The sequence below is a fragment of the Pristis pectinata genome, chromosome 10 (genome assembly GCF_009764475.1).
Source record: "Pristis pectinata isolate sPriPec2 chromosome 10, sPriPec2.1.pri, whole genome shotgun sequence".
Lineage (NCBI taxonomy): Eukaryota > Metazoa > Chordata > Chondrichthyes > Rhinopristiformes > Pristidae > Pristis > Pristis pectinata.
In genome coordinates this window covers 15,633,099-15,705,187 of record NC_067414.1, presented here as the reverse complement: position 1 = coordinate 15,705,187, position 72,089 = coordinate 15,633,099, and the positions used below count along the sequence as shown (strand labels likewise).

The following is a 72,089-nucleotide window of genomic DNA, read 5'->3' as shown; positions in this document are numbered from 1 at the left end:
GAGGTGGCCTGGTACCGACTTCTCAAGGGCAATTAAGGATGGACAGTAGTTGATGGCCTTGCCAGTAATGCCCAGATTCTAAAAAAATTAGTAAATACATTTAAATGACCACTTAATGGTTCTTGGTTGTGAAACGTTCAGCAACACTGTATCGAGGTCCTTGTCTCTGGTGGCTATCTGCTCCCAAGCATATGCCAGGAGAGCTTCCTGCCTCACTGAGGATAGAGGGCAGCTCTCTTCCTTTTCATCACCCATACCAAGGTCACCTGTGCAGCATTCAAAACCTGGGCGTTCACCCTCTCGTATTGCCAGCCCTTCTGTTTGGTATTAGTATTGGTTTATTATTGTCACTTGTACAGTGAAAAACTTGTCTTGCATACCATTCGTAATCAATTCATTACACAGTGCATTGAGGTAGTACAGCGTGCATTGAGGTAATACAGGGTAAAAACAATAACATACAGATTAAAGTGTCATAGCTACAGGGAAGTGCAAGGTAGATTGTGAGGTCAAGAGTCCATCTCATCTAAACTCCCTACCCTCCAAGTTAGACTCAGTATCTGCTCCAACTACAGTGAACTTCTTTTTCTGATGTGCAGGCTAGCTTTAAACTCGTTTAAGATACCAAAGTCAAAGTGGAGTTTATTGTCCTATGCACAAGTACATGTATTCACAGGTACAATGAAAAACTTACTTGCAGCAGCATCACAGGCACATAGCATCATAAAAGCAGCATTCACAAGAAAAACATAAAGTAAACATAAATATACACAATTTTTACAAGAAAGATCACAATTGGAAAAAAAAACAAGGTCCACTTCAGTGCAAAGTAGTTATAGTGTTGCTAAACTGTGGTGATTAGGGTTGTGTCAGTTGAGTCAAGAACTGAATAGTTGAAGGGAAGTAGCTGTTCTTAAACCTGGTGGTGTGGGACTTCAGGCTTCTGTACCTGTACTATGGGGCCCCGTTGATGCAGGCAGCTTTAAAAAAAAGGTAGCACTGAGGGCACAAGGGATCGTTATAATGAACATGCAGTAGAACATTGGCAGGCAGCCCTTATGATTCCGAATGAGCACTAGTTAATCACCCGTTGCAATCTCGGTCTTTTTTTAGTATCATCCTATGTAAGCCCCATTTTGTGCAAGAATCATCAAGCATGCAGGTTGAACTTATTTAAAAGTGGAGAAAAAAAACAAAAAATCCTTGGGGCTCTCGTTGAAGGCCCAAGGGGTTAATTGCCAAACAAGCATCACTCAGGTCCTGATTCCCTTCTGTCATGTGGGAAATACCTATTCAAATTAATAATGCTTTGCTGATATGTATTTCCATTCAACAATGCACTGAAGAAAAGACTGACGCAGAGTTAATCTGATGATAGAAACCAACAGAAAAGCAGAATTGGTTGTGAAACAAGTTAACTTGAAAAGAGAGACAGACATCATCAATCATTGCCAGCCCGGGTCTCACTACTTTTCATGGCATTCAAGTAAACTTTATAAAAAAACAGTTGCCAAATGAAAAGGAACCAAACTAAATTACTTTTCCAAAGTCTGTGTATGCCTCTGAAGCTTGCACAAAGACCTTGATTCAGTTAAAGTCACAAACAAATCTTTGTTCCTTTTTCACCTCCAATTTTCAAATCATGGGCCATGGGGCACAAGAACCTTTTCAATCTTTTATCCATTCCCAGGAATTAAAAACCTGCTTAAAAGCAATGATCATGAACAACAGTACTGTTAACTTTAAAGACAATTCTGAGGGACAATTGCAAGGAACGAGATGCTTCGATATCATTATCACATAAGTTGCAGTAGAACCTTTAACTGTTCATTTCCTCTTTCTTTTCCTTCCAGTTTCTCACCCCAGTTGCTTTGTTTTGACCACAGTCAATTACAAGTTCACAAACAGCGTATTTACAAATAGCTATCACATTCAACACTCACACCTAGACAACTGAAGGACATCCAATATCTTGACAGATGCAGGGAGATGTGACAGAGTCAGTAAATGTTTCTTGGCAGGGTTGTGAGAGGAGGATCCTTTGCATGAGTGGCAGTTCTTTTCAGAGTGCCTAAAGATTTACTTGCCTTACACTGGTTGGATGGCACTTGGAGGGTCTGTGAGCCCCATCCTGAACTCTCCATTGTGGCAAGGCCAGGTTTGACCTGGCATCTCCAGACCAGTGCTCCCAGTTATCAGTGGGATCTCTTGAGACTGTACCAGCCCACATCACTGTGTCAGAAATGGGACCTTCCTCTGAGCACAGCATGATTCTTCAGTGGCCTTAGAACGTAGCTTTTGACGGATGATCCTGGGAGATGGCTCCAGGTGTCTCAGCCAGTGGAACCTGTGGGTGCTCAGCATAGTCCTTATGGACTGGAGGCCAGTTCCCTCAAGAGATCGTTATAACGAGCACGCAGCAGAACACTGGGAGGCAGCCTGCATTATTCTAGATGAGCATTGGCGAATCACCCATTGCAATCCTGTTGAATCCAATTGACTCCAAGGATTTTTTTCGAGGAGTTGAATGTGGAAACTGTTCAGTATCCTCTCCAGCCTGGAGTACATGCCCAGGCTCTCACAGCCATGGGGAAGGACACAGAGGACATGAGACTCACCTTAACAGAAATAGTACATGTTCAGAGTTGGCAGGTAGTTGGTCTGTACTCAGGAGGGAAATTGGTTGCTGGTGAATGCTTTGCCATTTTTACATTAGGGTGTCCGTTAAAACTGAGGGAGCTGGGAGGAACTGAGCCAGGAAAGCAGAAGTGCATTCATAGACCAGAGCCATATTGTTGATGGAGAGTTTGGGAAGGTGGTGCTGGCTGTTGGTAGTCTGAAAAATGTGTTCTTAATAGCTGATTGCCATGACAAAGACGGCACATGGTTGACACAGCTGAATTAGAGATGTCTGTAAAAAGCAGATCCCGAATAGTGAGGAGACACAAGATTCATCAGATGCTGGAATCTGGAGCACCAAACAATGTGCTAGGAGAACTCAGTGGGTCGAGCAGCATCTGATGCAGGGTCTCAATCCAAAACTTTGACAATTCCTTTCCTCCCACAGATGCTGCTCGACCCACTGAGTTCCTCCAGCAGATTGTTTGTTGCTCCTGAATAGTGAGTTTGGTGATGTGTCTTTTACTTTGAAATTGTGCAATGAGTTGACCAAGGTGTGTGAACCGTCAGAATCAAATTAAATCTTTGGTTTGGGCCAGAAATGCACAAATTCCAGCCTTAAGTGATAATTTCATGTGTGAACATGGAGACTTTTGCACAGTTTCCAATAAACTGAATTTCATTGCATCTGTAATAAATTTTCCATAACTTACTGTTAGGCTCAATAACTCCAAATTAATTGAGTCCAAAAGAAGCATAAAATTGTAGAATGGCATTGCACAGTAGGAACCCATTCAATCCAACATACTTGGACTGACATTTTGGAAGAGCTATCCAAATAATCTTACTTTCCTTACTCCTTTCCCATAGCCCTGCAAATTGCTGCTATATGTTACTACTGAATCTGCTTAGACAACTGTTGGACTGTACATTCCAGATCACAACCACATGCTGTGTGACAAATTGTTTCCTTACATCACCTCTGGTTCTATGGCCAATCACCTTAAATCTGTTTCCTCTGGATACCAGTCCTGGAAAGAGTCTCTCCTTATTGAACCAATCATGATTTTGACCACCACCACCAAATCTCCCATTGACATTTTCTGCTCTAAGGATCACAGCCCGACCTAACTTAAGTCCTGGTAACATGTTCGTAAATCTTTTCTGCACCCTTTCCAAAGCTTTAATGTCCTTCCTGAAATGAGGTGGCCAGAACTGAGCACAGTACTCCACCTGAGATGTAAGTAATGTTTATTTTTCCAATATATATATAGATTCAATAAATCTCCCTCGCTTTTGTGGTCCATTCTATTAATAAAATCAGGGACACCAGATGCTTGTTTTAACTACCTTAAACTAGACGCAATCCAGCTTAAAAGAGAAAATGGAGCCCTAGCCAGTGACACAGAGAGATTCACAGGCTTTTTAATTTGAAAGTACACTGAAAATGAATAAGCATCTGCAGGAATGTATAAAAGGCACACAATTCCCCCTATTCCATCAGAGAGTTATGGTTCAATTATTCAACCAGTGGCCACAATCCTGACCACTTGATCCAGAGACACAAGTGCAAATCCCACTATTTAAGTTCAAAGGATTAAATAAAATCGGTAACTTTGAAGTGACAGAATTGCCATAAAACACCCATTTAGTTCACTGCTTCCCTTCAGTGAATAGAATCTGTTGTCTTTACCAGTTCTGTTTTATACCTACAAATGTAGTTGGATCTTAATTACCTCCTCAATTCAGGGGTTCATGCTGACATTACTAACATCACCCACATGGATAGACAAAAATAAAATTCTACATCACTCCAATCTCTACTAGTTCCAAGTCTGCGGCCTCCAGTCCAATGCTTCCTAATCACATGGGAGGGTATAGAACATAGAGTAAAGGGTGAGACTCCCAAACCTTTTCTCAGTCCAACCTCTGGGATGGACATATTAGCCTCTCCCACTGCTGGTTCCAACAGTCCAGCTCTGATTCCTGTCTCTCTACACAATGTCAACCAATCTTACATTTGAGCTTTTACAGATTATTTTATCAGTTTGACTCAGCCCATTCCTATGTTTCTGGGCCCTGCTTTCGGCCCTGTTTCTATTTGAGTTGTCAAGCTTGGCTTCCTTTATCAAATGCAGGCACAGCATCTCAGTTTTCCATCTATAACACATCAGTCACTTCTCTGTGCACACAAGTGAATCCTTTATAACAACACCTCTCTGCTTCCATTTTCATCCCAGGACCACTGCCTTTTTCCTCCTGTTGCAGTTTTTCTTTCCAACAATTTTATTAATGCCTTCCTGTCCATAGTCCACTTGGTAAGCTGCGTACTTTCTCTTCCAATAAGTCTCTCACCAACATTGTTACTGGCCAGGGGGGATTTATAATTCTTACAATGACAAATGGATTATACAAGGCAGATGTAAAGAGAATCTAAAACTAGGAGCCAATAATATGAGTTAGTTACAAATAAGTCTAATTGCAAAACAGGCAGAAATTTCCATTCTGAATGACTGCTTAGAACTTGCTGTCACAGGAAGTGGTTAATGCAGATAGCTAAATGTTTCAAAGGGAAATTCAGCACAAGCAAAGAGATATACTGAAAGGGTCAGAACAAAAATGTATCCATTAAGAGGGAAGGGGGAGTTCCCATTGTAAAATCCCCATGGATATTTTGGAACACAGAAAGCGGGATCAAAAGGGAAGCTTTTGACAGGAACTAAGCTCTCAACTTCATGGCAGCTCTGGAGGGGCATAGAAGGAGCAGGGTGAACTTTGAAAGGAAGTTGAAAGACTGAGGCTGCATGAAAAGTTGGCAGATACAACCAAGGAAAGCCCTTGGATCCCATGAAAAGGAAGAGAGTTGTAAAAGAAAGAGTAGGTTCTTGCGGAGGACAAAATAACGGGCTGAGGGTGAAGGGAGAAGATGTGTGTAAAGCCCTCAATGAAGACTTTGCATCTGTCTTCATAGAAGAGGGGAAGACATAGACATTGACATTAAAGAAGGAATGTGATGTACTGGAAACAAAGAGCACAGAGGGTTCACAATAAGAGGCCAATATCTTTGAAAATAGGTATGATTTCTTTATCAGTCACATGTACATGGAAACACACAGTGAAATGCAGCTTTGTGTAGAGTGTTCTGGGGGCAGCCCGCAAGTGTCGCCACGCTTCCGGCGATGACATAACACACTCACAACTTCCTAACCCGTACGTCTTTGGAATGTGGGCGGAAACCGGAGCACCCGGAGGAAACCCATGCAGACACGGGGAGAAGGTACAAACTCCTTACAGACAGCAGCTGGAATTGAACCCGGGTCGCTGGCGCTGTAATAGCTTTATGCTAACTGCTAACATCTCCAGGCCACAGTAAATTGACCGGTTAGTACCTGAATGTGCATGACATTAAAAACAACACAAATGAACTGAGAGGACAAATAACAATAAATGAGTATGATCTGGTAACCAATAGGGAGACATGACTCTAGAAAGGCATAGACTGAGACCTGAATGTGAGGAGCACATAAGGAGCATGAAGCTAGGAAAAGATGGAGGAGTGGTACAGTTAATTAATGATGGTCTTAGCACAAGAGAGATCACCTGAGTTCAGGAAGCCAGGATGTCAAAGTGTTGTGGGTGAAGGTCTGAAATAATTAAGGTAAGAAGTATCTGCGCCATAGGTATACAGACCACATGGTAGGACAAAGTATAAAAGATAGGAAGTTGTCAGAGAGGTATGGAAATAATCATAGATGTTAATCTACATATAGACTGGTAAAATTAGATGGACAGAGGAAGCCTAGATGAGGAGCTCATGGAGTGATTTTGGGATATTTTCAGAAATTAGCAGATTTTGGAACCAACCAGAGAGCAAGCTATACTACACCTGGTATTGTGCAATCACTCATTTAATGCTGTCATCGTGAAGGAGCCCCTTGGTAGCCGCATCTGGCCCTTATCCCTCTAAACCTTTCCTATCCATGTACCAGTCCAAGTACCTTCTAAATGTTATTAATGTACCTGCCTCAACCACTTCCTCTGGCAGCTCATTTATATATACTGACCACCCTCTGGGTGAAAAAGTTGCCCCTCAGGTTCCTATTAAATCTCTCCCCTCTCACCTTACACTTATGCCCTTTAGTTCTTGGTTCTCCAACCCTGGGAAAAACACTGTGTGTGATCACCCTTTCTATGCCCCTTAAGCCCTGTCTATCCTAGGCCTGTAATTTTCTGGTACCACCCGGTTTTCTGGTACTTGTGTGTGAGAGTCTATTGTCAGAGTGGAGTCATTGCAAGATGTGAAAAATAACAGAGATCACAAAGCCACAGCAGCCTGAAGAATGAAAAGATCCAATGTTACTTTTAGGAATGAGAATAGGGCCACAGTCAAAGGGGCAGCTGATTTATGTTGAGGGATGTTTATGCTTCAGGAGCATGGTAGTGAAGTGGTAACGTGACTGCACTTGTATCTGAAGGTCCTGTTGATCCAGTTAGGAATTTGAATCACAATAGCCTGTTAACGTGCTGTATAAATAAACTTCATTGCATGCAATTCTGGTCACCTCACTATAGGAAGGACGTCGAGGCTTTAGAGAGGGTGCAGAGGAGGTTTACCAGGATACTGCCTGGATTAGAGGGCATGTGCTATCAGGAGAGGCTGGACAAACTTGGGCTCTTTTCCCTGGAGCGACGGAGGCTGAGTGGTGATCTTTTGGAAGTGTATAAAATTATGAGGGGCATAGATAGGGTGGACAAGCAATATCTTTTTCCCATTATTGAGCGATCCAATACCAGAGGGCATGCATTTAAGGTGAGGGGGGGGGGGGTAGGTTCAGAACAGACGTGAGGGGTACGATTTTTACTGAGAGAGTGGCGGATACCTGGAATGCGTTGCCTGATAGGGTGGTGGAGGCAGATTCATTTGGGGCTTTTAAGAGGGGCTTGGATGGGCACATGAATGAGGAAAATGGAGGGATATGGGCATTCTGTAGGTAGGAGGGATTAGCTATGTCGGCACAACATTGCAGGCCGAAGGGCCTGTTCTGTGCTGTACTGTTCTATGTTTTATAGGGATCCCACCCTGAAATAAACAGCTAGTACTGGTGAAGGTGACAGTGTAAAACTTCACCTGGTTCACAAATACTCCTCAAGGAAGGAAATATCCTTACCTGACCATGTGACTCCAGAGTATTCGATGTATCTGCCAGTTCAGGTGCAACCTGTTTCTCTTGTCCAGGTCACCCCCCCCCCCCCCCCCCCCCCCCCACCCCAGGAGAGATCCCAATGATCCAAGAACTTGAATCCCTGCCCCCTGCACCAGCTCCTCAGCCACGCATTCATCTGAGCTATCTTTTTATTTCTCCTCTCACTAGCACGTGGCACTAGGAGTAATCCAGAGATTACTACCCTTGAGGCCCTGCTTTTTAGGTTCTTTCCTAACTCCCTGTATTCACTGTGCAGGACCACATCCCTCTTTCTACCCATGTCGTTGGTACCAACATGCACCGTGACCTCTGGCTGCTCACCCTCCCTCTTAAGAATGTTCTGCAGCTCCTCCGAGACGTCAAGTGGACACAAGGAAGTTACAAAGAATAGAACTAGTTTAAGTGAGTGGGGAAAGATCTGGTAAACAGAGTATAATGAGAAAATATGAAATTGTCTGTATTGGCAGCAAAAATAAAACAAAAGCATATTATCTCGATGCTGAAAGCTTGCAGAGCTCAGGGGTGCAGAAGAATCTGGGTGTCAGAGTGCATGATTCACAAAAGGCTAGTGTGCAGGTACAGCCAGTGATTAGAAAGCTAACAGATTAGTATTGTGTATTGCACGAGGACTCGAATACAAAAGTAGGGAGATCATCGTTCATTTATATAGGGCATTGTTGAGACCACATGTGGAGTACTGTGTACAGTCCTGGTCATGTTATTCAAGGAAGGATATTAATGCATTGAAGGCAGTTCAGAGAAGGTTAATTAGACTAATTCCTAGAATAGACTAGTTGTATGAAGAAAGTTTGGGCAGCCTAGACTGTAACCTGCTGGAGTTTAGAAGAGACAGAGGTGACGATTGAAACATATAAGATCCCAGGGACGAAGCGGAGAAAATGTTTCTTCCTGTGGCAGAACCTAGAACTTGGTAGAACTCACCCATTTAAGCAGAGGTGCAGCAAAGTTGTTGTTTCGCACTGGTGCACAACTTTAGAGCTGTAGAACATAGAACAGTACAGCAGAGGAACAGGCCTTTTGGCACACAACGTGGGGCCAAACTAATTAAATTAGTAATCAAATACCCAATTAAACTAATCCCTTCTGCCTACACAATGTCCAATCCCTCCATTTCCTGCATATTCATGTGCCTACATATGAGCCTCTTGAACACCTTTATCATATTTGCCTCTAACACCACCCCTTGCAGCGCATTCCAGGCACACAGCACTCTCTGTGTAAAAAAAACTTGCCCCGCTCATCGCTTTTCAACCTACCCCCCTCACCTGAAATGCATGTCCTCTGGTATTAGACCTTTCAACTCTGGGAAAAAAAGATATCGGCTGTCCGCTCTATCTATGCCTCTCATAATCTTATAAACCTCTATCAGATCTCCCCTCAGCCTCCACCTTCGTCGGGATAGATTTTTTTCTGAATCATTTGATAAAGATGCACCATGTGATAACTTCCATTGTTGGGTGTATGTCGACAACAGAACTGCTGAAAGGACTTGGACCAACTGAGTGGCTGACATTGCCTTATTTGCTAATTTGGAAACAATAATAAGAGAAATGGGAGAATTTAAAAACTGTTTCCCTCTATTCCTGATTTTTTTTGTTATTGGATTTTAGTTTATTCACATTTAATCAAATTGGATGTTTGGCAAAGAGATGTTCTTGAAATTTCAATCACAGGATAAGGCCTATAATTTACTGCCTCTTGGTTTTCCAGGTTATTTTCAGGTTAAGAGTCACCCACATGGGTAAAGGAGTTCGATATTGACCCAGACCAAGTCAGGCAAATTCCTTCCCCAAAAGGCATCTGCATACCACTTAGAATTCTTATGACAATCTGATAGCTTAGCTTCATGTGATTTGAGCTGATTTATTAAAAATATGATTTACACTTGCACAATACTTTAGAGATCTGAGGTCGTTCGTTCATGGGTGATGCGAGGAGCAAAGGCAAAATGAAAGTAGTTTTGTCATTAAGATTGTGTAGTATGTATTATCGAAGGTCAAGTAACACTGGTACAGAGACTTACTTTATGCAGAATAGAAATATATGCACATATTGCAACACACCCAAGTAATGTATTGAAAAAGGCTCTTTTGTTGCTCTGAGAGCTATTCTGGCAAGGTCGTTTAGTTAGGAATGGCCTACTGTGAAAATTTCAGTTGAAGACTGGAGTGTTGATACTGGGGAAAGTTAGGGCCACAGAACATAATTGTATACTCTCACCTCAATTTGCTTTTTATGTTTCTGTTTAGTGGTTAGGACACTGGTATAGCACATGCCCTGTATAAGATGTATGGAATATGAAACACCATTCAACTTAGCTAGTTTATTCTCTGCAGAAAACCTCTGTACAAATAACACTGATGTTAACTTGCCATTTTATTCGTTGTTCTCAAGAATAGGAAAAGGTAAGCAAATATAACATAAAACAATGTAACAAGATACATCAGATACAACAGTGTTTTTTTTAATTCATTCATTACAGGATGTGGTCAGCACATTTGCCCATCACTTGGGGAGCTGGACCATCTCACACGGTGGTCAGAAGACAACCAGGTTGGAAGGTCTGGAGTTACAGACAGGCCAGACCAAGTAGGATGACAAATATCCCCACTCTCAAAGAGGCTCTACTTCATTAGGAGTTTGAGGAGATTTGGTACGTCACCAAAGACTCTTGCAAATTTCTATAGATGTACGGTGCAGAGCATTCTGACTGGTTGCATCACAGCCTGGTACGGAGGCTCCAATGCACAGAATCGAAAGAGGCTGCAGAGGGTTGTAAACTCAGCCAGCTCCATCATGTGCACAACTCTCCCCGCCATCAAGGACATCTTCAAGAGCCAGTGCCTCAAGGAGGCGGCATACATCATTGAGGACCCTCACCATCCGGGAGATGAGGGTCCTCTTCTTGTTAGTACCATCAGGGAGGAGGTACAGGAGCTTGAAGACCCACACTCAGTGATTTAGGAACAGCTTCTTCTCCTCCGCCATCAGATTTCTGAATGGTCCATGACCCCATGAACACTACTTCATTATTCTCTTTTTGCACTATTTATTTATTTTGTAATTTATAGCAATTTTATGTCTTTGCATTGTACTGGTGCCACAAAACAACACATTTCACATCATATAAGTTAGTGATAAGAAACCTGATTCTGATTAATGAACCAGATGAGTTTTTAAGGACAATCCCGTAATTTCGTAGTTACATGGTCTCAGTGGGCCAAAGGACCTGTTGCTCTTCCATACGCATCTATGACCATCACTGTTACTTTTTAAAAATTAAATATTTGATTAGCTGAATTTAAATTCCCCAGCTACTGTGGTGGGATTTGAACTCGTGACACTGGGTCATTAGTCTAGGCCAATGGATACTAGTTCAACAGCTTAACCATTCTGCTATTTCTCATGAAGTATCTAAATAATATATGTATAATTAATATAATGGAATATACACTTTAATCTATCTAATTAGAACATAAATGTTTAAACATGCACTTAAACAAGTGATATATCATCTTATCGCAAACACCTCAATTTATGCAATATAAAATGTAATAAAAGTTACCTTTCAGATAGAAATGACCCAGCACAAACTATCCCTACTGCTAACACTATAGTAGAGTACACTAACATGCAAAGACTTCTCATTCATCCCTCAAAGCTTCAAGCCAAACAAATGCTAAAATCGATATTATTCCATCCTGTCAGTACTTATTCGGCAGATCAGTGCAAGCCTGGATTACGTGGTATTTGTTCATCCATGCTGTGTTTCTGGTGTACTTTCTGAAACAGTTTTGTGGTACATTCTAGCTGCTGCTATAGAAATCATCATGCTATATTAATGCTACTAATTCGAAACCAGCTAAATGATTTGGGACATCCAAGGGGCAAGGTGCAAGTGCAAAGCTTTCAAATTAATTATTCCATGTGTTGCTGACTACAATACTTTTGACTGTGGAGTTCTCTGGGTTTGAATAAATCAGTTAAATTATTTGAAATGAGAGAATCGGCAAGTCAATAATATTAAATGAGGTGGTGCTGAGCCTCTGAAACAGAGGACATCATCTAACGTGTCCTTATTCTGGAAGTATGTCAGCTGCATTTTATTCATTGTAAATGCAAATGGCTTGCACAGGATGCTGGAAGCCCAAGGCTTTGTTTTGGCTGTGGGGACACTCACCAATTATGACTTGAACAAATTTCTGACAAGAAATGTTAAATTATTGGGTCAGAGTGCATACACTAAATTTGTATTACCTTGAAGCAGGTTAAGGGGTGATCATGTTCTTAGAGAAGTTAATAGTGGAGATGGCGAAAAACTATTTTTACTGCTGGGGAACTCCAGAGCAAAGAAGCAGACCCTCAGGATTAGAACAGGCTATTTAGCAAAGATGTGAGAGAGCATCTTTCCTCACAGCATTTCACAACTCCCCATGAAATGAACAATCCATGCCTCCATGCAGAAGACCGAGACATTATTCAAGCATATAGCAAATAACATTTGTGTATACTAAGTGCAAGGCGACAATAACAAGTCTAACCACTTAATCTGGATACCCAATTGCATTACCATCACTGAGTCCACACCAGTAACCAACCTGGGTGGGGTCACCATCATGCAGAAGGTCAGTTGGATTAGGCACATAAATCCTCTAGCTGTAAGAGCAGTCAGAAACCGGGTGTCCTCCAATAAGTGACTAATGCGTCTACAAATCAAGTTTCTGAGGGAATACTCTGCACTTAGCTCAATGGGTACAGCTTTGACTTTCAAGAGGCATGACTCTATCTAGGACTAATAGGCCACTTAATCAATCTCAATCATCACCTTAAGCATTCACTCCCTCCACCATTGGAACACCATGTACCATTTACAAAAGGCACCGCTGTTCCTCATCTAGGTTAATCCAGAAGCACCTCCAAAACTAGTGACGTCTACCACCAACATCACATGGAAACACCATCATCTGTAGGTTCCCCTCCAAGTCGTGCAATATCCTGAAATGGAAATAAATTGGCATTCTATCATCATCGAGTCGAAATCCTGGAACTCCCTTCGCAACAGCAAACAGACTGCAAAGGTTCAAGGTAGCAGCTCACTACCAACCTTCAAGGACAAGGAGGGATGGACAACAAATGCTGACCTTATCTGAAGTGCCCTTGTCCTGTATTAAAAATGTGTAAATCTTAGACTTGCTCCTATAAAGCTGAGGCTGCATGTTAGTTGAAAAATTTTGAAACTAAAATTGGTAGACATTTGTTAGGTTGTCCATTAAGGATAGAGGAGGCCAGGTTGATATAATTCATATCAGCCATAATCTAATTAGGTAGCATGCAGCATGACATATTGTCAGCAGGTTGCTACCAGAATTGATTCCTGTAACCCCAAGCAGAAGTATGCACTCCCAAATGTCACCAATTTATTAAATTCACCATCTCCCTGAACACCTGGATAATCTTGTTTTCCAAAGAATGAGATAGGCTTTTGAAGTTAGGCTGTTCTTGGTTCTGCTACATTATCATTTAAGCAGAAGGCAACTGAAACCCTCTATGGTCAATTTGTAGATGATTGGACATATGGCGTCCTTCATTTACACACTGCAGAGAGGATATTCAAGAGGCTCAGTGCAGAAACAGAATTGACAAGTACAGAACCGCAACTTTTTAAGAGCTAATTTCTTTGGGATGTGTGTGTTACTGGCAAACCCAGCATTTATTGCCCGTTCCATTTTGCCACTGAGGTGAAGATGAGCAGTCTTCTCGAACCTCGGCTGTAACAACTGAAGGACTTGCCCATTTCAGAGGGCAGGTAAGACTCAGTGACATTGCTCTAGGAATGGAGTCACGCACAGACCATATCAGGTAAGGACGGATTTCCTTCCCTGAAGAATGCAAGCAAACCAGATGATTTACAAAAGCCAGCAATTTCGTGGCCAGCATAGAGGTTAGTTTTAAATTCCAGATGTAATTAACTGAGGCTTGTCTTATGCCAAATGAGATTGGCTGTTCTACAGCTGCAGGTGCACAGGAGGTTCATATTTCCATATGACATAGGCAGACATTTGGCCAGTCAGTTCAATGCCAGCTCTCAGAAATCTCATTTTCCATTCCCCGTGTAACCTCTTACAGACATATCCTCTTCCACCCAGTTCTCCCACCATCAACCTACACTAGGGGACATTTTTTTTGACAGTAGCCAATCAACTTGCAGGATGTGGGAGGAAATCGAAGCACTCAGGGGATACACAAGAAGTTAAGAGATCCACACCACACCCAAGATCAAGGATCTGGGTCACTGGAACTATGAGACAGTAACACTTTCTGTTGTTACATTGTGCAAACCTATGAAGTCCACTCTACTAGAGTATTTGGCCAGTCGTAAGGAAAAATGACTGAGGACCAATGCAATTAAGGGTCTTTAAATCTGTTATATCCATGGCATATGACAGAGGTAACCAAATCATAGCCTACACATCATTGGGGTACACTTGTAGCAGACCAGTTAACCACTAGACTAGAAAATCCGAAGCACAGAGTTCAAATCCCATCACGGCAACTGTGGAAATAAACTTCAGTCATGGATGTGGGAGGAAACCAGAGTGCCCAGAGAAAATCTGGATTGTCATAGTGAGAATGTGCAAACTTCATTGACAGTGCCTGAGGTCAGGATTGACCCCAAGTCACTGTCTTTTCATGAATTAGGAGTTTGAGGAGATTTGGCATGTCACCAAAGACTCTTCTAAATTTCTACAAATGTACGGTGGAGAGCATTCTGACTGGTTGCATCTTCGCCTGGTATGGAAGCTCCAATCTGCAGGATCGCAAGAGGCCGCAGGAGGTTGTAGTCTCAGCCAGCTCTATCACGGGCACAACCCTCCCTGCCATTGAGGACGTCTTCAAGAGGCGGTGCCTCAAAGCAGCAGCATCCATCATTAAGGACCCTACCATTTGGGATATGCCCTCTTCTCATTACTACCATCAGGGAGGAGGTACAGGAGCCTGAAGACCCACAGTCAGCGTTTCAGCAACAGCTTCTTCCCATCTGCCATCAGATTTCTGAACAGTCCATGAATACTACCTCATTATTCTTCTTTTGCACAATTTTATTTTTTGGTAACTTATAGTAATTTATGTCTTGCACTGTACTGTTGCCACAAAACAAGTTTCACAACACGTCAGTGATGATAAACCTGATTCTGAATATAGTTTGCACTAAGTATCCTATTTTTAAAAGGTGAATTTAAGAATCTTGCAGACATGGCTAGAATTTTAGATCTAAACACAAAAGTTTCACTATTAGAACAATTCCAGTGTTCAGAATGGAGATTAACAAGGCCTCTAGTTCTAGTACTAAGTAGCCATGAAGTGAGTACGAGTTTAGTGTTTTTTCATAATTTATGGAATGGAATGTTAGCAATAAAAATGTATTTACAATTGTCATCTTGCAGTTCTTGAACTTGCCGATGCTATCACATACATCTTAGCATGTTTGACCACCCCAGCATGTACAACAGGCACTTTAAAGAAAAAAATCACATCAGCCCATTTTTACCAAAATAATTCAATAGGTAGGGAACATATATATAATATATAATAGGTAGGGTAGGTATTCAACGACATAGGTGGGGAAAGGAATGAGGTCCTGAAAAGAGACTATGGAGAATTAGGAAGGAAGTTGAGAAGCAGGACCTCAAAGGTAGTAATTTCCGGACTACTGCCTGTGCTAAGCGACAGTGGGTATAGGAACAGAATGAGGAGGAGGTTAAATGCGTGGTAGAGGGATTGGAGTAAGGAGCAGTGATTCAGTTTTCTGGATTATTGGGGCCTCTTTTCTACTGGCGGGGAGGTTTGCTAAGGCTACTGGGGAGAGTTTAAACTAGAATTATTGGGGGTGGGATCGGTACTGGAGAGACTGGGGATGAGGCGTTTGGCTCTCAAATAGAGGAAGCTAGGAGTAAGTACCATAGGCAGGTGATAGAGAAGGGACGTGTTCAGACAGGCTTGAGATATGTCTATTTTAACACAAGGAGTGTTGTGAACAAGACGGATGAGCTTAGAGCTTGGATCGATACTTGAAGCTTTGATGTGGTGGCCATTACGGAGACTTGGATGGCTCCGGGGCTGGAATGGTTGATTCAAGTGCCAGGTTTTAGATGTTTCAGGAAGGACAGGGAGGGAGGCAAGAGAGGTGGGGGAGTGGCACTGTGATCAGAGATAGTGTCACGGCTGCGGAAAAGGTGGACGTTGCAGAGGGATTGTCCACGGAGTCTCTGTGGGTGGAGGTCAGGAACAGGAAGGGGCCTGAAAAGCTTGAGCATGTAGCTATTAGAAAAGAGGTGGTGCTGAAACTTTTGGAAAGCATCAAGTTAGATAAGTCACCGGGACCGGATGAGATGTACCCCAGGTTGCTGTGGGAGGCGAGGGAGGAGATTGCAGAGCCTCTGACAATGATCTTTGCGTCATCGATGGAGGCGGGAGAGGTTCTGGAAGATTGGAGGGTTGCGGTTGTTGTTCCCTTATTCAAGAAGGGGAGTAGGGATAGCCCATGGAGTTATAGACCAGTGAGTCTTACCCCAGTGGTTGGTAAGCTGATGGGGAAGATCCTGAGAGGCAGGATTTATGAACATTTGGAGAAGTATGATTAGGAATAGTCAGCATGGCTTTGTCAAGGGCAGGTCCTGTCTTATGAGACTGATTGAATTTTTTGAGGATGTGACTAAGCACATCGGTGAAGGGAGAGTAGTAGATGTAGTGTATATGGATTTCAGCAAGGCGTTTGATAAGGTACCCCATGCGAGGCTTATGGAGAAGGTGAGGAGAAATGGGATCTAAGGGGACATTGCAGTGTGGATCCAGAACTGGTTGACCCACAGAAGGCAAAGAGTGGTTGTTGAAGGGTCGTATTCTGAGTGGAGGTCAGTGACCAGTGGTGTACCTCAGGGATCTGTACTGGGACCCTTACTCTTTGTGATTTTTATAAACGACCTGGATGAAGAAGTAGAGGGGTGGGTTAGTAAGTTTGCGGATGACACGAAGGTTGGGTGTGTTGTAGTTTGGAGTGCTGTCAGAGGTTACAGAGGGACATAGATAGGATGCAGATTTGGGCTGAGAAGTGGCAGATGCAGTTTAACCCAGATAAGTGTGAAGTGGTTCATTTTGGTAGGTCAAGTATGTTGGCAGAATAGTCTTAATGGTAGGACTCTTGGCAGTGTGGAAGATCAGAGGGATCTTGGGGTCCAAGTCCATAGGATGCTCAAAGCAGCTGCGCAGGTTGACTCTGTGGTTAAGGCATATGGTGTATTGTCCTTCATCAATCGGGGAATTGAATTTAGGAGCCATGAGTTATTGTTGCAGCTATATAGCTCCCTGGTCAGATCCTACTTGGAGTATTGTGCTCAGTTCTGGTCGCCACACTACAGGAAGGATGTGGAAGCCAGAGAAAGGGTGCAGAGGAGATCTACAAGGATGCTGCCTGGAATGCAGAGCATGCCTTATGAAAACAGGTTGAGGGATCTCAGCCTTTTCTCCTTGGAGAGATGGAGGATGAGGGGGAACCTGATAAGAGATATGAGGTATTGATAGGGTAGATAGTCAGAGGCTTTTCCCCAGGGCTGAATTGGTGGCCACAAGAGGACATAGGTTTAAGGTGCTGGGGAGTAGATATAGAGATGTCAGGGGTAAGTTTTTTTTTTACTCAGAGTGGTGAGTGGAATGGGCTGCCAGAAACTGGTGGAAGCGGATACCATAGGGTCTTTCAAAAGACTGTTAGATAGGTACATGGAGCTGAGTATGATAAGAGGGCTATGGGTAAGCCTAGTAATTTCTAGGGTAGGGACATGTTTGGCAAAGCTTTGTAGTCCAAAGGGCCTGAATTGTGCTGTAATTTTCCTGTTTCTAAATCCAACGTAATTTGTGCTGCCAGCTCAGGCTACAATGACCTTTGCAATGCAAATTGCTTCTTGACCTCAAATGTCCAGATGTTAGAAGGTCCAGCAGCACCCACAGTATTACTCAAGATAGGGCATTTTCACTGCAGATTTATTAGAAGGAAGCACTGCAGTTATATGTAAGATTGGTGAAGCTGCAATAGCTTTAAGAATTTGGGTAAAGATTTAATAGAACCGTTCAAAGCTCAACATTTTGTAAATTAAATCCACGAGTTAGTAACCAGACAGCACAGAATGAAGGTAATTGGCTAAAGAATCAGAGGAGTTTTTGGGGAGAGCTTTTAGAAATGCTTTTGCAAAAGGAATGGAATACACATTGAACCACAAAAATTTAGACTTGTGGAGAAAAGACATTCTTGTAGAATTAATTAGAAAGCAATTTGAAAATGCTGGCACAGACAAGGGCTGAACAGCCACCTACAAGGCTTTAAGATTCTATTAGTTTTAAAGGTTGCAGTTGCAAAAGTTGTAGGTGGGAGAGAAATGGAATTCATGCAATGGCTTCTTTGATTAATACTTACATACAGAGTTAAGATGTCACCCTAACACAGCTGCAGACTATTTGAATAGTAAAAATCTAGGAATCAGGAAGGGTCCATGTAAATTAATGTATATACAAAATGTAATAAGTCTTGTAAAATATTAGCCATTATAAACAAAGTAACACAGATGAAGATGCATACATTTCTGGGGACTATAATTCAGACAATATTACACCCCTATTAAGTGCAGCATATTCATAAAAATATTACAAGGTCTTAATTAAAAAAGAATGCACATACCCCCAGCTATTAAAATCACAAGTATGATTTTAAAGAGTTTCAAAACTGAAGTAATGTGAAGGAGTACAGAATCAACTCAGAGCTAGCCCACCCAAGATAGTTGATAGGAAACACAAGTCAAGGGCTGGTATAAATGTTTAAGCTTCCATATAAAGAAGATACTTAATTGGAAATCCACTGGTGTAGGGATATCTGCACATTATTATCAAACAGTGAAAATCTAGGAAGATCAGGAACAAACTTGGTTGATGCACCCACTCCTAGAAACTAAATTTTTAAAAGACCTATCTCCCACTCACCACCAGGGCACTAAGTTACACCTAAAGTACTGTGGAGCCCCATTTCCACAGCAAATTTGAAGTCAGAAGAGGAAGAGATGAGCCCAAAGTATTCAACATGCTTGATATGTCCATAATGAAGTGTGTATTGGAAGTCCCTTGGGCAGCCTGGAATGACCTATAGGAGGACAGCTTGAAGAGTCAATCCTCATTTAATTGTGACCCTTGTTCCATATGTTGGCTAATTACCACAGCAACTGATGCAGCTGCAGTGTTAGTGATGTTAAGTCTCTTCAAATACATCCAACACTGAAGGAGCATTCACTGGAGATTCCAGGAACTGAATTCACACGTCAGATACAAATACAAAAAACCAGCAGCACAAAATGCCACATGTTGTCCATTTGCTACCTGCAGTCAAAAGTTTAAGCATGGAACCCAATCTTCCTTTATATGGAGACTTAAACACAGTTGATGTATACCTGAAGCAGTCTTTGCAAATTGCATGAAATGCATTGAAATGAATTGATCATGCAAGGTACTGCATTGACTTTCAACTTGATGCTGTCCTCTGATAGGCCCTCTGTCAACTGTGGTCAACTCCAATGCAAGAACTGGTTCAAGCAATCTTTGCTCAATGACCAAGATAATGAAGAAAATCTAAAGCAACACTGTTTCTAAATTCAGCACATAATTTAACTGATCTGCTAGTATAAATATAGTTCAAGTTACTCTAGATCATAGCATACAAAACAATCTCACTTCTTTGGATTTGAAGTCCTAAAACTTTAACATGTAATCATCAAGTTCTCAACCTTCCAATCTTGAGAATTGTTGTCTGGACCTGAAATAAATGCATCTTTCAAAGCTGAATGTAAAATCAGTAAGTAAAGAAGCAGTTTACAAAGATTTGCTTTTTTCCCCCACTTTATTTCAGATGACAAGCTCTCGCACTAGATTTTAAACAAGCTGGTGAATGCTGGCAAATTATTTCTCCCACAGAACTATACCACACGCTCCCAAGACAGTATAAATATGGTTTATCTAACATTAATACAACATTGCATCAAATTACATAATTAAATGATCAAGTATCCAAGTATTAACTTATGCAATCAAAAGGCATACAAAATATTACAGACATCATAGCCTGCATAGTTTAAGCAGAAACTCAAAAATTATGCTTCTGACAAGTTGGTAAATTTCCAATATTACATCAAGAAAGATTACAAGTTTTGGAAAGTTACTGTACAATATGAATTTAGCTACAACAAAGCATTTCTACCTTTAAAAAAAATTACTCCGTATGTAATGGGCAAACCCCAGTGTACATTTTCTGCACAAGACAAAAAGGCAACATACTAATATTAGATAGCCCCCCTGCCAAATCCTCCTCTTAGGCTCTCCCTATAGATCAATTGTGGAGTGCCAGTAATGCTTCATTTGGAAAACTAAACCCGTGTGTGCTTCTATACACTATGAGCATTGTAATGCGCAGTCTAGTGAACCAAAATGTCCTTTTGGACACTGTGACAGAGGGACAGATTTGAATTAATGGTACGTCTCATGATTCTCAACAAAAATGCATTTTAAGCCTTTTTGAAAATACAATATACATTAGAAGAGGGCATCCAAATGTATTGTTTTGACTTTAGTTAACAATAATTTCTTTAAAAAGTAATCTAGGTATATGTTGTGCAGCAACTAGATCTAGTGCGACTGTGGGAGGACATGTAAACAGTGTTGAAATGTATAGTGAGCAGCCAGCAGTTAAATCTTTTGACGCTAGCGTGCAGGACACTCAACTGAAGGAGCTGTGCACAAGATTCATGTAGCATTGACCAATTCAGGCAAACTTTCAATGAGATATCAAAAAGCTGACAGTTGTTTAGCAATGCACAAAATGACTCAAGACAGGAAGCAGGGTGGGGGTGGGAAGGGAGGAACTGCTTAAGAGGTTCCAGCTTTTTACACACAGACATGTGGAACACTAAAGAAAACATGGCAGCAATTTGTTGCTTAATTTAGCCATTCTACATCTTCGCATCTGTAAACAGCAACGGTGCACATGCTGTACTTCACAGCTGTTAAGACAATTAATGTGGACAAGAGTTTATACTTTGATACCAATTGTGGAGGGACCCTTTTTCTAGTTCAGAAACATACAGCAGCAACTTTTTAGCTCACAAAAAGTGGATCTGAAGGCAAGAATCTCAGGGTTTAAAACAAAACACCACCTTCATCTTTCAACTCCGAAGGAAGCACCAGTTGACATTACAAAGCACATCTAAAAATTTTACGTTCTTCTGCTGAATTAGCCAAGCTGGCCATCTCCAATGCCTTCAAATGAATTAAGTGATCAATCCTCCGATATTATTGGATGCAGCAGTTATTCCGATGACCATTGGAATCCTTGAAGCGCAGACGCATTTTGGGACGGTATTTCTCCAAGTACAGGAGCTGCTTACTATTAAAGGCCCCACGTCGTTTCCTATAAAATAAAACAAGGTTTAAAACTGCTCTCATGCAAGCTGCAGTTTTCTACCATTCAATAAATTGCCTGAAGCAGAATCCTTCAATCATTTATCCGCATTCCCAATACTAATATCAACCATTGCATTTGGTTACTTGTATTTTAATGGTCCCTTCAGGTTCAAAAGAAACTATATTAAACACTGGCAGACAATTCTGCCTAATACTAATATGAAGTGGATAGTTAATTGATGCACACTATGTGGGATGACTGCCAATTCAAATGCTATGTTCCATGAATATGGTTTCTTTCAAGATGGAACAGTCATGTAATGGTCATAATTTTGATGCTAATGCTTAAATCTACTCAACTATTTGGAAAGGGGATAGGGGGATACTGCATCTAATGTCACTACTGAAGCAATGTTTTACAACCAGGAGGTATTTGAGGCTTCAAAGGTAAATGGCACAGCAAGGAGGGGAGTGGAAGGTTACATTGGTAAGACGAGAAGTAAAATGAGCAAGAGGTAAGTGGGGAACTTGTGGTTCAAGTTCTTTGTATGTTGCAAGGAAAGTAATAGAAAAACATTTATAGAAAAACAAACAGGCACACCTCAAGGATGTGTGCTTAGCCCACTGCCCTACTCTTTCTACACTCATGACTGTGGGGCAAGGCACAGCTCAAACACCACCTATAAGTTTGCTGATGACACCACTGTTGGCAGAATTTCAGGTAGCAACGAGGTGGTGTACAGGAGTGAGGTAGATCAGCTGGTCGAATGGTGTTGCAACAACCTCACACTCAACATCAGCAAGACCAAGTAATTGATTGTAGATGTTAGGAAGGGGAAGTTGGGAGAACACACCAGTCCTCATTGAGGGGTCAGTGGTGGAAAGGGTGAGCAGCTTCAAGTTCCTGGGTGCCAACATCTCAGAGGATCTATCTTGGGCTCAACACATTGATGCAATCACGAAGGCGGCATGTCAGTGGCTCTACTTTGTTAGGAGTTTTAGGTAGATTTGGTATGTTACTGAAGACTGTTGCAAATTTCTACAGATGTATTTTGACTGGTTGCATCACAGCCTGGTATGGAGGCTCCAATGGACAGGATTGAAAGAGACTACAGAGGGTTGTAGACTCAGCCAGTTCCATCACAGGCACAACCCTCCCCGCCATTGAGGTCATCTTCAAAAGGCAGTGCCTCAAGGCGGCAGCATCCATCATTAACAACCCTCACCATCCGGAACACACCCTCTGCATTACTACCATCAGGGAGGTGGTACAGGAGCCTGAAGGCCTGCACTCAACATTTTAGGAAGAGCTCCTTCCCATCCACCATCAGATTTCTGAATGGTCCATGAACACTACCTAGTTATTTCCCTATTGCACTTTTTTTGTAGTTTATAGTAATTTTTATGTCTTGTACTGTACTGCTGCCACAAATCAGCAAATTTCTTGACATCTCAGTGATAAACCTGATTCTGTTAAATGCCAGGACAAGCTTCCCCCTCTCTAAGGAATCTTTAGCATAAGCTAATTTACTAAGAAATATCTGAAATTAGTTGAAAATAAATGGGCTGCTGCACATTAAAAGCAATGTTTGTGAAGTCAGGTTTCCAAATTAATTTGCTAAAAACAATTTTGCTTAAAGGGCACGAAAAAAATTGCTTTCAAGTATGCCGTGGTGAAATAGAGATAACTGAATGCATAGAACATTCCAATTCTTTAACACAAAAAGATCAGTTTCATGTCTTTTGCTAAACGTCGAGCTCCTAGACATTAACAATTGAAGTTAACTCTTTGGAACAGTTCTTTTGAGTTTTTTTTTTGAGCATAAACTTCATATCAGCACACCCTGTGATTTTGCAGAATACAAACTTCACTTACTGTCGAATGAACTGAACTGCATCTTCGTACTTCATTCCACATTCAATAAGCGCCAAGGCCACCAGAACTGGAGCTCTGTTTAAAAACATTTGTTTCATTCATTTCAGAACACTTCACTACTTAAAAACTAGTATCATGCTTCCAAACCTGTCTGTTACAAGCCCAGTGACTTATTCTCTACAAACCAGTGTTCTAACAATACCCCTACGGGGTAATGCTCACTTTTAATTGTTGACATAGCTCATGCTCCACTAATTGGTTTAATTTTTGTGCCTCTCTCAGGAAAAGAGACCTGCCTCAGTATCCTACTCTTACTGCTGCCTTTAAATTCAACATACACAATTCTTGTAGCCCCAAGTCTAAAGGCACCTGACAATGCCTTGATAGAAGACACTGGAAGGTAATGTGATCAAACCAAATTTAAGTAAATAAATTTTAATTTAATAATTTGAGGTGTATGCCAAAGATTTCTGTTAGGATATCCTACTTAGTCCAATGCCAACAAAACATGTTAACAACCTCTGGTCTAATGCTTCATTTGGTTCTTGTTCCATCATCCTTCCTGACTCGGCTAATAATCACTACTTCTGCTCCATGGATCATCACCCTCAGCACATTGCAGGAAATCTCAGACACTGCTCCAGTTATGGCCACATCCCGGATACTGTCAGGATTCCAGTCAGAACCCTTGTTCTCCTCTGATAGAATGAAATCAAATTTCTGTCCAGGTAAAACCAGGCCACATCACTCCTCCCCAATCACTGAACTTTAAATGACATTGTGAACACCGCCATCAAACGTCTCATGATTAGTTTGCCTGCCTTAGATTTGATTTTGATATATTGCTTGCACTATGTTTAAGAATGTTGTAAATCACATCCATTTGCATCTCAGCCTCCAGCTAATCTTCAGCAACACTCAACATGCAGGATTCAAAATCTTACCTCTCAGTATTGCTGGATATAAAACTCTTCTATAGCTACAGTGCATCTCAACTTGACCTTGGAAGAAAACTTCTATAAACTTTCTCACCGATTGTAGCTCAGCAATCAATCCTTTACTCCAATAATTTATTTTGCCCTTCCTCTCAGGAACAGGCATTTCCTACCTTGAATACTCTACACAAACTGAGAATATAGCCATGATTCAAGGGCAATGTTTTAAAGTTCAGAACGCAGGAATAATACGCACCGTCCAAGTCCTGCCACGCAATGGACAGCAACACAACAGCCAGGCTCCTCACGGAACTTAACTCTCAAAAGGCTAAGCCAATCATCGACAATCTGATTGGAAGGTGGAGCACCATCATCAAACGGCCAGTCCTGTTAAAAAGACAGTTCCTATTGTGTTTTTATAAGCCAATTTACTAGTTTAGGTCAACACAACCATTACCCACATATGACAACTTGAGCCAAAGCTTTTGCTAATGGAACTTGTATTTTGGCACCCATCACGCATCTATTAGGCAGAAACCAAGGCTACTTGCAAAATAAATTGTCTGCTGCCATAACCTTAGGGTTAAGAATCCAGTGGGAAGTTTAAAACCAAGTTAGGCCAGGTGTACAATTTAAATCCAGGTAGGAATTGGTCTTAAGCTGCCTTAACTTATATTAGATAGAACAGGAATCCATCAATCTGATGTAGAATTGTGCAAACATTTGAGGCAATCAGGAAAATAACCAATTATACTGATAATTCACTCTACTCAGGGCAGCCAAAGCTGGCCGCACTAAACGTAGGATTTTACGTAGCTGGGGCATGTACTAAATCATTAGCACAACATACTAGATCAGTATTGTCTATTTTGCAATTGAGTTATCGATTTAAAACCAAAATCCGTTTTACTCACCAAAAACTGAATGCCTTCTTTTTCAACTGGAGATGTATCATAAGTTGCTTCACATACTCTAACAACTGTGGTAACACTGTATTTCTTCAATTCCTGAAAAATCATTTAGTATGATAAAAGACCTGTCACAGAGTTGAAAGCAACCAGCACACAATGTATTGCTTATATCCAAAATTTTATTAATAGCACATGCTAGATGTTGGGTTATTCCAAGTCAAAAATTTAAGCCCTCAATGTGTTTCCTGAACTTTCCATTTATTTTCAGATCGCAGTATCTGCTGCTCAATGAGCACTTGGTCCAAAGTGCAAGTGCTCCACAATACAAATGCAGAACTAAATAATATGAAGACTGCATCTCTCATGGCTTTCTAATTTACCAAGGACGTGTTTTGAAAAACACAAAACAACAGGTTTCTGACAAGGGGTTGAGTGGGGTGAAGACCTCCACCAAATTTCTTCCAGAATTTTCTCAGTGTCAATTAGTAAACTGAATCAGAGAGCCATGGGGCAACCTAAAACTACAAAGCTTAGACACAAGTCACATAGCATTAAAAAAATAAAATCGATTTATATCACTACTGATGGGCTCGGGTTAGTGAAGCCATCAATTCCTCAACTGACTTTAACAGTCAACTGCTTCAGTGCCCTAATCACCCAACATTCAGCAAGATGATGCAACCATCCAGGAGCAGTATCCTGTAGCTGAATAACGTTCAACTTCCAAGAGAACCACTGCACGTGCCCATAGTTAGTTGGGGACCTTGCGGGGCAAATAATTTCATCAGGCAAAATTGAGATAAAAGAAAATCAGGAGAAACCCCAAGAGCATGTACATGGATGGAGGTGGTGTCAATGGTCCGATGGCCTGAGCTGATTGCATTTCAAAATTTTACCGCATGGGTAAAAGCACATTTCTATACAGAAACTCAAGACAAGGAAACACTTCTGATATAGTTACCAGAACGGAAACACCAGGAAGTGGGTTGTTCCAAGGAGTAGAAAACTATCAGAATACTAAATATTAAATACTTAAATCCTTCAAAATAGATTCTCACCTCTATGAACTTATTTAAGGTTGCATTGGTGGGATTGTGTGTGATCAGGAATCTCATGTTTTTGTAGGTAATTTCCACAGGTGCTGGGCGATTCATTCGAGCCATTTTCTTATAAAAATGCACAAATCTTAAAAAGTGAAAAAACTATTCGGCAAAAAAGCTGAAAATAAAAGGTTCAGTTTTGTCAAATTCCACTGCCAATGGAGTGCTTACACTTTTGAAGGCTTTTGATGAAGCTCTTGACAAGCAGCAAATCTTCAATCCAGTAATACTGTGACCAACAAAAAAACAGCCCACTTGGTTACCCCATCCAGATACAGTCTCCGATGAATCTTCCTCTATTACTCCCAGTTGCTGGTAATCTGCTCTTGAGGGGGTTTATTAAGTGGAATAGCAGTAGACTTCTACAGTTCACTTGTCTGCATAGACGTCGTGCTGTGCCTGGCAGTAGTCTCCACTGCCCTTCAGAAACTCCATAAATGTGTGACCTAGAACACCACAGAACTGCTGCAATAAAAAAAAGAAATATTAAATAGAACATTTTCGGAGACTTGTACATTTTTCTTTTCCTAAATGAAGTGAAAATTGCTTGGCAAAATTATAATCCAAATCCTCAAAAATATACACCCAACTTGTAGCTAAATAAAGGCATTAGTTTGTAACTACAAATATAAACACCAGTGTTTATAAGACACTGATCTGACCACCATCCAAAGGTGTCAAGGCTGTGGCTAACATAATTAAATGTCATATCCAGAAAATTGAAAATGATAAGTTCAGTATCAGAAATACCATTTGAAAGCCAATCAATTCACCCAAAATATCTAGAGTTGGCAAAAACAATTTGTTAAAACGAGTTTTACTTGCTTCTCTACCAGCTTCAAAATTCATCACCTGTGACAGTCCCTTGCTTTCTAGCACACCAGAACTCTACAATTAAAGACTTTAAAATGCAAACCCATGAACCAGTCTACTTTAAACAAAAAAAAGGCTTTGTTTTCAATGTTCAGAAGTATTAACTTTGCAATTTGATATGGCGATTTGAATTCCATGCAAATGGCCAGTGAGAATGAACGAACGTGCACACACACACACACGCATATATACACAATAACAATGTTTGTTCCTCCGGCAACAAGATGTTGGAATGCAGTAGGCAGGCAGAAATCAATGGAATGCAACTCTGCGTACAAAGTCCTGTGTAATTTTTACATTGCCATTATGAAGTTCACTTCCAGTCTCATTCCCCTTCAATGTGAATCTCCAAAGCACATACTCCATTGAAGCAACAACTATATCTAGATTTCTAGAAGTTTTAAATCACTTAACACTAAAATTCCATGTAGAAGATGCACTTGACTTCAACAGTTCTCTATTTCAGTACTTCCCAGCTCTGTTAATGCAATAGAATACAAAGATTAGCACTGTTAAAGCAACACAAGGAAATTCATTCCAAATGGATAGCAACATAGTGTTCAGTTAGATTGCATCACATCTAGTTATATCTGGTTGCATCACCTCAAGACTCCTTGAAGCCTTGCTGAAAGATCTCATAACAATGTACAGCAAAACAAGTACCTTACATGAAACTGAGCACTTTGAAAGAGTTAATTTATAATATGAAATTATCAAATGGAAGCAATGGACAACTATTACATTTAAATTATGTCGTGCCCCTAAATGTACTTAGCACTCACTGAATGGTGTGCGAACATTTACATCTACCCAAGAGATGAGCACAGCTGCAGCATACTCCAAGTAATCTTGTCCAGCACACAAACAGCACTATTAAGAAAGTCACGTTTTGTATGACAACTAGATAAACCATATAGGTTAGTGAGTCAACTTGCCACTAAATTGCCCCTTGTGTGTAGGGAGAATCAGGGGTTGGGGGGGGGGGGGGGGTGGTATCAGTGGGAATATAGGGAAAATAAAACAATTAATGTAGCATCAGTGGATGCTTGATGACATGTGCAGACTCAGTTGGCCAAAGGGCCTGTGTTCCCATGTCCTATGGCTACAGCCTTTAATATAATCCTCTAACAAAATGAGGACTTGAGCAATGGGTACTTCTGCTAAAGGTCAATGCAATCATGCAAATCAGTGACCCTTGAAGATAAAAGACTTTGCTCCTGCAGACGATAGAAAGCTACTGTGCTGCCTTAGACAAGTGAATAGCCCCCCTGACCCAAGTTAGAAGTTGGTGATTCACATCCCACTCCAGATACCAAGAATAAAATCAAAGTGAAGACCCCCACCATCATTCTGAGTTCCACACTACCACAGAACCCATTTTTGTACGACAGGAAAAGGAGGCCTTCCACAGCATCCAATGGCACCATCTGGAGAGTCAGCACCCTGACCAACACATCTTCCCAAATGAAAATAACCTACTTTTCTTCCGATTGTGGGAACACACACAAAGTTGCTGCTGTTTTGTTTGCATTACATTAGCAAGTACAAAGTACTTCACAGCCTACGATGCATTCTGAAACGGAGCATAAAACTAGTTACTTTGGCCATATACAGCCAATACGTAAATAATGCAGCAAATCAGATCAAATAGGATTAAAAGTTTAAGCATAAATCAAAATATTAATTTAAATATAACAGCCCAAAGGAGAAAGTAGACAAGGACAAATGATTGAACATAACTTGAAGAAATAGAAAAAGAAATGGAAGGCAGCTTGAGGGAAGAACATGTATTGGTATTGGTTTATTATTGTCACTTGTACCGAGGTACAGTGAAAAGCTTGTCTTACATACTGATCGTACAAGTCAATTCATTACACGGTGCAGTTACATTGAGTTAGTACGGAGTGCATTGAGGTAGTACAGGTAAAGAAAATAACAGTAAAGTGTCACAACTACAGAGAAAGTGCAGTGCAATAAGATGCAAGGTCACAACAAGATAGATCATGAAGTCATAGTCCATCTCATTGTATAAGGGAACCATTCAATAATCTTATCACAGTGGGGTAGAAGCTGTCCTTACGTCTGGTGGTACATGCCCTCAGGCTCCTGTATCTACTACCCGATGGAAGAGGAGAGAAGAGAGAATGCCCCAGGTGGGTGGGGTCTTTGATTATGCTGGCTGCTACACCAAGACAACGAGAGGTAAAGACAGAGTCCAAGGAGGGGAGGCTGGTGTCCGTGATGCACTGGGCTGTGTCCACAACTCTCTGCAGTTTCTTGGGGTCCTGGGCAGAGCAGTTGCCATACCAAGCCGTGACACATCCAGATAGGATGCTTTCTCTGGTGCATTGGTAAAAGCTGGTGAGAGTCAAAGGTGACAAACCAAATTTCTTTAGCCTCCTGAGGAAGTAGAGGCGCTGGTGAGCTTTCTTGACCATGTTGTCTCCAAGCAAAAGTAATGACTTTCATACAAGTGAAATGACTATGACCAGCCCACAAGGCTCAAATACAAGTCCTAAATGGCTCAAAGCTTCTATTTTGAATATTGTGGGAGAGTAGATTAGTCTTGAGATTTGCGTCATTGAGACATTACGCTAGGAAGGACCAGTAGACTGTAGTAAACATTCAAGCACTGACAAAAGAATTGAATCAGGTGTAAACTAGAGTATCTTGGTGATTTAGAAGTCAGAAATTTGCCTAAATACAATACTAATTGTTACTTAGTCAAAGTAACATTCTAATAAGATTAAATTTAAGCTTTACTTGTGGGGATTTTAGGAAAAATCTTGGGCACCTATGTTACTGGATAAAGGACAAAAAAAAACAAAATTTGGACTTCCAAGAACATTGAGAAGCATCCAGTTTTCACTTCAGATCAGATCCAAGTTGCTACCTACAAGTTTTAAAACATACACTGGTTTCTCTTTTTTTGAACTCAAGGGCAAGAAGCATTGGCCATTCATTGGAATCAAATCTAAGAGATGATTACAACTTTTTTTAAAAAAATCAAAGTGAGATTAAATCTCAATTTGCTCACTGGTGGGATAGACAAAAAAATCAACATACACAGCAGCTAAATGAAGCCCAACTCACAGGTTGAGGTGATTGTTAATTTACCAGTAATTAAATGTTTAAGCTGTGATGGCAATCTTTTCCAGTCTGTTAAACAGCAGATTGTTCAGTACATCCCAATTACCACGGTGCATCCACTTTGAGTTGAGTAACAAACTCTGATCAGCGTTGCAACCCATCCAATGAAACATCGATTAACAACTGGAAGAAATAACTAGCATGGTAGCAGAGCTGCTGTATCACAGCTCCAACGACTTAACATTCAAATCCTGATCTTTGCACATTCTCCCTGACCACACAGGTTCCTCCATATGTTCTACTTTCCTTCCACATACCAAAGATTTATAGGGTGGTATACCACTGTAAATTGTCCCTATTATGTATCTGAGAGGTAGAATATTAGGGTGGGGGGAGCAAGTGTAGGAAATGCGGGGAGAATAAAAATGGGATCAGTATAAATGAGCTTGATGGTTGCTGCATATTCATTGGGCTTGTTTCCATGCTAGAAGACTCTGATCTCTGACAATGCAATAAATCCCCATGGCTGGCTGAACATAGTTAACATGCTAAGGATTGGTTGCATGCCACAATAACAAATCTATAACCAGATGGAAGTGTTGATCAGGGAAAGTGCAGATAAACAGATTTGGAGCAAAAGTGCACTGTAGACAAAGGACACCAAATAAATACACAAGTTACAGGGTTTTAGCAAGGACAGAAGGGTAATGAAGTAACATCAGTGGGATGCAAATACCCAGCTTCATTCAAACAAGTCATGCCTGACAATGGTCAGTTAAAATTGAAAATCAAAATACAGCAGAGGATAGAAATCTGAAATAAAATCAGTAAATGCTATAAACACAAGTCTGGCAGCATCTGTGAAAAGAGAAACACAGTTATGTTTCAGGCTGAAGCTCTTAAACATCAGAATCTTTTGAGTGTTCACAGCATTCACTGTTTATATTTGGTAAAATGGAACTGATGAATAGCACTTTGACCCTTGGCTTTGTTTGAGAGACATTAAGAGGGGATGTGGTGGATGATGGGAGCATGGAAAATCTTGGTGTAGAACTGCAGTTTAAGAACAACCAAGTAATCAAGTGGTCAAACCAAGTGCTGCAAAAAGAAAAAAAAACAGCAAATGTCAGCAATGCAGTACATCCTCTGCAGACAGAAGTGGTCAATTACCATGGCTGCAGTCTGAAGTGTATACAGAATGTACTGCAGTTAGTTATATAGGCGCTGATGACAGTGCATCTCAAATTTCGGCCTGAAATACAAAAACAAGGATGCTAGAGATCATAAGATCTCCACATTCAAGTTTGCTTGGTTTCTGGTCCTGCAATTCTTTGAAGTTAAAATCCTCACGTTCAAGCCCTTTCCCAAACCTAATCTGGTCAAGCTCCAGAACTTGCTGAAAGGTGCACCTTCATTCTATTCCCAGTATCTCACCATGCCTTCAGCTGAACAGCTCTCCAACTCTGCCCAATTCCAGTAAATCCTTACACCTACATCTAAGCTACAGTCATTATCACCCTTGAAGTTCATCTGAAATTTTATTCAAATCCTGAAAAAAAATGGGATATTTCATTGCAATCGGTATAGTACATAAATACAATATCTTGGGCTTTTGGGATTCAAACAGCTAAAAACAAAGCCTACAAGGAGGAATAATCAATGATTCCCTCTATAGTGGCAGACTATATTTGTATTTCTTTTATTACACTCACCTGTGTGCCGGAAGTGAAAATCATGTGTACACTTCTACAACCATGCTAAGCAGATCTGGTGACAGAACAGTCAGCCACTTGTGTTTGAACTCCGGCAACTCAATTTTAAGCATAGCTCCAACTCAAGGTCAACATGAATCAAAACTAATGAATCATCACCAAGCAGATTAGTGTCAGTGCACTAGGTTTTTTATTGAAAACCCCAAATTGTTCTCGCAGCACAAGTTTTTCTTTTAGAGGGCAACTCCACCCAAATCCTGTTCACATGTAAATGATCTTTCGTAGAAGCACTCAAAATCAAGCATGCAAATCCACCTTTCTATAGTCACGATTAACATCAAGTCACTTTGCGTCACTCGTTGTTTGAAACCACCAAAGCTCAAACATAACTTTAATGAATAAATATTTCTTGGAAGCTGTGCGTCACAGGGGAATTCAAAAGGCAGGTCATGGCCGAAGATCTGATGTACAGTCTAACTAGTTTGGCAGAGCAATGCAAAAGATACAATCACCAGCCCTCAGTAAAAGCAATCATCTACTGGCTTCCCTGATGAGGAGAAATGTGCACGAGACACTTGGAACAATCCTAATTAAAACTCTTGCTATCTCTAGCCTAGTGGTATTTTTGGGGTTACCTTCAGTCCACCCAATCCAAACTGTTCCTCAAAGGATGTCTTCACTAACTTCAAAGCAGTCAGGAAAAATGAGCTGCTAATTTAATAATAGCTCCTATCAATTACCTGTGTTTTTAAAAAGGATTAATTTAGTCCCAGGATGTAGTCATCACTGGCAATGTCTGCATTCTTAATTGTCTCCAAACTGAGGAGTCAGTGGCAATGGTGGGTCTGGGACCACACAAGTTTTGAACTGAATATGGACAAAGGCCTCCTTATAGGGTATTAGTGAACCAGATTGGTTTTCACAATAATCCGATCATCTCATGGTTACCGTTACTAATACTATCTCTAATTCCACATTTATTTAATCACTTGGATTTAAATTCTCTAGCTACTGTATTGGGATTCAAATTCATGTCTCTGCCACAGAGAGCTTCGAACTCTGGCAGCTGGTCCATTCACTTAATCAATGTACTTCTGCACCCCGTGCTCGTAAATTCATATCAACCTTATGGATTAGCAGCCTCTGTGACAGGATTGATACCATCAGCAAGTACAAATTTTTAATATTCAACAACAATGGATAACAATGACAAAACAACTTAACTGTCAGGGGCTTGGAAGCTAATTGGAGCACTAGAAAAACTAAGTACTGGGCTCAGAATCATTGGGATGTTCCTAATTTAGACAGCACTTCCAGTAGTTTCAGAACTAATTCCTTTCCACCAATCCTTACAAATTATGTATGATGTTTACACAATGGATAATGCTAGCACCAAACCTTTCCATCACTCTGGAAACGATCGTCTGTACTTTCCTAGTCCCAATAGCTGAATAACAACTGCTTTCACCAACAGAATAACTGCACAACAATGTCACAAACTATCTAATTGCATTTTAGATATTCTCAATTTGACAAACCTAGCAATTGAGATTGAAAGCATTTTCTTATCCCAGATTTTCTTTTTGAAAATTTTGCACAATGCATCATTGCAGTAAACTGCAAAATGTTTTCGAACTGGAGAACAATGGTGGCTCTGATGCAGTGTCCAGCACCACAGTAGTTTTAAACAGATTAAAACATCCATGTCCAAGATTTATGGTGTACTCAATTTCTGTTCAGAAAACAATGCTCCACTGATGCAGGATCAAAAGAATATATAATTAAAATTTAAACAGATGGAACAATTCAGATCAGTGGGAAGTTATGAATTGTCACCTGTGACAGTGATTAACCTTTACAACTCCACAGCTGCAGATTCCATTGTATGTAATTTTTGTTATTCCATAATTTGGAAATGAATTATAGAATTGTTACAGCACACACAGTGGATAAGCAAAGCTGCTTTCACAAAATATTACTCTCCCCCATAAAGTTAATTCCTAAATAACCCAAGGAATTTAGACACTTTTTGTACTGATGTTGGTTGATTATTCAGGTTTTTTTAAAAAAAAACTAACCTTAAAAGGAATTGTTCTTTCACAATCTCTCCTTCATACATGACAGTCGTGGCTCAGAAAATTACAAGGGAACTCCACTGCCATAAAGCAGGATGGTAAGGCAGCCAACACACCAAGATTCCAGCGCAACAGGTGCATGGACTCAAGGGCATATTTAATCATCTTACAGAATTCAAGAGATGTTAAAACTGTCAAATACACTCATTTGACATCACATACTGGGACAGCAACATATACTATTGCAGTTCATCAAATTAAACTGCATTGCGATACTACTCAGAACCATCCATTTTAAACTAAACTAGAGAGGGGTCAATACTGAAACCTTCACTCAAGCAGCTTAAGGTGGGGACTTGCACTAACTGCACACACAATCTCACGGCCGCCATGCGATTTTACATGTTGCACCGAGTCCGAAACCCGCCAGCGATTTTTTCTCAGAAACAATGAGCCCACTGCCGGCATAACCGGCACAAAAGAAAACCCTCTGGCTAAACTTCCGATGGAAACCGGCTGCAGAGAACGAACATGCACCTACAAGGAGTCTCTCACGACCCGGGGACACGCCAGGAACGCTTTACACCCAGGGAAGTGCATCGTGATGCGTCGCCGCTGCTGTATATTGCAGGAAACGTGGCAGCCAAGGCGGCGGGCACGGCAAGATCCCAGCACTGCGCCGAACGAGCAGAGGGGACGGGCACGACCGCCGCTGACCCGCCCAGGGAGGCACGGCCGATATCGAAAACCTGCACTGCAGGCGCACGGCAAGACTCCAGAGGCGGCAGGCGGACCACCCGGACGAGTCAGCACGTCGCCGACATCGCCGGGGGGGGGGGGGGGGAAAGAAGAGGGAGAAAGGGGAAAGCACCGGTTCTCGGCCGTGAGATCTTCCTCCACCGACCGTGGAATAGGGAGGAAGGGAGGGGGAAGGAGTGACTGAGGAGGGCCCGGGGACGGCCGGCTTCAGCCAGCCGGCCACGATACGAGGGCGGAGGAGCCATTTTAGCGGCGGCCGGGAGTGCGCGGAGGAACATCCCCCCCACTCCCCAGGAATGGGGGGGGGGGGGGAATTAAACGCCCAACAAGCCCGCCCACCCCAACACACACACACACACGTGGACTCGGGGCCGACGTGGACTCGGGGCCGGCGCGCACCCCGTCCTCCCACCACCCAAGCCAGGGCTTGGCTCAGCCCCCGACCCGGGCGGTTGGCGGTCACGCACCCTCTCTTTCCCCCTCCCCCCATATTAAGGGACGGCCGTTACCGGCGCGCACACCCACCACCCCCCTCCCGCCGCGCTCGCTCCGACATGCGCGCGCAGCGAGCGAGGGACGGCGCGCGCCACCCCCCTCCCCCCGGACACGCGCGCGCGCGCCCCCGGCCCCCGCCCGCCCGCCGCTCACTTACAGGGATGTGCTTACTCATTGAAGTACGAGTCTCGCTCAGGCGCTCCGCTCGGCTCCACGCTGCCCAGACTGGCCTTTATATTTAATCCCTCTGGTTGTTCAGCCTTTTTTTTATCCCCCGGCGTTCCTCCTCTCGCCCGGTTTTCTTTCTTCCTTCCTTCGTCTTTTGTTTTAAATTTCTCTCGTCTTCTAGTTCTTTCCCCCCACCCCCTTTTCCGTAGCGAACCTCCGTCCCGGGTTCCCGCGTCAGCCTCCACCCCCGCCTGCAGCCCGCCTTTTTATAACCTCCGCGGCGGCTGACGCTGCTGCTACGTCACCCTGCTGGGCTGTCCGCCAATCAGAGAGAGAGAGAGAGAGCGGGGCGGGGGGGGACGCAGAGACCAGCCGGCCCGAGCCGGTTAGCGCGAGTTAGCCTGGCCCGGGTTGGGACGGCCCGCCCGGGATCTCTGGTGTCGTGGGAGGGAACGGTGTGGGTGCAGCGCTGATCAGTCATGCTGTGCAATGCTTTTTTTCCCCCCCTTCCCCCTTACTTAATCGTGCGCACGAGAAGAATATGAAAAAGAATGAGAATGCAAAATAAATGTAGAATTACGTGTGCTTCGGTGCAAAATTTATTATCTGCAAATGTCACTTTCATATTTCTGGTGTGGTCACGAGTGCTTCTAATGTTATAAATAAATGTCCTCATATTTTGGAATTGCAAGATGGAAAATACACTTAAAGAGTCGTGTCTCCTAGCCTTCCCCCACCCCCTCCAAACCCAGATCGTACGTGAACATGTAAGCAAAAGTGTGCATGACAAATAGTGTGCTTCCAAGACAATTAGCAGAGAATGCTGTCGGATCACGATTTGTTCGAGTTGGCTGGGAGACTGGGGAAGATAACATTTAACCCTACGCAGTTAACATAAAAAGAAATGACAGAGGAAAATCTGAAGTCCACTAGAAACACACAAGTTATGATGACCGATGAAACTTAGTGAAAATGAAAGTCAGGGTTTAAATGAATTTGCAGTTTCCATTGGAAATCTGTGAACACATTGAAGCAGGTGGTTGGGGGGAGGCATTTTGTTAACGTCTGCTTTGCAAAATTAGTTATCATGATAAAGAGATCTATCACCAAGCATGCTATTTTTATAACGAGCTGAGGAAAATATTTTACAAAAAAGAATGTTGCTTAACATAATCGAAAGGTCAACAGTTTCTAAAGAATATTCAGATTAAATAAAACATAACGTATGAGAGACATCAGTGAATCAAACCAGTGCTTCATAATACATGCTCAGTTTAACCCAATACAAATCTCAGAATGGAAACTTGCAGGGTTAGTGTCTACCTGAATAATATAATGAAAAACCAAGAAAACTTTTAAAAAAGTTACATATTTTTCAATTACAGTTTATGATTATACTTTTACTTAAATAATAGTATACTCAATACCAATTACAAATATATATTTCAACTATTTGTAATTAAAATTAATCATTATTTTATAACTTTTGTAAGAACATTGTAGATGGGAATGATAATAGGACCATGTTGTAGCTACAAAAGCAATGCTGGAATTCCAAAGCAAAAACAGAAAGTGTTCAAATTGCTCAGAAGATTAAGTAAGAAGAATGCAATTAACATGTCAAGGTCAATGACCTTTCACCATTTCTGAGAGTTAAAATGGTGACTTTCTTCTGGCCTACTGAGTATTTCCAGCACTTTCTGTTCTTAGACAAAGTCCACTCTGTGTTCCTTCTTCTGTTCATTACATGATGCAATAACAATGAAATTGTGAACTAATCCTCGCAATCGATCTTTTTAAATTAGGGGACAATTGATTCAGACAGGTAAGGAAATACCCAAGGGTGGAGAACTTTCAAAACCACAGCTTCAAAGTCACCTGTTGCTCCCAAGCATGTTAGACCCACCACATGCATGTATCAACTTTCTTATATCCTAGAATATCCTCTCACATTAATAATAGCTCCTCTATATTAGGTCCTCAAAGAAAACCAGCAACAAGCAGAGATTATGGAACTTTAGAACATAAGAAAATATAAGAAATAGGAGGAAGACCTCTTGAGCCCATTCTACTACTATCTAACTTTAAAATGAATAGATGTACAGTATATATGGCTTATTGTTGCATGTTTCTACTGCATGTCTTGTCAAATATATTGCACTTATGCAAACTATCCATTCCCTAACCATAGTATTTCTCAATAAGTATAGTGCTAAAAATTACTAGGATGCCATAATTGAAACATTAGCTCCATGTACAAATTAAGACTACAATAGTTGCAGTAAGTACCTATTGGACATTTGTACTCCAGCCTCCTGACAAACTTGAGGAAAAAGTCTGCAATGAAAACAAATCCAACATCATTCTCCTAAAGCACACTATTTACATTGAAGGAGAAATTCACTTGTGAGGGCGATGAAAACGAGCCAGCAAGTGCAAATAGTCTTGAATAAATTCAGTAAGGAACACAGGAGAATTTTCTTTTCCCCAGTAGGGGAACACACCAACATACAGAATTTCCTTTATCCGAGGAATGGAATGCACCAACATATAGAATAGTTGAGATGAATAGCATAGATGCAGTTAAGGGAAAATTAAATAAGGACATGACAAAGGAAGAAATGGAAGGATCCCGTAATTGGATGAATTGCAGTCAGGAAGGGAGAGGTTCATATAGAGAAAAAGGTGAAATTATAAGTCAGTTGGACCAAGTTTTCATGATTTTCTTTGCATAATTGATCACTTTCATTTTGGACTGTGGAAAATTGTAGCTTTTGTGGGCCGAAGGGCTTGTACTATGCTGTAGTGTTCTATGTTCTGTCTGCTTGGTGGACAATATTGTTCCCAATGCATGAACAGATCCTTTTTTTTCAAATTAGAAATAAGTTCCCCCAAAAATGAGCAAAAAGGAAAGGAGAGAAAAATCATCCGCAGTTCTGCAGTGAAAATTAGGAACAAACCTGAGGCTGGAATTGGAAGGGCAAAGAAATCTTGAAGAGTTATAGAACTATGGGAGGCTACAGTGATAGTGAGAAGGGAGGCCATGGATAGCAAACAAGAAATAACAGCACTATAATAATGCACAATTTTGTATGCATTATAGATATACCAACCTTGACTCATTGGTAACACTTTCACCTCTGCTTCAGAAAGGTTGTGGATTCAAATCTCATTTCAGAGGCTTAACCCAGGCTGACACCTGAGGGTAGTACTAAAAGAAAGAAAGATAGATTTATTTATTTAGTTCTGTTTGCAATCGCAGGAATGATCCAAACCACCTTACATAATTAGAGACACAAGAGATTCTGCAGATGCTGGAATCTGGAGCAATACACACAAAATGCTGGAGGAACTCAGCAGGTCAGGCAGCATCCATGGAGGGAAATAAACAGTCGACGTTTCAGGCCGAGACCCTTCATCAGGACTGGAAAGGAAGAGGGCAGAAGACAGAATAAAAAGGTTGGGGCAGGGGGAGGGGCACAAGCTGAGAGCACGTGGCAGTGATATGTCTATCCACGGCCTCCTCTACTGTCACGTTGAGGCCAGATGCAGGCAGTGGGGCAACACCTCATATTCCACCGTGGTAGTCTTCAACCTGATGGTCTCACCATCGATTTCTCTAACCTCCGCCAACTCCTTCCCCTCTTTTCCCCCTTTTTCCCACCCCCTTTTTCTTCCCTCATTCCTGTGGCCCCCTCACCCCTTCTCTTTCCCCTCCCCTGCCCTCGTGACCTGCCCATCTATTCCCCACCTCCTTCCCTTTATTCCATGGTCTACTGCCCTCTCCTACCGGATTCCTCCTTCTTCAGCCCTTTGCCTCTTCTATCACTTCTCAGCCTTTCACACCACTCCCTTTCATCCCCCATCCCGCACCCACCTACTTTCCCCCCCTCACCTGGACTCACCTATCACCTGCCAGCATGTGCTCATCCCCCACCCTTGACCTTTTATTCTGACTTCTGCCCTCTTCCTTTCCAGTCCTGCTGAAGGGTCTCGACCCGAAACGTCGACTGTTTATTTCCCTCCATAGATGCTGCCTGACCTGCTGAGTTCCTCCAGCACTTTGTGTGTATTACATGATTAGACCTGCACATGACCGGCCAGTTATTAGTTGCCACGTTTAGGTGCTACTAAATTCAGCAGGACTTCTGTGGTCTTATGAGGATGGGTTGAGTGAGCTAGGGCTTTTCTCTTTGGAGAGAAGGAGGATGAGAGGGGACTTGATAGAGGTGTACAAGGTGATAAGAGGCAGAGATTGAGTGGACAGTCAGAGACTTTTTCCCATGGCGACAATGGCTAACATGAGGGGGCATAATTTTAAGGTGATTGGAGGAAGATATAAGGGGGATCGTCAGGGGTAAGTTTTTTTTACACAGAGAGTGGTGGGTGTGTGGAATGGACTGCCTGCAGAGGTTGTAGGGGTAGATACATTAGGGACATTTAAGAGACTCTTAGATAGACACATGAATGATAGAGAAATGGGGAGCTATGTGGGAGGGAAGGATTAGATAGATCTTAGAGCAGGATAAAATGTTGGCACAACATTGTGGGCTGAAGGGCCTGTACTGTGCTGTAATGTTCTATGTTCTGTAATGTTCTGTGGTTAGTTCCCTTTTCCAGGGATTTGAGCACTTAATCCAGGTGGACATCCCAGTCTGTACTTGGGGAGATTGAGGTACTGTCTTTCAGATCATACATTAGACCAGGGGTCACAAGATGCTGGAATCTGGAGCAACAACAAACAATCTACTGGAGGAACTCAGCGGGTCCAGCAGCATCTGTGAGGGGAAAGGAATTATCCACGTTTTGGGTCGACATCAGGAGGGCGGGCTGGGGTTGAAGAGGGGGTGGTTGTCTCTGTTTTCTGAAGTGGATGCAAAATATCCCCTGGCATTATTTTGAAAAGCAGGCGAGATCTACCCGGCCAATACCCATCCTCCGACAGCACTAGGACAGATCATCACCTCATTTCCGTTTATGGAGGCTTGCTGTGCAACTGGCTGCCATGCTTTCTGTATCCCAAATAACCACTACTCGTCAGAGGACGCCTCAATGGCTGTGAGGGCTTTGGGAGACGCCAAAGTTATGAAAGACGCTATATAAACGAAAGTATGAAACAGTGGGAGAGCACATTTAAACACTACTTTGCGAAGAGGAATGCGAGCCAGAATATGTTGGGCCATAATGCAATCACAAAGTAATCATGAACAGGTAGTGTGATGTGAATGACTCACCGCAATATTTGGATGCAATGTACTGTCGGTGTTGACGTGTTCAGTGCGTGATCCTGAGTCACCGCTTAATTGGCCAGAAACGCGATCGCTCGAGTTCAAAAGACGTTGTTTCACTCACCCAGATCGGATGCAATAAATTGGCCGGTGTTTGGAAGTCTGTTCCCTTCCCTGGCCGAAAGCTGCAGAGGACGAGGAAGGGAACATGGACAGGAGAACAAACTGTCACGGCTGCGCGCAGTTTGAGGTCAACTTCGGAAGTGTGGCAATTAATATTTCTTTAACTTCCAGCTGTAAATCAGAAACATGACTGAGACCGTCGACAATATTGTTGAACGGGTGATGTAAAAGGGCAGGGCCGTGATCATTTAACAACGAGCAGCTCTCCTTTGAGTTGGAGGAAGAGGAACTGGGTGTTTCTCTGAACGTTTGGTTAACCTTGGTGGGGGGAAAAGGAACAATGGGAAAACGAAAAAGGAATGCAAGGAATTTGTGGAATGAGTCACTGGTCTGTGCTCCATTATCCCTGCCCGGAAAGTCCTGCTTAACTTCAAGCCCCTATGTCTAATGTTAATACCACCCTACACAGTGCTGAAGGCATCTGGATTTTTTTCCCTCTTTGGGTTGGGATAACTTTAACACTTCCTTATAGGTTTAAACTTAGTAAAGGATTGCAAGGCCATAAGATGATTCTTATTGCTCAGTTCTTCACAAAGTGTTTCAAGGGAGGTGCAGGTGAATCTCTGTCTCACCTGAAAGGACTGTTTGGGTCCCTGGATGGAGGTGGTGTAGGGGCAGGTGTTGCCCCTATGGCGGGGGCAGTGGAAAGTTCCTGGGGTGGGAGCAGGGTGGTTCCTGCTTATTGCTCAGTTACTAGCCCTCTTGCTCCTGACTCACATTTGCGAGCTCCCGTGCCAATTCCAGAGAGATGACCAGCCTCCAGAGAGATGAGATGAGAGCACACTTATCCTAGCAGTGATACTGTCCTTCAGAAGGGACATTTAAATTGTGTATCCATTATTTTGAAGGAGTGTTGGGGAGACCTGACCAATTTTTAAACCCCAATCAGCACCCGTAAGATCAGATTTTTCGATCATTATCACATTCTTGTCAGTGCAACCCTGCTGTGAGTAACGCACTTTCCTCGTTCCGTCTATGGTGACGCCATACTGTTTTGGTGGCTGTAGCATGAGATGCTCTGATATAGTAAAAGGGATTACATATATGCAAGCTCTTTCTTTCCATTCTTTGCTTTGTATTTGCTTTATATTTTTCACCCTTCCTATCAGTTCAACAATTTCTCATCTGTTCACACATTTGAATCCTTATGGTTTTTTGAAGTTCTTTGAGAGACTAGAGCACCGCAGAGATTTCCATCCACACTGTTGCATTCTCCAATAAAAATGGAAGCGACCAGTCAGATAATGATGTGCATATATTTTTGTAATTTATTTATTTTGCATTTTTGTAATTTATAGATTTTTATGTCTTTGGACTGTACTGCTACCGCAAGACAACAAATTTCATGTCATGTGTCAGTGGTAATAAAGCTGATTCTGGTATTTTTCTAAATTCCCTATTTTGTACTATTGTGAGAATAGGTTTTAGTAAAGTTTCACGTAAGACAGTTTCACAAGGGATTCTGCACATGCTGGAATCTGGAGCAATGAACACAAAATGCTGGAGGACCTCAGCAGGTCAGGCAGCATCCATGGAGGGAAATAAACAGTTGACATTTCGGGCTGAGACCCTTCAGCAGGACTGGAAAGGAAGAGGGCAGAAGTCAGAATAAAAGGTCAAGGGTGGGGGATGAGCACATGCTGGCAGGTGATAGGTGAGTCCAGGTGAGAGGGGGGTAGGTAGGTGGGTGGGGGAGGGGGAGGGGGGAGATGTAAGAAGCTGAGAGGTGATAGATAAAAGAGGCAAAGGGCTGAAGAAGGAGGAATCCGGAAGGAGAGGACAGTAGACCATGGAATAAAGGGAAGGAGGTGGGGGAGAGATGGTCAGGTCGTGAGGGTGGGGGAAGGGGTGAGGGGGCCACAGGAATGAGTTGACTAAGTCTCACAGAACTTCCAACAAATTTGTTTAATGGACTGATGCTGGCTCACAGGTGAAAGGAACAAGGATGAGTAGATGATTGCAGCTGGGACTTGGCATTGTTTGGAGAGATGGAAGAGGTGGCAACATTAAGTCATCCACTGACCTCAAGCTATATGGTCATGTGATGAGCATAGGGGAGATTGGTATAATTACAAGTTATCCAGTATATTGGTACAGCTGAATGGGTAACAGATGGATTGAACTTCCTTTCTTCTTCATTTTTCTATGTGCAGGCGTTGCTGGCAAAGCCAGCATCAATTGCCCATCCCTAATTGCCACTGCAGTCCTTCCAGTAAAGATTTTTCTGCAGTGTTGCTGGAGAGGGAGTCCCAGGATTTAGACCTAGCAATGATGAAGGACTGGCGATATATTTCCAAATCAGGGTGGTGTGTGAATTAGAGGGGAACTGCAAGTGGTTGTCTTCCTAATGATGGACTACCCTTGTCCTTGCTGGTGGTAGAGAGTGAGGGCTTGGGAGATGGGGTTGGAGTAGCCTAGACAAATAACTTCAATGCCTTTTGTAGATGGTGCACCCTGCAGCTGCTGTGTGCTGGTGCTGGAGGGAATTAATGTTTAGGGTGGTGGATTGGGTGTCATGCAAGTGGGCTGCTTTGCGTTGAATGGTGTTGAGTTTGTTAAGGGTTGTTGGAGCTGTCCCATCACATTCCTAACTTGTGTCTTGTAGTTGGTGGTAAGACTGGGATGTCAGGAGGTGAGTCATTTCCTCTTGATGCCTATTGACCTGTTTTACCAGGCCTCCTTGAAGTCACACTTGTGACTTATGATATACTACCTTAATATCAAGGACGGTCACTTTTACCTCATCCAAAGCTATGATGAGGCCTGGAGCTGGGTGGTGCTGCAGCAAACTGGGTGTTGGTGAGCAGTTATTGATGAGTAAATTCCACATTGTGGCAAGGTCAACATCATTAGTATTGGTATTGGTTTATTATTGTCACTTGTACCGAGGTACAGAGAAAAACTTGTCTTGCATACTGATCATACAGATCAATTCATTGCACAGAGCAGTTACATTGAGTTAGTACAGAGTGCATTGAGCTAGTACAGGTAAAAACAATAACAGAACAGAGTAAAGTGTCACAGCTACAGAGAAAGTGCATTGCAGGTAGACAGTAAGGTACAAGATCACAACAAGGTAGATTGTGACGTCAAGAGTCCATCTCATCGTATAAGGGAACCGTTCAATAGACTTATCACTGTGGGATAGAAACTTTCCTTGAGCCTGGTGGTATGTGCCCTCAGGCTCCTGTATCTTCTGCCTGATGGGAGAGGAGAGAAGAGAGAATGACCTTTTCCATCACTGCAATGATACATTGCATTTTAAGACTAGAAATGACAAAACTGCAGGGCTTTGATCTAATCTTTTGATTGTGGGACTTCTTAGCTGTCTATTGCTGCTTTTGCTGAGAGGTACATGTATAGGCTTGTGTTGCAGCTTCATTGGTTGGCAATCCATTTTTGAGTATGCCTGCCGTTGCTCCCGGTACGCTCTTCTACACATCTCATTGAGCCAGGGTTTATCCCCAGCTGGATTGCAATGGTGGAGCACGGGATATGCCGAGCTATGAGATTACACATTTATTTTGTTGCACATGGTCCACTGCACCTCATGGGTCTCGAAATTTTGAGCTTCTAGATCTGTTCTATCCAATTTAACCTGATAATAGTGCCACATAAGGTGGTGGAGGGTGTCCTTGTGTGAAGACATAAAGGCAGTGGTCACTCCTAAGATATGGTCATGGCAGGTACATCTGGCACAAGTAGGACAAGTTCAGATAGATATATCCTTTGTGTTGGTTGGCTCACTGCATTGTTGTTCTAGGCCTCTGGATTACTAGTCTGGTAATTTAACCACAGTGACACCATTGCACCCAGGACTAATCAGTGTGATAAAGAAGGGCATTAATTTATGGACTTTAGAACAATACAGCACAGAAGGAGGCTTTGAAGTGCAATTCCTTTGGTCTCACTCCTCCATTCCTTCCCATTGTTCAATACCCTTACGAAAGCTACAATTGAATCTGTCCCCACACCACCACCACCCCACCCACCCTGCTCAACTTCGTAGCAACTGACAGCATTACAAAGTGATCCAAATATAACTCACTTGGAATACTCGAATATTATTTTAGGCATGTCAAGGTCCCATGAACAGCTCCAGCACTGAGAAATGACATTAGTTTTGATGATGCTGACTTCAGGTTGAATCTTTCCCAAGAACGCCTAGCTTTCCCGTGTTGCAAAGAGGTCTTTAATCTATCTGTTACAGGAAGGCACTTTCAATTTTGAATAACAATAATTTGGGTTAAATCATAGATGAAAGACGACATCCCTGATGATGGAACATTCCTTTAATTATTTAAGGATTCTTGGCATAGAATTATAAATGTTGCATCTCATTTCAATAGGTTTTTATTGGAGATTTTTAAATCTTACTTTTGATTTCCATGTCACTTTCGTCTCTCACAATCCAGTTTTTCTTTCCCTTTTGTGCATCTGATTTGCTCTAATTTACCCTCATTCTCAATCTTTCAATGCTTAAATGTTATTGTTAAGGAGACAGACTGACAATCCTTTTGTTCACCAAGGTGCCAGATACCCCTTTACCAACTTACATTTCCAATTACTTTGTAGGGAAAAGGCTTTGAGATGAAGTAAGAAAGCATAACTAAGCAGGTACATAGTACCTGCTCCAGAATATTCTGAGATGACTGTTAGCCTGGGACCACACTGATCTTCATCTATAAAGTCTGGAGTCATGCCAATGGATGCTTATGAAGTTATGAAGTGACAGAACAATTAAGCATTCAGGTTTATCACACTCACCAACTCATAAAAAAATCCAGCAATGTCCAGAGCAGTTGGAAAATGAGTCGAGGGAGAAATTACATTTACGTTGCCAGTGCTAAACATGCAAGATAACTCCAATTGCAAGTTAAATTCACTCCCACGCTTTTGGTTCCATTGACTTTGAAGCCATCTCTCTACCCCAGGTCCCTGATGTAAAAGAAGTGGGAGTTTGGTTAGGGGTGTGGACGTTCTTCATAGAGAATCATCCACTGGGGAACCTCGCAACATCTCAACATCTGATGGCGGTATGGACTGCTATCATGTGTCTGGGTGGCAGATGAGGTGAGGAAGTGGAGAGTATGCAGGTGTAGCCTGAACAGGAAGCACCTCCATGTGGTTTGGAACTGCACAGAGGGTGCTTCTGAGAGATGGCTCACGTTGTGGGGGACCAGTTCTCGAGGAGTAATTTTGGCTGAAGGGGTATCAGCTCAGTCAAGGTTGCTCCACACTATTGAGCCCCCTTGACACTTACTGTGACAGGACTGCCAGAGGCTTCACCCATGAGCTAGTAGTAGAGTTGATGCCTCACACCTCCAGTGTTCTGAGTTCAGTCCTGACCTCCTGTGCAATATGTGTGGCGTTTTCACTTTCTCCCCATGACTGTGTGGGTTCCTTTGGCTGCTCCAGCTGCCTCCCACATACCAAAGACTTGCAGGTTAATTAGCCACTATGAATTTCCAGCCCCCACCCCCCACCCACAGCCCATGTGCAGACAAGTGGTAGAATCCGAGGGAGTTAATGGGAACAAGGTGAGAATAAAATGGGACTAGTGACAGATTAGCATAAATGTGCTTGATGATCGTTGTGGACTCAGTGGCTAAAGGGCCTGTTTCTATGCCGTATGACACTATGACTCTACTTTTATTCAAGAGGGAAATATTTAGCCCTGGCAAGCAAAGACAAATTTTTGATCCGCTGCCTCTACCCTGTCACTTTCCCTTATGGATTTTGAACCTCTGTTGTTTGTTGAACCATTTTGGCTTTATAAATATAGTTCAATTTGTCCCAATGTGCTTTACAGTCAATGATCTACTTGTCGCGAAGTCACTAAAAATGTACCCTGCTTGCCTGAATGAGTACCATTCCAAAGACACCTCCTGGAGATGATCATTACTTTGCAAGTGTAGTGTGAATGTTATTTGCTGTTTGTTTTCATCAACCTAATCATTCCTTCATTGCAGTGAATTCTCCCTTAATGTTGAGTTCCATAATCCTTTGAATGGAATGTATATGTGGTAACGTGTGGTCTCTGAATGAGGTACAGATTAAACATTACCATTTATTTGGGTGAAGGGCTTCAGTTATAAGAAGAGGCATAGGAAGAACTGGGATTGTTCTCTTTTGAGAAGAAAAGATTAAGGAGGTGCTCAAAATTATGAAGTGTTTTGATACAGCAATTATGTCCACTGGACAAGGGTTGGTAACTAAAGGAGCCCAATTTAAGGTAAGTTGTAAAAGGATTTGAGGGAAATGAGGGGGAATCTTTTTGTGTGATGAGTCCTTATGATCTGGAATGTATTACTTGGAAGGTTGGTGGAGGCAGATTTAATAGGAACTTTCAAAAATACAATTGGACATATACACAAAAGAGAATCATATGCAGGGCAATGAAGGAGAGAAAGGTGGAAAGAATAATTTGGCATCTCTTTCAAAGTGCTGGTATAGACATGGGAGGTTTAATGGCCTCCTGTTCTCTTTGATTTTTTGATAATTTTGGCCCATGGTATTCTAACTGAGCAACCAGAATGCTGCCAATAGCACTAAATTGATGCAAACAATGGGACATATTTCCACACAGGCAATGGTGGAAAATTACATTAAATAGTTTGGCTGTGATCGAACTGTGAACATTGAAGTTGGAGTCATGCCCACAAAACCAGCAGGCCTCAAAATGCAATAATGTTTGACTCAGTGAGCAGGAGATCTGTGAAACTTATACTCATCAAAATAAATTTATTTCACAAAAAGTGCAGAATTGATATAATAACCAATTAAAAATAAGTTTAAAGATAATGGAATATAATCTTAATGTCCATATACTCTTTCAAATATGTTGGTTCAATAATGTAAAGATCAAAAATAATTTCTCAGATGTGGATATCACTGGCAAGAGAGGCATTTATTGCCCATTCTTAATAACCTGGTGAAGGTGGTGGGTCTATATTCTGAACTGCTGCAGTCCACATCATTAAAGTGTTCCCTCATTGCTGATAAGTAAAGAGTTGCAGGTACCCAATGGTTAAAAAAAAGGGGAACTCAGGGTAGTACATAACCCAGAGAGGACTTGGCTCTTACCTCATATAGTTTGGTTGTGACTTTGGGAGGTTCACTGAAGAAGCCTTGGTGAGTTGCTGCAGTGTAACTTGTAAATGTGCATAACGCTGAAACCACAGTGCATTAATCGCAGCGGGAGCAGATAGTGAAGGGGTTCTGATCACATAGACTTGTTTGTTCTGGATGGTGTCGAGCTTCTTGAGTGTTATTGGAGCTGTACGCACCTGGCAAGTCGAGTAATTGCACTGATTTCTTAGCAAAAAATAAACTGCTGGACAAGTACTGCGGGTTCACAAGATCACAAGACAAAGGAACAGAAGCAGGCCATTTGGCCCATCGAGTCTGCTCCATGAGCTAAACTAAAACTATTCCTATCTAGCCCCAATTTCCAGCCTTATCCCTGTATCCCTTGATACCATCTGTGGCTTCATCTGTGGAGGCAAAGGGATGGTTGCCATTTCAGGTTGAGATCCTGCATCAAGTCTGAGAGTGTAGAGGGAAGGTAGCCAGTATATAGAAGTGAGGGGGAGTGGTGAGGCAGAGGCTAGTGGATGATAGGTGGAAGCATAAGAAAGGAGAGAAGAATTATTAGGCAGATCCAGCCAGGTGGGGGAGAGGTGGACCAAGTGTAGAGGCAGAGGTGATAGGTAGAACCAGATAAGGGGAAGATGATGGACAGATGGAATGAGATGTGGAGGGGATAGGAAAGATGAACCAAGGGTGAAGAAACCCAGGTAGATACATATGTGGGTGATGGGCAGATGGAACCAGGTGGGGGAGAATGATGAGTCCTGGAAACAAAGGGGGATGGATAGAAACGATGAACAAAGGGAGAGAGACCCTGAGTGGACTGGTAGGAGTGGGAAAGGAACACAAGGGGAGTGGGATGCCTGGAATTGGAGATCTGCCCTTCACCCACATATCTCTCTAACTGGGTTTCCTCACCCTTGATTCGCCTTTCCTATCCCCTCCCTCACCTGGTTCCATGTTGCAAACTCCTGCCCTGAACCTGCATATCATGGAAGGTCTGAAGCAATCCACTAAACCAGCCTGGATGTCAACAAGTGGTTATTAAAGCTCAACATACAATGTTCATGTGCACTTTTCCTGATGTTGTTTGCCCTTAATGCATAGCTGAGGTGTCCAGAAGCAGGGGATCTGGACCAGGGCTCACAGTCTAAAAATATGGGATTGGGCATTCAGGACAGAAATGGGCTGAATGTTCTTCTCCCAGAGATGTTTGGAATCCTCTGTGGAAGTTCAGTCATTCAGTATATTCAAGGCAGAGATTAATAGATTTTAGATAATAAGGGAATCGAGGATTATGAGATTAGCATAGAAAAGTCGCACTGAGGTAAAAGGTTAGCCATGATCTGATTGAATAGAACAGGCATGAAGGGGCAAACTGCCTCTTCCTGAATTGATTTCTTATGTTACCATTCTAACCCTGGATATTGTCCTGGTCTTGCTGCATATGGACACACGTTGCTTCATTCTGTAAGGACACGCAGATGGAACTGAACACATTAATTAACAGACCCAGTACTGACATAATGATGGATGGATTATCATTAATCAAATAACTTAAGCTGGTTAGTTTGAGGACACTGCTGTAAAAAAAAACTGCTCCAACAGTATCCTGGAGCTGATGTGATTGGCCATCATCAACCATGGCCTTGTGTGCCAGGTGTGACTGTAACCAATAGAGAGAGTGCCCTTTGATTCCTGTTGAGTTTAAATTTGCTGGGGTCCATGATGCCACAATTAATTAAATGATGCATGACGTTAACCAAGGCTGAGATGATCGATGGACTGAGTGGTCCTGATGAAATCTAAACTGAGCAAAGATGAGCAAGTTTTTGGTGAATAGTTGCCATTTGAAAGCATTGTTAATAACTGCTTTCACTCATCTGCTGATTATCAGGAGGTGCATTAAATGATTTGATTTGTCTAAGTTTTTGTGGAATGGGCAGATAACAGTTTTGGGCAGATGTTGTTGTTTATGTCTGTGTTGTAGCTTTTACTTAACGACATGGAAAATCGGAATATGGACAATGTGGAACAGCACTGAACAAGATTGAGAACTCTAAGACTGGCAACTTTGCTTTTGCAACTTCAGAATTTGTCTTCATTTAATTTCAGAGAATGAAAACTGCGAGGGCGCCTTTCTTGTTAGTTTCACTTTAGGCTACGCAAATACCACAAGACATTAAATGAGAGATCTTAAAATTAAAGTCTGTTACAAGAAACATAATTAAAGGAGGTCGTAAAGTAAAGCCATCTGCGTGTGGGGGAATTCAGAGCATAAACTTACAATTAGTGCTGAATGGTCAGGGGTCATACAATGAAGCACTTCTTCACAATGGACAATGGAAATATCAAACTTTCTCATAAAAATAAAACTTATTGATGTTGGGGGCCACTGGAACACAGAACAAACATAGAAGAGTACAGCACAGGAACAGGCCATCTGGCCCACTATGTTGTGCCGAACTAGTTAAGCACTTAATCTTTTCTGCCTGCATGTGGACCGTATCCCTCCATTCTCTGCATATTCAGAGCCTCTTAAACACCTCTATTGTATCTCCTCTACCAGCACCCCAGCAGTGCTTTCTAGGCACCCTTCACTCTCTGTGTAAAAAAAACTGGCCCCACACATCTCCTTTAAAGATTTTGAACTGGAAGGATTTTTGTGAGGCAATGCTAATATGGATTCCTGAATGGATGAATGTTGAAAGGGTTAAGGTACAGCAACAAACAAGGTGCTGGAGGAACTCAGTGGGTCAGGCAGCATCTGAAGACAGAAATGGACATTCGACATTTCAGGTCGAGCCCCTTCACATGGACTGTAGGGTCAAGATACAGTTCAGCTAACTGAATATTGAAATAGTATTCAAGTATCTGAATGACCTGTTCTTATTCCTATGGATGACTACTTCAAAAGCTTGACTCTTTTTTTCTCATTCCATACTTCGATTTTATTTTTATGAACATTTTTGTAATACTTCATTATGTGTTATACATATAACTAAAAATGCACCAAGTTTGAAAACAAGTAAATTATTATAATTTTGACGTAATGAAATATTCTTCTTATACAGCACAGAACTGCTGCACCCTCATTATGTAAGAGTTGTCATTGTCAGCACCAAGTCAGCCAATGGGTTGAATGTGAGGGGGAGGAGTGGGGGTGTAGTCAAATGAAACATGGCATATAGACTATTCTATAGCAAACAGTCAATTTAATGAGAAAACAAAGTCTATTTAAAAAGCAAAGGAAACAGAAATTACACCAACTTCTTCCAATAAGATCAAAATAATTTTCTTCAGGAAAATGCAGTGAGTGGAGGACAGTTACATATAAATAACATACATAAAAACAATTCCTGCCACTTATAGCAGCATGGACAGCAAACTTGATTGACAGGAGAATTAGCAACCATCACCATTCTACATGACTATAGGGTTGTTGCTATATGTAGCTATCCAATATTTTATGGGCTGTAGACAAACTAATAGCATAGTGTGAGAGAAATCCAATTCCAGCTAATTCTGTACAACAGTCTCCATATAGTTGTCATTTTGTATTCAGTATCAATTTTTTTGTTACACCTTTAGGAATATCTGGATAGTCTATTCTATCATTCTAACAGATCTGTGCCCTAACAAAATCAATGTAATGTGATCAAGAAACTGCCAACAAAGAATATTGAACGTAAATTGAAAAGATCAAGGTTTCAAAATAAGACATTAAGTCATTATACAAAAATAAGTGTTAATCAAAACAAATTTCATGATTTATTTCTTTTCATTAGTGTCTAAGGAGCTTTATTTAAATTTCTGTGTGATGGGGGTGACGTATCTAAGAATAATACTACAATATAATTCATTTTTTTCAAATACATTGATGAACAAGTAAAGACCTATATGTCCATACACTATGTTCCGCAAAACTATAATTTAGTGTCATCCTTAGCCAAATTTGTCAGGAAGTTGAGGGTTCAATTCCCACTCCAGAGACTTGCCACCATTTAATGAACAGGGCAGTTCTCCTCAGTGTGCTGGGCAATACATATTGATCCATCAAATCCATTGGAAAACACATATTGACCACCCCAGTTACTTAAATACTGTTAATGGGACATTGTCTTGTTTTAAATGGATGCTTTATTTCCTCTATTACAATGATGACTACTCTTCAAAAATAAATTAATTAGTTCTAAAGCACATTGGGATATCCTGAGGGTATGAAATGAGCAACCTAAGGATCTTTCCTCTAGACATTCCAATATTATACACTCAACAGCAACTTGCATTTATATTTAATTGAATTTATGTAATGCCTTTAATGGAGTAAAACACTTGAAGGTGCATTACTGAAGTATTGTCAAATGAACTTGACTCCTGGCTAAGTAGGCCAGGTTATCAAAAGCTTGGTCAAAGGAGATAGTTTTTAAGGAGCTTGTGAAAAGAATAGAATGAGGTAGAGCACAGGCTTGGAGAGGGAATTTCAGAACTTATAGGTCAATAGCTGAAGGCATGACTGCCAATAAAAGAACAATGATATTAAGGATGTTCAAGAGACCATGAGTGCAGAGATCTTGGAAGGTCCTAGAATAGGAGGAGGATCAGTGATAAGGAGGAACAGGGACATGAAGGGATTTGGAGATTTTAAAACTAATCAACTGCAGGGCCAGGAGCTGATGTATGTTAGTGAGCACAGAACTAATGACTGAATGGGATAAGTTCCCGCCTGAAGAACAAATCAGTAATTTATAAGTTCAATAAAGTTGTAAAGATGTTTTAATGACACCACGAGTTATGCTGCTGAAGGATGTAAACCATTTAAAGTTGACTAAGTTGGTGTCCAGCATGAACGGAAGTGAGAAACAGCATTGGCAGCTGTTTGTCTGCCATCTCACTGGGAGTGTGCAAGAACCAACAGGATGCAAGGTCACTTTCCCAACCAACAATTGTTTAAGTTTGCTGTTTCCGTAAGTGAGGACAGAATCTACGTCACTTTAATCAATACCACGAAAACATTGATTTGGTTTCAAAATTTGTGCTAAAAGGGGTTAAACTGTTTAATACTGTTTGATTATAAGAATTTTACTGGTGTTCTGGAAAATCAAACTGTGTGATTTTTGTCAAACTTTCTGTGAAATCTGTAAATATGAATTTGAAAAAAAAACATTGTTTTGGCATTATAGTGGCACTGTCTTGGTTAAAATCACTCTAACAAAACTTAACTCTAATTCCTAACTTCAAGGAATAAAATGTGGCCTTTAGTCTTTTTAATTAGATCAAGTAACTGTCTGACAGATGGAAATTGTAGCTTCCCATTCCGTAATTTCAGATGGGATTACTTACATAAAATGTAGGACCTGATTTTTTTGGGCAAGTTAGCAACTTGCTTAAAGCAATTCATCTTCCATACTTTTCTGATTCACCCCGGGTCTTGTTTTTGGTAAATCGTTTGTAATCTTCTATTTCTTTAACTTAACACACATTGCACATGTTTAAACTGTTGCATTCTGTCCTTGAAATTATGCCATGGGATATCACATGCCATGGCTTTTATCTGGAAGTTACTCAATCTGCTTCTTTCCATGGTTATCTTCACTCATTTTAAATAAACAGGTACGTTCAGCAGCTGTTAAATGGAAAGACCGGTTTGCAGCAAATTGGGTGTGTATCTGATCAGATCTGAAGACCGTTGCACAATAAAGGATTAAAATCTAGGTTTTTCAGTAATCTCCAGCACTATAGTTCCTGTGGGATCTCTGCTGTTTTGTACAAGCCCAGTTTTAATTCTTTCTCTATTGGTGATAGTACCTTCAGCTACCAAGTGCCTAAGCTATAGATCTTCATCTCTAAACCTTTCTAACTCTCCTCCCTCATTTAAGATGGTTCCTGAAACCCTCCCTTTTTTTTAACCAAGCTCTTGGTTACTTGGCGTAATTTTGATGAACAGATTTTGACTAATAAGCTGGTCGAAAAGCACCCTGGGACTTGTTTTAAACTATATTAAAGGTGCTGTATAAATAAGAGTTGTTATTTTATCCTTATATTGATGTCTGCTCTTTTTTTGGGGCCTACAATATTTGTTGTTGTTAAAATTGCCTGTGTTTGCAGTTAGCGTAATGCTATTACAGCGCGAGTGACCCGGGTTCGATTCCGCCGCTGTCTGTAAGGATTTTGTATGTTCTCCCCATGTCTATGTGGGTTTCCTCCGGATGCTCCCGTTTCCTCCCACATTCCAAAGACGTATAGGTTAGGAAGCTGTGGGCATCCTATATTGGCGCCGGAAGAGTGGTGACACTTGCGGGCAGTCCAGCACATTCTCAGTAACGCAAAAAAGATGCATTTCACTGTGTGTTTCAATGTAAATGTGACTAATAAGTAAATATCTTATCTATACATCTTTATTTATCTTTATTTAAACAGGTCCAACAACAACAACAACATTGGCATTTTTGAGGTTGTAAGACATCCCTACTAAGATATCAGGACTAGAAACAAGCATGTGGTCCAGTGGCACAAAATAAGTTTGGGCGGCACAGTGCTGCAGCTCATTGACTCAGCACCAGAGACCCGGGTTCAGTCCTAGCCTTGGGTGCTGCCTATGTGAAGTTTGCATGTTCTCCCTTTGACTGTGTAGGTTTCCTGCCACATCTTAAAGACTTTGGATTGGTTGGTTAATTGGCTACTGTAAATTACCCCTGGAGTGGGATGAATGGTTGAATCTTTAGGGAGTTGAAGGGAATGTGGGGAGAATAAAAAGATTCAGATTAATATAAGATTAATGTATGATGGTTGGCATAGATTCGGTGGGCCGAAGGACCTATTTCCATGCTGTATTTTGTTATGATTGCTTCTTGATACCTAAGTTACAGGAGCCTTGTATAACTGTGATGATCTCAACTAAATCAATTTAGTACAACATGGAATTTTCATCTAAACTTACGTTAGCACATCCCTAAGTTTTAGCTTTTTTTCAAATTTTTATTTTAAATTTTATTTTTTTTTACAGCGTGGTAACAGGCCCTTCCGGCCCAACGAGTCCACACCGCCCATTTTAAACCCAAATTAACCTACCTGTACATCTTTGCAATGTGGGAGGAAACCGGAGCACCCGGAGGAAACCCACACAGACATGGGAGAACGTACAAACTCCTTACAGACAGCAACGGGAATCGAACCCCGATCGCTGGCGCTGTAATAGCGTCACGCTAACCACTACGCTACCATGCTGCCCAAGTTGTTAAGCCCAAAGGTTTAGGTATTCAGGAAGCAATCAAAGTTGCTGTGAATTGTGCAAAGAACTCTTACTGGCAAAGGCGTGATGTAGGTAGAATGGAAGACTGGAGAATTTGGGAATTTCAACTAAGTAAGAAAACACTTCAGGTGTGATCTTATAAAATTGATCAGGAAATGAGGCACGTCTTTTACACAGAGAGTGGTGGGTACCTGGAACACACTGCCAGAAGAGATGGTGGAAGCAGATCCAGCGACAACTTTTAAGAGGTAAATAGACAGACACATGAAGAAGCAGGTGGGATTAGTTTAATTTGGCATTATGGTCGGCACAGACATTGTGGGCCGAAGGGCCTGTTCCTTTGCCATACTGTTCTATGTTCTAAATAAATCCAGAATACTTGCAGTTCACTTGTTGGCTTTGAGTCCATGGGTTCACTTCTCATTCTGGAGACCTGGCCATGTAATCCAAGCTGACAGTCCAGTGCAGCACTAATGGAGTGCTGGACTCACAGATGTGCTATCTTTAATGTTAAACTGAAGCTCCACCTTCCCCCTTTGGGGTATGAAAAAAACTCAATACAGTATTTTGAAATAACATAAGCAAATTTTAACCACTGGTAATATTTCCAGTATATATTCCCCAACCAACATAACTAAATTTGATAATTCGGTTATCCCAATGCTTCTTGTGGGGGTACTGTGGACAAATTGATTGTCCTATTTCCTACATCACAACAGTGACAGCATATTGAAGGCACCTGATTGGTTGGAATGCGCTATATAAATGCAATACTTCCATTAAATTACGGAACCCGGAGAGGTTGATACATGTTTAAATGAATTAAACAGATAACTTCCGGCTATACATTGGGCAAGTAGAAAGAGCATTATCTATGTTGGGGTGGGAAGTTCAAGGGAGATATCAGAGGCAGGTTTTTTACCCAGAGAGTGGTTGGGGCATGGAATGCGCTGCCTGGGGTGGTGGTGGAGGCAGGTACATTGGTCAAATTCAAGAGATTGCTAGATAGGCATATGGAGGAATTTAAAATAGAGGGATATGTGGGAGGAAGGGGTTAGATAGTCTTAGGCGAGGTTTAAAGATCGGCACAACATTGTGGGCCGAAGGGCCTGTATTATGCTGTACTGTTCTATGTTCTATGATCTATGAGTTTTGTTGTGGGATTTCCAACATGAACACATCCTATGGTAGGGGTGTCGAAAACTAAAGGGCAAAGGCTTAAGGTGAGAGGGAAGAGGTTTGAAGGGGATCTGAGGGGTAAATTTTTCACACAAAGAATAGTTGGCGTCTGGAGGGAGCTGCCAGAGGAGGTGGTGGAGGCAGGAACAGTAACAACATTTAAGAGGCATCATGGAGGTACTTGAATGAGCAGGGCAGAGAGGGATGTGGAATCGATGCAGGCAAGTGGGATTAGTACAGACAGGCATGATGGTCGGCATAGAAACGGTGGGTCGAAGGGCCTGTTTCTATTCCGTACAACTCTATGACTGTTTGTTTTAGTAGTTCTGCTAGGTGACACGGTGGTGCAGCTGGGTAGAGCTGCTACCTCACAGCACCAGAGACCCGATTCAGTCCCGACCTTGGGTGCTGCTTGCGTGGAGTTTGCATGCTCTCCCTGTGACCACATTGTGTTTCCTCCAGGTGCTCCGGTTTCTTCCCACGTCCCAAAGACATGCGGGTTGGGTTAAATGGCTGCTGCAAATTGCCCTTCGTGTGGAGATGACTGGGGGGGGGGGCAGTTGATGAGTATGTGGAGTGAATAAAAAATAGAATTAATTAGGATTAGAGTAAATGAGTGGTTGATGATCAGCATGGCTGCAGTGGGCCAAAGGATCTGTTTCTGTTCTGTATTTCTTCATGACTTATTGTCACCGTGGACTGCTGATCCAGGAACCTCCAACAATGATCTGAGGATATAGGGTCCAACAAGAGCCGACACAAGGGAGGAAACACCTCATCCTCACCATCATCCTTCGAGAAGCAAAGTCTTGTGTTTACACCAAGGATACCACTAGCACACTACAATGGCCCTTCCATCGTACTCAGCGAAATGTGCGCACCAAGCAGACCCAGCAGTTGAAAATTTGGCATCCATGAGGTGGTGTGGGGTATCAGCAGCCTCAGACTTGCGTTCCGCTACAACCTGTAACCTTATGGGCTGGCCACCACAATCAAACCAAGGGATCAATCCTGGTTCATTGTAGAAGGGAATGGCAGGAGCAGCACCAGGTGTACCTAAGATCAGGAGAAGCTGCAATGCAAGACTACATGGAGACACAAGAGAATGCAGATGCTGGAATTGGAAGAACACACATTGGAGAAACTCAGCAGGTCAGGCAGCATCTATGGAGGGGGATGGACAGTTGACGTTTCAGGTCGAGACCCTTCATCTGGATGTAGTGTATAAATAAAAGTTGTTGTTTTATCCTTTTTTGGTGGTATGTCTCAAACAGTATTCCAGTGTCCAGATGAAGGGTCTTGACCCAAAATATCGACTGTCCATTTCCCTCCATAGATGCTTCCTGACCTGCTGAGTTCCTCCAGCATTTTGTGTGTATGCAAGACTACATGTATGCTAGATAGCATTCTATGGACTGCCAATTTGATTCATTCCACAGAATTTTAAGAAACAACCGAGAGTGCTGGATACAACAAAGGGTTTGGGACCAGAAAGTACCCTCGGTAAAATGCTGAAACTTCCATTCCAGAACTAGGTGTGGAAAGATGCCCAGGAATCTCCCATCCAGATAATGGTCCATCAGTCCACTCTCAAAGAGCAATCTCAACAGAAAGTGTCACCAAAAGTGCACATATGCAATAATAATCTGCTCACTAATGCTTAGGTTGGATTTTGGAAGGACCACTGAACTCCAAAACCTCATTACCTCAAGACCTGGGTAACATTCAGGCGAGGGCTGATAAGTGGCAAGCAACACTCATGGCAATGAAGTGTCAGGCAAAGGCCTTCTCCAAAAATAGAATGCCTATCCACCAACCATTGACATGCAACAGCTTTACTACCACTGCGTACATCATTTATATACTGGGGAGTCATTGCTGATCAGAAACATTACCAGATCAGCCACATTAATACTATGGTCAGATGCTGACATTCTGTTACCAGTGACTCACTTCCTGATTCCCCAAACCTTTCCACCATTTACAAGAGTTTGATGAACTATTCTCCACGTGACGAGATAAGTGCAAATCCAACAACACTCCAACGATTAAACATTACAGAGCAGCCTGCTTGTTTGGTATCTCCATCTACTACTGTGGCTGCGGTGTGCACCAGATATAGATTTTGTTCTCATGTGCTTCAGTTCTTGATAACATAGTGGAATCACACAACTGCTTTATCGGCGACAATTACCAGTTCCTCACTCTGCATGTGACATGGTGGTCAGCAGTTTGTGATCCATTAGTACATTTACGTACTGGGCTGTCTTTATACCATTCTTGTGAAGCATGGCATTGAAGCACTAAGTTTCAGGCAATTCCTGTTGAGTTCAATATAACATTTGTGGGGAACACACAGCTGGGTAAATAGGGTGCTAGGTTACTCATGAGGCGCTTTGAGACAGGAATCACTCTCATCCCAAGTTCAATTGCCAAGGGGGATTCCTCTAGCTCTCACAGCATTTCACCTTTCACCTGAATAATTATTTTTACTTCAAAAATATACTTCATTCGTAATATATAGTAGATACAATGGAGACCTGCCTTTCTCTACGTTCATTGTATTATCAATTCAATGCATTCTCTTACAATGAGTCAACACCACTCATGTTTCCTCCTTAAACAATGCACCCATGAAGTGTTTGAGAGGCTGTTACACAGGACCCATTCCCATAATATTCAGTTGCAGCAGGGCCTTGGATTGCTGGCCTCCCCACAAAGCCTTTGTGGTGGCTGCACTGAGCTTCAATGCGACCCTCAGCATGTACCTAAATGAGTTTCTCTCTTTCTTATTTCAAAAAGAAATACACAGTGTATGGCTTTTTCTACATTCATAGTGCCGTCCAGTCTATACATTCTTAATGTTGCCAGGTCTATACATTTGTAGTAGTGTCATCAATTTAATGCATCTTATCATACAGACCACCAGTGCCTTGCTTCTTGAATTTAGCAACACACACAAAGTGCTGGAGGAACTCAGCAGGTCAGGCAGCATCTATGGAGGGAAATAAGCAGTCGACGTTTCGGGCCGAGACCCTTCCTCAGGACTGGAAAGGAAGAGGGCAGAAGCCAGAATAAGAAGGTTAGGGGAGGGGGGGGGATGTAAGAAGGTTAGGGGAGGGGGGCATGTAAGAAGCTGGCAGGTGATAGGTGAGTCCAGGTGAGGGGGGGGGGAAGGTAGGTGGGTGAGGGAGGGGGGAGATGTAAGAAGCTGAGAAGTGATAAGTGAAAGAGGCAAAGGGCTGAAGAAGAAGGAATCGGACAGGAGAGGGCAGTGGACCGTGGAATAAAGGGAAGGAGGTGGGGAATAAATGGGCAGCTCATGTGGGTGGGGGAAGGGGAAAGAGAAGGGGTGAGGGGGCCACAGGAATGAGGGAAGACAAAGGGGGGTGGCAGGAGTGAGGAAAAATAAGGAGGAGGAGAAGACGGGTGGAGTTACTGCAAGCTAGAGAAATTGATGTTGAGGCCGTCAGGTTGGAGACTACCAAGGTGTTGTTCTGCCCTCTTCCCCTGATGAAGGTTCTCGACCCGAAACGTCGACTGTTTATTTCCCTCCATAGATGCTGCCTGACCTGCTGAGTTCCTCCAGCATTTTGAGTGTGTTGCTCCAGATTTCAGCATCTACAGAATCTCTCGTGCTTCTTGAATTTAATTGCTTATGTTGCTCCAAAGAGGTGTTCGGTTTTTGTTGGTTGTACTGAGCAAGGCTAAGAGTCAGGCTCCACTTAGTTGTGGATGGTGTCTCCCTGCTTGCAATGGCAACATGACAACAGGAATATGTGTTACACTTCTAATTATTTGCATTCCTAATTTCAAAGCAGCACCGATTTTGCTGGTGATGTGACCAGGCCCACGGCTGACTGTAGTACTCAGCAGTGCAAGGGTTAAATATCCCAAGAGTATTGAAATTAGCACTCCAGGTGGCTCCTGCCTTTAAAGCAAGTGCAAGAATTAATTTTCCTAGATGTTTTGAGTAGTCGGTCTCTGTAGATAGGCGCCTAATCAGTTACTCCCATGCAAACTGTGAAGGTCAATTTTGTTTGTTTTATATGCCTTATCATTACAGAGGCAAAGCAGTGATGCAGTGGTTTTTGAGCTTAAGTTTCCATTGGTGCCACTAAGAGGCTAGTCTATTTATATACTGAAAAAAGGCAGTTTCTAATTCTGAAAAGGGCATTTGTTCTGGATGGACAGGGTCGAATCACCTACCCGAGTGTACATGTTAGCAGTGGCGGCTGGGACAGGAGACGCCTGGATCTTGATTCTCTTTGCCAGGAAGCATGTGGAAAATGGCGGAGGGAATGCTTTGCCTCTCACACTGCCCATCCACCCACCCATCTTGCCAGGCACCTCCTGCAGTAGCTACCAGACACCTCAGAAACAACAGAACTGGAGAGGAAGCAAATCACCTGTGACCCCACCCACCCGGGACATCCTCTCTTCTCTCCTCTTCCATCGGGTAGAAGATACAAGAGCCTGAGGGCACGTATCACCAGACTTAAGGACAGCTTCTACCCCACTGTGATACGGTTCCCTTATACATTGAGATGGACTCTGACCTCACAATCTACCTTGTTGTGACCTTGCACCTTATTGCACTGCACTTTCTCTGTAGCTGTGACACTTTACTCTGTACTGTTATTGTTTTTACCTGTACTACATCACTGCACTCTGTACTAACTCAATGTAACTGCACTGTGTAATGAATTGATCTGTATGATCAGTATGCAAGACATTTTTTTCACTGGACCTCGGTACAAGTGACAATAATAAACCAATACCAATATGTCTCAATCAGATCACCTCTCACTCTTCTAAACTCCAAAGAATATAGACCTAATTTCTTTAGCTACTTTAGTGACAGGACAACCCGCTCATCCCAGGAATTGCACCTTATTGTCTATCTGCAATGCACTTCACTGTAGCTGTGACACTTTACTCTGCATTCTGTATTGTTTTACTTTGTACTACCTCAATGCACTGTGTAATGCATTGACCTGTACGATCGGTATGCAAGACAAGTTTTTCACTGTACCTCGGTACAAGTGACAATAATAAACTAATGCCAATACCAATACCAAGGGACAAGAGATGGCAAAGGTGTTAGCGGGCAGGGTGGGTGCCTTTCTCCCTTGCTTCAGACATGGGCCTTTCCCAGTTTGGAGCAATAGATGCAGAAAATGGTGTCATAAGAATATAAGAAATAGAAGCAGGAATAGGCCACGCTCCACCATGCAATAAGATCACAGATGATCTTTTACCTCAGCACTACTTTCTTGCACTAGTCCCTTATCTCTCGATTCTCCTAATATCAGGAAATCTATTGGTTTCAGTCCTGACAATACTCTATGACTGAGCCTGTACTAGCCCTCCTGGGTAGAGAATTCCTAACTACATTCAGCCATCAAAAATAGACTCCAGTATCTTGCTGAGGTTTCTTCGACAATTCTTCTCCCAAATTTGCAACATCTACCGCCGAGAAGGACAAGGGTATCAGGTGCAAATTACCCTCTGAGTCACACCCCAGCCCTTGATTGAGGGATAAATTTTGGTCAGGGTATTGGAAAAAGATTTGCTATAGTTCCTCAAAATAATAGAAATGGACAAATACAAGCATTTGGCCTTTCAAATCCTGTTCTGCCATTCAGTAAGATCATTGCTGATCCTTTATCTCAATACCATATTCCCCTTCTCTCCCCATAACCCTGCATGGTTTTCTGTTTAGAAATCTGTCTCATATATATTGTCTTATGAGGATAGGTTGAGCGAGCTAGGGCTTTTCTCTTTGGAGAGAAGGAGGATGAGAGGTGACTTGATAGAGGTGTACAAGATGATAAGAGGCATAGGTCGAATGGACAGTCAGAGACTTTTTCCCAGGGCAAAAATGGCTAACCACGAGGGGGCATAATTTTAAGGTGATTGGAGGGAGGTATAAGGAGGATGTCAGAGGTAAGTTTTTTACACAGAGTGGTGGGTGTGTCGAACGCACTGCTGGCAGAGGTTGTGGGGGCAGATACATTAGGGACATTTAAGATAGCCACATGAATGATAGAGAAATGGAAGTCTATGTGGGAGGGAAGGGTTAGATAGATCTTAGAGCAGGATAAAATGTCGGCACAACATTGTGGGCCGAAGGGCCTGCTGTAATGTTCTATGTTCTATATTCAGTGACTAGGTATCCGTAGTTCTCTTTGGTAGTGAATTCCATAGATTCACCATCCTCTGAATGAGGAAACTTCTCCTCATCTCAGACTCACACTGTGTCCTGAGACTGTTACCAAGGGAAACATCCTTCCTGCATTCAGCCTGTCCAGCCCTGTCAGAGGTTTGTACGTTTCAATGTGATCTCCTCTCATTCTTGCAACTCTCATGAATACAGGCACAACATTTTCATTTACACGAGTCCTGCCGTCTCAGGGATCAGTCTGGTGAACCCATGTTAATGTGAGGGAGTGGGCAGTGCTTCAGTTTAACACTTCACCCAAATGGCAACACTTCTGATAGAGCAGCACTTCATTAGAGAGCCAACCAAGATTTTGTGTTCCAATCCCTGGAATAATCTGAATGAGCAGCAAGAGTGCTACCATCTGGGCTAAACCTAATGCTTCAGAATTTCAATTAAAAGGGTGTTTTTAAAGAAAATCTGAGCTTTTGAGAGAGTAGACCTTAAGAACAAACCTCAACGACCAGATCCCTTGACATAAGGATAATAATTATTTTCCTAGATGGATATAGCTCTGAAAGAAGGGCTTTGATCCACTGTCTAATGTGGTCTCTCTGGAAAAGTTACCAATTAGTGCAGCACTGTGCTCCTTCCCTTTAGCGTTACAGATATTTCCCTTTGAAATATTTATCCTCTTCCATTAATTTGCAACTTCTTGACTGGAATATTTAATTCTAATTAACCAGCTTTCAAAAATAAACCAAAACTTTTATTGAATGCACTGCATTGGCTGATGCATTTCTATTTCCATCCTTTTTCGCCCATTAAATTTTTCAGGATTTATCTTATTTTATAGATTATACTCTCCATCACCTTATCAAACTCAGAGAGGTTTGATTTATCTCACATTGACATCACAATAAATTAAGGAGATGACTAGAGTTTGAAAACATATCCAAGGAAATCAAAAATTCCAGACCACCAAATTAGGAATAGATCAGACTTTATTAAATTCAGTGGTTTACTAGTCGCTATATTTTATGCTATTGATTTTTTTAATGGTGTCAGCTATGCTTCAATGAAGAGCTATCTGGTCTCTGAGTCCGTAGATTGTCCCACTGCAGTAACTTGGGATGACAATCCAATGCAATGCTGAGAGAGTGCTCCCCTGCAGTCAGAGCTGTCTTGCAGATGAGAAGTTAAACTATGGCCCCTTTCACCTTAAATCAAACTTTAAAGAAAACCTGCCGATGGTGAATATCTGAAATAAAAACAGAAAATGCTGGAAAAGCTCAGCAGATCAGGAAGCATCTATGACAAGGGAAACAATTAACGTTGCAGGTCGAAGACCCTTCACCAGAACTAAGAAGAAAAGAAAAGCTTTTTCTCTATTTTTCAATTCTGAGGAAAAGTCTTTGACCTGAAGCATTAACTGTTTCTTCTTCCAGGGATGCTGCCTGACCTGCTGAGATTTTCCAGCATTTTCTGATTTTATTGGCCTGTTTTACCTTCCCAAGTTACAATGCACCACATGGCACAATGTGAAGAAGAGCCGCAAAGATCTCTGCAGTATCCTGGGCCAATATATGTTCACTACAAAGTGCCTCGGGATGTCATGGGATCTTGAAAGGTGCTTAAATAACAGGTTATTTATCTGTCTTAGTGTCATTGTCTGGTATCTCTTCTGCCATCTAAAATATTTATCCTACTTTTGGCATCAGTCATTTCTGTTCCATTTCTCAATGGGAGAGTTTATCTCACACCCACTCCTGGACAGTGCACCTTCCATTGGTATTGCATCCTTCTCTCCCTAGATTAATTGTATTTGTTGCTGGTGACTCTGTGTCTGCTCCATTTCTGATTAACTTTCCCTTGGTGATGGGAAGTATTCTGGTGCATACTGACAGGAGATGGCACAGGTAGGATTATTGTTTAATTAGACAACGGCCCAGATCTTAGTGGATTGAGACTTCTTGAGCCCATTTCCTGTTGGCTGGGCATTTTCCTTCACCTTCCTGCTCAAGAAGTATTGCATCGTAACTTGGTGGAAGAGCAAACTGCTAATGGCTGGTGAAGACGACCAGGTAGTCTTGGTGGACAATGGGACCAACAGTTTGACTCCTCTACCAATGAGAGTTAAGGCAGAAAGAGAAATGGAGGAGGAAATAGGGTGAATTAAAGTGAGACCAAGGATAGAAAGAAAAATAGAGAGAAGGAAAGAGAAATGGAAAATAAAGACAAAGAGGAACAGGGAAGCACATTACTCTTTAAGTAATTAAAATGATATATATGCTTTAAATTTCACTAGTTTTCTTGTGGTGACTTACAACTTGCAGAGCGTCTTTTCCTCTCCGTGAAGTACTGTTTGAGGTCTGTGCTAATAATGTTCCAACCTGTTGATTTTAATTTGGGATGAGAATCTCAGATTCTAGTTTAAGCTTTATTCAATGAGTCAATATTAATTGGGATATTTCATTATACTTTTAAAATGCCCTTGCTCAGGCTTCAAAGTCCAAGAAAATACATTTAGTTAAATACTTCCCACGATTTCTCTCCTTACCTTTGACCCATCCCCCAGTGGATCTGCTCTCCCCTCCTCCCCCGCACCTGCCTATCACTATCTCCTACCTGCATCTACCTATCACCACCCTGTGCCCACCCCGCCTCCCCTCTTTTGTCCACCTATCACTGCTCTGCTTTTCCCTCCTATATATTGAGTTTCCCCTTTTCCTATCTTCAGTCCTGAAGAAGGGTCCTGACCCGAAACATTGACCGCCTGCTTTTCTCCACGGACGCTGCCTGGCCTGCTGAGTTCCTCCAGCATCATCGTGTTTTTCATCTGGATTCCAGCATCTGCAGTCCTTTGTTTCCCCACAATTTCCCACTGAGGTTAAGCACTCTTGTCCATATAGCTTATTTTTATAGTCCCCATGTGCAAAGGAGCTCCTAAAGAGAAAGAGAAATGACTTTTCCTGTTGTAGACTGAAAAAGGTTAAAGCTAGTGTTATGTCACAATTTTTTAAAGGTCAGTTGAAAATGTTCATTATCCATTCTACCCCTTTCTCTTCCTCAAGTACATGCTGATTTGTTTCAGGCCATACCCAGGCTATGCCACATCAGTCTACCAGCTCATTTGAAACCCTATCTCTGTTCTTCCATAAAGTCAGATTGTTTTCCTGAGACACCTGGGAGACATTACATCCATCCACCCTTGGATGTGATGCCACCCAGCTAAACAGTAGGAAAAGTAAGACAGTGTTCCGTCTCTTCTCCCAAGCCCACTGTATAGCCGTCGAGTCCAACACCCGTGTTGATCACAGATTCAGTCTGACCAGACCGGTTATGAGCTGGCTTTATACAACAGAAAATTCCTAACTCCATACCCATTTTATCACCATGACAGCTTACTTCTATCTGCTGTTACACCAATAACACATAATGTTATTTAATTGCCAGCCAAGCATTCTGAGATGGCACGGGACAGTAAAAAGAGTATTCATAAATGCATTTCTTTCTTTCTTTGTATTTGCAAGAGGTGCTTTGGGATTTTTTTTATATTTTAAAGGAATTATATAAAAGCCAATTGTTGTTTTTAGATGATGAAATTTCCAGTTATTGTTCCAAGTTGCTATTTAAATCTACTAAGAAGAGAATCCTGTTTCTTACTGGGTCATTGGAAAATGAAAAGTGATGCAATTTCAAGAACTGAGAGGAAATGGACCAGGTGGGAAGCAGGAAAATGCAATTGTACATTGGCTTGGGAAGATCAAACAATGGTTAGAGAAGAGGTGGTGACTCCTAGGAATGCTTATCAATCTGATCTAAGAACTCTAAATTGTTGTACTATTTAGCTGGCTGGAATTCTGGAAGTCACTTGTTGAGCCAGTGGAAGGGAGCAATTTCCTAATGCTTTCGGCAATGGCTCTTGTACCTGAGAAACGTCAGGTTGCAGAAGTCTTTGGAAATTCATCTGCGCTAGTTGTATATACACTATATATTTATGTAAACATGTTGTAAACTGCCTCAAAATTCAAGTCAGTAGCACCGAATTTTGGAACCAGAGTATGTATAAGCTATTGCTACTGTGAGGCAGTCCTAGTGTTACTGACTGGGAATGACTTTCTAGACAGTGGATTTGTTTTCTTGGTTTTATCCTCTGCCACTGTAGAGGATACTATGGTACACTCCTGTCACCAATAGCTCTTTATCAACGACGAAGAAAGAAAAGTTATTAATTTGACTGAAATTTTCCAGAGTATTCCTGGATACTTGCACAAAATAGCAACTGCAGTAGACCCATGTAAGCTCTTGAGCTTGTTCCGTCATTCATGACTGCTCTGTATTTTAATTCCTTCCATCCACCTTAGTTCCATGACATGTATTATAAGTTGCTTAATGATGTTCCATCGATCTTGTTCTTGAAATTTTCAGTTGACCCTCATTTTCAGCAGCTTTTTAATGAAGAGGAATTTCACCTAGTATTCTCCAACTTTCAGTCAGAATGACTAATAGCAGATGTGTAGATTGCATGTTGTCTGGATGTAGAGCAGTGATTGAGACCTATGTATCAAGCTGCTAAGCCACGTACACATTTGAGGGATCTGGCACACACCAGTCCGATCATGAACTTAATTAATCTGGTGTAGATTTTTTACTTTCCAAAGGTATCCTGTTTGTTTGATTCACCTTTGCTTATGGTTCAACCCCTTTGACAGAAGGCACATCATTGCTGGCAAAGAGTCTCTTGTTACATCAGTAATTTGTAGAAGCAGCAAAATAGCTCCATGCAAAAGCAGCACAAAATACACAGAGACATCTGAGCCAAATGTAACTTCTTCTTAAAAGACGCTCAAAGGCTACTCCCTGTTTCTTGACTATCACCCCTTTCAACACCCTAGAGGCAGTTTGGTTGAGTCAACTCAAAGGTAGATGGTACAGAGGCACAGTGACTGGAGCTGCTGCCTCACTGCACCAGCCAACCCAGTTCAATCTAAATCCCCGTTGTCGTCTGTGTGGAGTTGACAACACCTGACCATGTGGGTTTTCTCCGAGTGCTCTGTTTTACTCTCACATTGCAAAGACGTGCATGTTGGTTGGTTATTTGGCCTCTGTAAATTGGCCCTTGTGTGTAGATGTGTGGATGTCTGGTAGAATCTGGGGGGAAATGTGAGCATTACTGTATGATCAGTTTAAATGGGTGCCTAATGATTGGTGTGGACTCAATGGGTCAGCGGGACTGTTTCCGTGTTGTATGAGTCTCTGTGAATTATGACGGGCAGTCTACAACAGAAAGATAAGATATAAGCTGAGATATTTATTTATGAGTCACACGTACATCGAAACACACAGTGAAATGCATCTTTTTGCGTTACTGAGAATGTGCTGGGGGCAGCCCGCACGTGTCGACACTCTTCCGGCGCCAACATAGCATGCCCACAGCTCCTAACCTGTACGTCTTTGGAATGTGGGAGGAATGTGGGTTGACGTGGACCACCGGGGAGACTTCCAATCTTTCACAGTGCTGGCTTGGAGCCCACTCTGCAAGTGGGAAGTGGGCTCCTGTGTCCCAACAGATCCAGACCAGCCACAGGAAAATGAGAAATGACAATGTAGAGACCACCTGGCATCTTAGTGTGATAATAGAAACTTAGAACTGTGCCATCAAATCTCTGTTTGCCATCAGCCAGGCATGGGTGAGTGCCATAAGTGCACTGGATTTCCGAGGCTGTGGTGTCAGAGGGATTATGGAGAGAGATTATGGAAAATCTGGCTTCCCTCTGAAACTCATCTCCATTTGACATATGCTACAGGCTGGCATGCAAGCTTTGACCTCAATCAATGGGTCCACCACAGATCTAGTTCCAGAACAGACTTCACTCCAGCATGTTTGTCAACGTTTCTTGCTGTACCTCATTGCCAGCAACTTCCCGTTAGAGTGAAAATGGGAAACTGTTCAACCCATGTTATCTCCACTCCAGAACCAAGGGACTCTACCTCTAGAACATAGAACATAGAATACAGCACAGTACAGGCACTTCAGCCCACAATGTTGTGCCGACATTTTATCCTGCTCTATGATCTATCTAACCCTTCCCTCCCACATAGCCCTCCATTTCTCTATCATTCATGTGTCTAAGAGTCTCTTAAATGTCCCTAATGTATCTGCCCCACAACCTCTGCAGGAAGTGCATTCCACACACCCACCACTCTCTGTATAAAAAACTTACCCCTGACATCCCCCTTATACCTTCCTCCAATCACCTTAAAATTATGCACCTTGTGTTAGCCATTGTCTCACTGGGAAAAAGTTCCTGACCGTCCACTCGATCTATGCCTCTTATCATCTTGTACACCTCTATCAAGTCACCTCTCATCCTCCTTCTCTCCAAAGAGAAAAGCCCTAGCTCACTCATCCTGTCCTCATGAGACATGCTCTCCAATCCAGGCAACATCCTGGTAAATCTCTTCTGTACCCTTTCTAAAGCTTCCACGCCCTTCCAATAATGAGGTGACCAGAACTGAACACAATACTCCAAGTATGGTCTAACCAGAGTTTTATAGAGCTGCAACATCACCTTGCAGCTCTTGAACTCAATACCCCGACTAATGAAAGCCAACACTCCATATGCCTTCTTAACAACCATATCGACCTGCGCGGCAACCTTGAGGGACCTATGGACATGGATCCCAAGATCCCTCTGTTCCTCCACACTGCTAAGGGCCCTGCCATTAACCTTGTATTCTGCCTTCAAATTCAATCTCCTGAAGTGTATCACTTCACACTTATCCGGGTTGAACTCCATCTGCCACTTCTCAGCCCAGCTCTGCATTCTATCAATATCCTGTTGTAATCTACAACAACCTTCTACACTACCCACAACACCACCAACCTTTGTATCATCAGCAAAGTTACTAACCCACCCTTCCACATCCTCATCCAAGTCATATATAAAAATCACAAAGAGCAGGGGTCCCAGAACAGATCCCTGCGGAACACCACTGGTTACTGACCTTCAGACAGAATACGTTCCATCTACCACCACCCTCTGTCTTCAATGGACGAGCCAATTCTGAAACCACACAGCCAAGTTTCCGTGGATCCCATGCCTCCTGACTTTCTGAATGAGCCTTCCATGAGGAACCTTATCAAACGCCTTACTAAATTCTATGTACACCACATCCACTGCTCTACCTTCATCAATGTGCTTTGTCACATCCTCAAAGAATTCAATCAGGCTCGTGAGGCATGACCTGACCCTCACAAAGCCATGCTGACTGTCCCTAATCAGCCTATGCTTCTCTAAATGCCCATAAATCCTGTCTCTAAGAATCTTCTCCAGTAATTTGCCCACCACTGAAGTACGACTTACTGGCCTGTAATTCCCAGGGTTATCCCTACTCCCTTTCTTAAACAAAGGAACAACATTTGCCACCCTCCAATCATCTGGCACTACTCCTGTGGTCAGTGAGGACACAAAGATCATCACCAAAGGTGCAGCAATCTCTTCCCTCACTTCCTGTAATAACCTTGGATATATCCCGTCTGGCCCCGGTGACTTATCTATCCTAATGTTTTTCAAAAGTTCCAGCACATCCTCTCTCCTCATGTCGAAATGCCCTAGCATATCCTCATATCATATGAGGATGTTTGTACGCCATCTTCACAAACGTCAAGTTCTCTCTCTCTGGTGAATATTGAAGCAAAGTATTCATTAAGGACCTGCCCCACCTCTTCTGACTCCAGGTGCATGTTTCCTCTTTTATCCCTGATCGGTCCTACCCTCACTCTAGTCATCCTCCTATTCTTCACATACGTGCACATCTCTGTTAGGAGCTGCAGTATGCAGACTATGCCTACATGTGAGCTCATTTGAGGCCAAGCTCCAAGTTATTGTCAACTCACTCAATTAAAGTTATGAGCAAATGGGCCTCATACTAAATATCCAAAAGACAAAAGACCTCTACCAACCTACCCCCTCAGGAAGGGGCTTATTCCTTTGTGACTACAGCATGATTAGAAGTTCATCAGTTGGTCAAGTACCCAGGCCTTAAAGCTGCAACAGGTCAAGGATTTTCCTTCCAATGGGAAAGAACCATCCACAAAGTCATGACGTCCACAGCCATTGAGTAAGTGATGGATGCCTTTGACAGGACAGGTTACCTGATGGGGTTGTAGTGAGACAGCCATTATCTTCCTGACGGAGGTTGTGGGCCATTGTTCATTGTGTTATGATTTATATTTGTGGAGGCAAGGTCATAGAGGCAACAGGTTGTCTTTGGTCTGGTTAAGGTGAGAGGGGAAAGATTCAAAGGGGATCTGAAGGGCAACCTTTTCACACAGCAGGTGGTGGCTATGTGGAATGAGCTGCCAGAGGAAGTGGTGGAGAGGGGTACAATTACAATGGTTAAAAGATTTAGACAGGTACGTGGACAGGAAAAGTTTAAAAGAATATGGGCCAAATGGAGGCAAATGGGACCAGGTGAGGCAAACAACTTTCAGTAAATTCTGCAGTTTCTTTCTCCTTCATATTTATCCAGCTGTGCCTTAAATAAATTTATGCTTTTAGCCCCAACTAATGAAGTTCCACACTCAAACTGTTGTCATCCATGTTGGTCACTTGGTGTTATTTCTATTACACTGTGGTCACAAAAGAATTCACTTAGTACGAGTGTCTTGGGGGTGTTATGTAATCTGGAATAATGGTTTATATGAGTCAGGAATAGTTTGTTCCAAAATCCAATTTTAGTTTGTGAAACACTGGTTGAGCACATGATAGCACTCGAGTAACAGCTAAACATCTTTGAGGAGAGATCTGTGAAAAGTTCCCATAACAACAGTAAAATGCACATTCGAGCAGACAGTTTTTTATGGTTGAGCTCATTTACCAGGCAAGCCATTGCAGTTTCAACATTAACTTGTGCATGTTTTGAATAAAACACATGAGAAGTATGTTCTTGAGTTATAAAATATAGCACAGAAACAGACTCTTCAGCCCAACTTGTCCATGCCAACCAAGTTGTTTGCCTCACCTGGTCCCATTTGCCTGCATTTGGCCCATATTCTTTTAAACTTTTCCTGTCCACGTACCTGTCTAAATCTTTTAACCATTGTAATTGTACCCCTCTCTACCACTTCCTCTGGCAGCTCATTCCACATAGCCACCACCTTCTGTGTGAAAAGGTTGCCCTTCAGATCCCCTTTGAATCTTTCCCCTCTCACCTTAAGCCTATGCCCTCTAGTTTTAGACTGCCCTACACTGTGAAAAAGACTGTGATCATTCACCCTATCTGTGCCTCTCGTGATTTTATAAACCTCTATAAGGTCACCCCTCAGCCTCCTACATGCCAGGGAAAGAAGTCCCAGCTTATCCAGTCTCTCCCTCATCAGTCCTTGCCTTTCCAAATGTAGGTCTCTCAGAACCCCATCCAGTAACTTTCCCACCACTGATGTAAGGCCTCTAGTTCCCTGACTTGTCCTTGCAGCCCTTCTTAAATAAAGACACAACATTGTCATCCTCCAGTCTCCTGGTATTTCACCCATGGCTAACCATGATGCAAATATCTCTCCCAGAGACCCAGCAATTTCTTCCCTGGCTTCCACATTGTCCTAGGGCACACTTGGTCATGTCCCAGGGATTTATCCACCTTTAAGCACTTTAAGACCTC

General features: G+C 42.2%; 1 protein-coding gene across 4 annotated transcripts; it reads right to left on the bottom strand.

Annotated features, from left to right (window-relative positions):
- Positions 1 to 19,757: 19,757 nt before the first annotated feature.
- On the bottom strand, positions 19,758 to 40,810 carry ptp4a1 (protein tyrosine phosphatase 4A1). Of its 4 annotated transcripts, none has more exons than XM_052024270.1 (7): positions 40,561 to 40,810; positions 38,440 to 38,537; positions 26,113 to 26,619; positions 25,058 to 25,150; positions 24,400 to 24,530; positions 23,209 to 23,283; positions 19,758 to 21,339 (listed from the first exon to the last, which is right to left on the bottom strand). In XM_052024270.1, the coding sequence occupies exons 3-7, from the start codon at positions 26,215 to 26,217 to the stop codon at positions 21,222 to 21,224; spliced, it is 522 nt and encodes a 173-aa protein (XP_051880230.1). In that variant the 5' UTR covers positions 26,218 to 26,619; positions 38,440 to 38,537; positions 40,561 to 40,810; the 3' UTR covers positions 19,758 to 21,221. The 4 variants fall into 4 exon arrangements, with proteins under 4 accessions (XP_051880230.1, XP_051880231.1, XP_051880228.1 ...); XM_052024271.1 differs by having other exon boundaries at positions 40,679 to 40,696; XM_052024268.1 differs by lacking the exons at positions 38,440 to 38,537; positions 40,561 to 40,810 and adding an exon at positions 35,316 to 35,591.
- Between the last annotated feature and the right edge of the window lie 31,279 nt (positions 40,811 to 72,089).

Excerpts from the sequence above, each read along its gene's own strand:
- ptp4a1 (XM_052024270.1), bottom strand. The coding sequence starts at position 26,217 with ATGGCTCGAATGAATCGCCCAGCACCTGTGGAAATTACCTACAAAAAC. Across the intron at positions 24,531-25,057 it reads AAGAAGGCATTCAGTTTTTG|GACTGGCCGTTTGATGATGG; the intron begins GTGAGTAAAACG and ends TCTTTTTAACAG. Across the intron at positions 23,284-24,399 it reads TGCGTGGCAGGACTTGGACG|AGCTCCAGTTCTGGTGGCCT; the intron begins GTGCGTATTATT and ends GTTTTTAAACAG.